The sequence below is a fragment of the Myzus persicae genome, unplaced genomic scaffold (genome assembly GCF_001856785.1).
Source record: "Myzus persicae strain clone G006 unplaced genomic scaffold, MPER_G0061.0, whole genome shotgun sequence".
In the NCBI taxonomy this organism is placed as follows: Eukaryota; Metazoa; Arthropoda; class Insecta; order Hemiptera; family Aphididae; genus Myzus; species Myzus persicae.
Window position 1 is genome coordinate 105543 of NW_019104062.1, and position 61982 is coordinate 167524.

General features: G+C 28.7%; 3 protein-coding genes and 1 long non-coding RNA gene across 7 annotated transcripts; all 4 read left to right on the top strand.

Annotated features, from left to right (window-relative positions):
- The first annotated feature begins 7022 nt into the window (after positions 1-7022).
- On the top strand, positions 7023-28446 carry LOC111038237 (short-chain dehydrogenase/reductase family 16C member 6-like). 3 transcript variants are annotated; one of them, XM_022321260.1, is made up of 7 exons: positions 7023-7150; positions 22824-23042; positions 25263-25598; positions 25950-26079; positions 26875-26995; positions 27792-27905; positions 27978-28446. In XM_022321260.1, exons 2-7 carry the CDS (start codon positions 22839-22841, stop codon positions 28105-28107), a joined length of 1035 nt encoding a protein of 344 aa, XP_022176952.1. In that variant the 5' UTR covers positions 7023-7150; positions 22824-22838; the 3' UTR covers positions 28108-28446. The 3 variants fall into 3 exon arrangements, with proteins under 3 accessions (XP_022176952.1, XP_022176950.1, XP_022176951.1); XM_022321258.1 differs by lacking the exon at positions 7023-7150 and adding an exon at positions 9539-10002; XM_022321259.1 differs by lacking the exon at positions 7023-7150 and adding an exon at positions 22239-22461.
- A 13717-nt stretch (positions 28447-42163) lies between these two features.
- Positions 42164-44237, top strand: LOC111038235. Its single transcript, XR_002604958.1, has 5 exons — positions 42164-42856; positions 42918-43205; positions 43279-43502; positions 43584-43944; positions 43982-44237. It is a non-coding gene; the product is annotated as an uncharacterized LOC111038235 (long non-coding RNA).
- Positions 44238-44367: 130 nt separating this feature from the next.
- Positions 44368-51654, top strand: LOC111038234 (short-chain dehydrogenase/reductase family 16C member 6-like). Of its 2 annotated transcripts, none has more exons than XM_022321254.1 (6): positions 44368-44606; positions 48246-48578; positions 49567-49696; positions 50875-50992; positions 51103-51216; positions 51326-51654. In XM_022321254.1, the coding sequence occupies exons 1-6, from the start codon at positions 44457-44459 to the stop codon at positions 51426-51428; spliced, it is 948 nt and encodes a 315-aa protein (XP_022176946.1). In that variant the 5' UTR covers positions 44368-44456; the 3' UTR covers positions 51429-51654. The 2 variants fall into 2 exon arrangements, with proteins under 2 accessions (XP_022176946.1, XP_022176947.1); XM_022321255.1 differs by lacking the exon at positions 44368-44606 and adding an exon at positions 44875-44895 and having other exon boundaries at positions 51326-51452.
- A 4080-nt stretch (positions 51655-55734) lies between these two features.
- On the top strand, positions 55735-60409 carry LOC111038238 (17-beta-hydroxysteroid dehydrogenase 13-like). Its single transcript, XM_022321261.1, has 6 exons — positions 55735-56083; positions 57296-57628; positions 57761-57890; positions 59037-59154; positions 59544-59657; positions 59801-60409. The coding sequence occupies exons 1-6, from the start codon at positions 55904-55906 to the stop codon at positions 59916-59918; spliced, it is 993 nt and encodes a 330-aa protein (XP_022176953.1). The 5' UTR covers positions 55735-55903; the 3' UTR covers positions 59919-60409.
- The last annotated feature ends 1573 nt before the right edge of the window (positions 60410-61982 follow it).

Genomic DNA, 61982 nt, shown 5'->3' on the forward strand with positions numbered 1-61982 from the left:
GAAGATTACAGGGATTTCGCTCTAATGGAAACGCAAACAATGCGTCGGGTAAAGAGCGTACAATGCGTTCTTTTCTGTAGTTTACTATAGGCAAATTTGATGTGACATTATCGCGTTACTCTTTACAAACTAGGTATTTGTGATTCGACTAATCCGAAAGAAGATATTAATCGTTTAGCATAATATTACTATTCACAAATAATATTTGAATACGGATAGGTGCAACGTTTTCTCAGGTTCTATAAAAAAAAAAAACCAGCACAAATTAAATATTGTTATTCATAGAGTAATTTATCTAAGGTCATTATTGAAAATAAGTATAAATATTGTTTTAAAGAAAAATTGAATTTTTAATCTAGTTTATAACAATCATAAATAATTATTATTTGTCTCATAAGGTTAATTAAATGAAATGCGTGGTTTTTACTTTTTTGAACTTGTAGTGATCCACCTGTATAAATACTTTTAAATAGCTATTTTCAAAATAATTAATTTGTTAACCGAATTGCTCTTGTACTGTAATGAGAAACCTTAAAGTAATCATACACCACACACACATAACTATGGGTACAGGATGAAACTAAATATATTAACTAAAATAGAATTGTGTAAATCAAACTTTTGGAAAAGGACCGCGTTTAATACTCCATTTAATACTTGAACGGTTAAGACACTACAAAGTACTTTATTTTATGAAACTCAAGCTTTAATTAAATTCTATGGTTTACACAATGTTTTAAGAATATTATTATTAAATAATGTATTGTACAAAAAATGTAGTAAAAACAGCGGTAGTACCTTTACGTCAAATTAGAATGTTATTTCAAAATCATAAAAATGTACATAGAATTAATAAACTTGTAAAAAAAATTCATATTTTTATTAAAAAAAATGTTGTTGGGTATCCATCTATTCTCAAGACCAATGCCACTACTTGATGTGTGAGTAGATACTATTTACCACAGTATTTCAATTGAAATAAATAAGAATGATAGTTCAAAATTAAATGAGTTTAAATAAATGTTGGGTACACATTCTTAAACAGAATATTGTACATTTGCAACTAGGAAATGTGTTATTTTCGACTGTGAAACGTAGAATTTTTTAGCTACATGGTATCAGTTATCGGCGTCCAACAAACATCCACCAGAACACCTCTGACCAGAGCCGGATTAATGAAATTAGTGGCCCTGGGCTAATTTATTTTTGGGGGCCCTAATTTTACAAAAAAAGTATTTATATAATAATATGCCAATTGATATTAGTTAAATAAGAAAAATATTTTTTCTCAGACAACAAATTTACATAACATAGTAAATTTATTAAAAAATACAATTTAGTTAAATGTTAAAATATAAAATATATGGTAATACCACCACAAGACACACATAAAAGCCTTCTCAAATTTAAGAAATTTTTTCATTATTGATTTTGCTTTTCTTCTTACATCAGATTTTTCTTCAGTGTCATTATTTATGTTTTCCAAACAATTAAGAACATTATCATAATTAATAAATAATGCTCTCACAGATTCAAAATGACAACACCACCTAGTTTAACTCAAACTTTTAAGACGAAGCAGATTTTAACTATCATTTGTACTCAAATTCGTTGTTAAAACGGTCCACCTTCCAGGTGAAGATAAAAAAGAATTATATAGTTTTTGCAAGTATGAAAAAAAAATGTATTGCTTCTTGCCATAATTCAGTAGCACTGGCATCAGTTAAATTTAGTGACTTGCACAAGGAACAAATTGAGCAAATTAATTTTTTTGTTTAATATGAGCTTGTAAACCTTCATATTTTTCATACATATTTGCGGCGTTATCAAATGACTGTCCATGGCAATTTTCTAAAGTTAAATTATGTTAAATTAAAAAAATATTGATAACATCAAAAAGCGATTTTCCTTTATGACTGTTTATTGGAATAAAATGTACAAATCGTTCTTTAACTTCGCCCAAATATACATATCTAAAAACAATTGATAATTGATCAATATGTGAACAATCTGGTGTAGAATCTACAATTTATGAATAATATTTAGCGATATGTATTTCTTCAATAATTGTTTTTAAGACTTTTTGCCCATAAGTTGAATAATATAGTTCTTCGAAAATGGTCTTTGATAAATAAATGATTTCTTGCTCCTTGATTACCGTATTTTAATATGTGTTCTTTAAAAATGGGTCAAATTAATTTATAAGTTCTAAGATTCCTAAACAATTACTATTATTAGAATGGATTGTCGGAAAAAATAAAAAAATAATGAAATAACACAGTATATTGCATGGTGTATCTCTACCTATCTAATTTTCAATAACAATAACATGCATGTGGTCACAGACAATTTTTTTGGGGGCCCTGGGATATACCCGCTTAGCCCACCCCCTTAATCCGGCTCTGTCTCCGACGACAACGATAACAGCAAATCATCAGACTTAAAAAAAATACACTTCAATCTCTACATACATTGTAAAAAAAACTACACTAAAATAATGGCATATTGTACACTTTAGTGTTCTACAAAGTTCATACTTCGAAAATAAATGTAATATTTTGTGAAACCGTAATTGAGATTTGTATCATTTAAGTATTCAACTTAGAGCTGCAACAGTATTTCTAAAAGCCAAATAAATAATAAAAAAAAAAAGCATTCAACTGAGTTATTTGTATACATTGGATATTTTTTTATTCATTTTGAACGACGTTTGACAGTGATTGAAATATATATATTTATATATATGAACAAATCAACATAGACGTGTTATAGGTTATATACCTGTTTCATTGACGAAATCCCATGCGATACTATCAATTTATTATCAAGTACATAGTTTATATTTATATTCAATACTGTTTATTTGTTTTGGAGACAGTGAAAGTCAACAAATAAAAGTCACAACTATAATAACATTGTTATAAACTAAGTGTCACATCGTAACTATCATTCTGCAAACGAAATCGAAGTCTATACGACTATACCAACAAAGTTTTCCTGTGTTCTATGTTGACGTCTGTATTTATTTTGACTATTAGTTTACTGCAACTAACCTAATCTATCCTTTTAAGTTTACATATAGTTACATGGCATTTCGTACAACGAATTTAATTTGATCATAATTTAGATAAGTATTTACTATTTATACATACATTTATTACATATTAGATTGAATTCCTTTAAAATGAAAGTCTAGTAAAAGTTAAAAGAGAGCGTCATGAAAATAGTATGTTCTATAATACAAAAATAAAGCCTAATTAGATGCATAATTAACAGTAAAATAATTTACTATCATTTTACAGTAAAAAAAAAAATATCATACACAAATTATCAATATTGTCTTAGTTGTATTACATCATTTATATTTTACAATCAAACTTTCTAAAAGTTCCATACGTATATAAAAATGAAAACCAAAATATGCTAGTCATCATTTCATGCATAAAACAATTTAAAACAAGAACACAAAAATAATAGCATGCAAACCAAATAATCAATGTCAAAATGATCACTGAAATTAATACCAATAATTAATTCTTTTTAAATTATTTCAACAAATAAATACACTTCTTCAAGAACAGAAATATTGGCAATTAATTTATTGTAACTACAAATGCACGTGTGTAACACGGACATCTGACATATTAGTTTAATGAAATAACTTTTATTGAATTAAATATTTTTTTTGTGTGTGTATCAATATTATTGTGCTTAATCAAACATTTTGAGATTATCGACTGTAGGAGGAATACGCAATTCAGTAATCAACAGTTGGTACTGCCAGAGCTTTTTAAAATTGAGGCAAAATGTCAGATATACCGTTATATAAGCATACTATATATTATGTATTATTTGATAGATAAATGATATTTTAAGTATTTTAAGATAGATTGACTTGATTTTAGTCCGAGCAAATGTGTGGAAGAAAACAATAAATCATTTTTGAAGGAAAGCGTGGACCTGACATTTTCTTCTATACATTTAATAAAAGGTAAACAATATTAATAAAACCTATTATAAGTATATACTAATTACTATTTAACATTTAAATTGTTATGCACATTAATAGGTTTAAGACAAATATAACAAATATCGGTGAAACGTCTCCTTAATAACACAAATATAATATATTTGTCATATTTTGCACTTCAAGCTGTTAATTATTTATTATAACATCTACTTTCTATCTAAATTATGTTTTTAAAATTAAATAAGTCAATAATTAATAATCAATTGAAAAATAAAATATTGTGGCTATACATTTTTAACTGTAAGTATATGATAATCTGAGTTAACATTTTTTTTTTTATATTGTTTATCTACAGCACCTCATAATTAATACTAATTACTATAATATTATTTTATGGTATGCAAACAGTGTGGATATCTGTTAAATTATATACACATAATAGATATTTGCCATAAGCTTTCATTGAAAAAAGTAGTTACATAACATTAAGTTATAAGTGTGATGCTTATATAGGTGCAAACATTTTCAACATTAACAGTATTACGGTGTTTTATCAATGTCTAAATTTCATAAATAATACATTATAACTTATAAGGAATTAGGATTACTCATACAGATTATTGTACTAATTAAAAATTAAAACAATAGAGTTTGTCAATTTATCACATTTTGAATAAATATTTCTATATTAAAATGTCAATAAATAGCTGAAAACCATTTAAATTATTTTGTCACTGTATATAGTTTCTAGATATTCATAATATTCCTTGTGGTAAAACATTTTAAGTCCTTAAGACTTATTTATTTTTTTGAACTACAACATAACACCTAAAATCCTTTGAAGAAAAATTGTAATTTTTCGTAATTTCTTTAATTCTGTCAAAATTATTGCTTCAAACGTTTATAAAAAAAATTGTTCCCATATTATGACGTATTTATTATATTATATATTATTTACATTTTTTTTTTATTATTAAAAGTTTATCCGTGGCAGCTACGGCCATTTGAGAATACAGAAAAAAAATCACTGTTATGGCTTAAAAATTTGTTAGTCGATTACATAATTATTTATACCAGTATTTTATATTATATGGTCGATGTTGGACATTTTAAATGTGAATAGGTTGATTGTAGCAGTAGATGGTTTGATATTAATAGGATAGTAAGTACTGTACAAAATACTTATTAAGAAACTTAAGAATTTTAAAAATATTTAAGTCTTGGCTATAAAAATTATAAAACAGTAAGAATTTTTAACCACAAAATAATTTGCTTATATTTGCACAAAATTTTAAACGATTATAAATATATTTTGTGACTATAAAATATAGTTTTGACAAATTTTTAATTTCTTTTCATCGTATCAATAATTTACGCGAAACCTCGCATAAATGTCCGAGCTTTTTGACTTAAAACAATGTCTTACCAACATACATTTGAAACATGTTGAATCGCAATAAGATCGATAATACTCGATTTTTATCAGAAACCATGATTTAATATTCCTGTTTTTCATTACCTAACTTTGTTTGTACTGTTTCTCAAATATTTTGTAAGGTATTGCTTTGATTTATTTTTTCGGAATCTAAGACACATGTCTGCTCTGTGGAGTGTCTTAAATGTTAAAACCGATAAGTATAAAATATTTATAAGTTTCGATCCAATCGACGGGTATATAGCGGTGATTAAATAATGACATTTATTGAAGATGAAAACTGCTGAAACAAAACTATGTGATGTGATATTGCGGTGTCAATAATATAATATGATAGATTGTTGTACGGTAAACACTATATTAATATTGTGATCATTAATTATGATATTATATAAACTATATAAAATAGGCAATCGTGCATATTGCGGATTGCAGTGGATGGTCTGATAAGTGCTAATCACATTCAGAATTAATACTCATCCGAGATAAATATCGCAATACATTGTATACAATTTTTATTAAGTAAAATAATCATTTTCACTGTTCCAATGTATAATTGGTGTTTGCACACCATATAGTATACCGGTAAACTCAATCTCCACCTGCATAATAGCGTGTTCTAATTTCACAATATTATGAAAATGAATCATAATATGATATTTACATAATATTATATGACTACAGAGTGAAAACCCCGTATGATGGGTGTACTTGACAACCTGTAAATAGTAAATTTGAAATTTAATATAGGTACCCTGCAACAGTATGTGATCTTACTTATTTCATTCGCACGTGGTACAGGCACTTAAAATATTATCCAAAACTACACGACGAAATAAACACAAAAACAGTACACATTTTTCAATGTGTTTGAAACAATAATATTAATGTGCAAAAGGAATGATCAAAAATGTAATCGTTTGTTTCACTGCATATTTTTACCGTGGGGTGATATTTTAATTTTGTGTCTCGGAAAGTATGCATAGATGCTTGCATTTAAAGCATGTTCAGACGTTAATAATTCCACCATCATCCGAATCAAAGTTGGAATGTTGTATTTTTTTTTTCTATATTTATTATTATATCATTATAATTAATTAAAGTGTTCACCTTTGCGCATATTGTAAATAATCTATATAATATTGAGAATATCTTTATTTATTTTATATGAATCACATTTTAATAAGTGAGGCACACTAATATAAGTTATAATGATATGTTATTTGAAGGCATTGTAGATAAAATGTTACTGGGTAATTTATTGATTATATATAATATTATTTATAACATAAAATAATTAACCGCATTTTATATAATAATTCCAATTAATATAGAATACCTAGCTACTAAGTAAATGGTGCCTACTTCCCTACTCAAAATAAATTAATTTCCTTAAATCCTTTATATTTTATAACAAATCGAGTTGGAGGACATTTTCATATTTTATCACGTTTCATATTTTAAATAAATAATTGTATGTTCAGAAGTAGATATAGGTATGTGAAAATATTAAAAACGATTAATTAATTTTGACTGTGGACATTTCAGATATATTTATAACTTTAAGATAACACTGATTTATGATAAAATATGATAATTGTGTGTTCAAATAAGTTTAATTGTATAAGACAAAATTAATACCGAGTTAGACTTCAAACATTGCGTTTCAAACGGTAATAGTTTATTGAAACAAATTTAAAGTGATTTTTCTAAGTGCTTAAAAGGAGGTTAAGACTGAAAATTATGTGAGTACAATCAATATTATTATCTATTTAATTGTATATTTTGGGGTTTTGGTTTTTTGTTATACTCACAACTATTACACATAAAATAATAGATGTTGGTTTTCTAATTTATATTCAATACGAATTTGATAGAGGTATACCTAATTCTGAAAACTAAGTAGGTAGGTACTTATAAATTTTACGTAATTGCATTTTAAATAAATTAACAATAATATATTGGTTAATTTTTTTTATAATGTTTTAAAAATATGTACTTAGAATGTCTTAGATCCACACACTTCTATATGTAAATATAAAAAATAATAACGAGTTAGCCATAGCACATTTCAATAGGTTGTGTTTCGTTAAAAATAAATATCGAAGTATAGTGACGTATAATATTTTCTTATTTTAGATTGGTACCAATATTTTTTATTGAGTAAAGTAAAGTTCCGGTGACCTAACAATTAGCAGTAATACAAATTAAAATATATATATTATACTAAAGTATTTCTCATGGGCAAATACCTTGGAAAATACCAATTTGTAGAGTTCAATCAGGAAGAATCTTTAAAATAGTTCTTTTATTAGAAAATATATACTATTCGAATTTAATAAATTCTTATAAAGTTCAAGTCAATTTAACTCCTAATAAAATTCTTTTGCATTTTTTTTACTTTACACTAAATTATTTATGCATGAATATTATAACTATAATATAATAGAAAACTTTTATATTAAATTAATAGTTTGTAGTATTTATAATGCTTTATTTTAATTTAAAATTTTGATTTTTTAGTACAATATTGTAAACATAGACAATTGTTACTATGAAAGTTACTAAAACTTATATTTCCCATATACTTATAAAATATATTTAAAAAAAATGAATAATTTTACTTTACACAGGCACCCTTAAATCTTAATTCTTATAGGTCAACGGTCCCCACTAAGTAGCCTTTTATCAAATTTAGTGCGGCTCGCACAATAAAGTTAAATTGTACATTCTAAAATCCAAAATTCTACAAACAGTGAATAAAATGAAAACGTAGATGTAAGTTAATACTTTCTGTTAGATTTTCTTCAAAAGATAATATTATTAAAGAAGACTTTTTGAAAGTCATACCGATGAAAAACCAAACTCGTGGTGTGGATTATTTTGAAACAATTTCTACATTTAAAAAAAAAAAAAAAATAGATTGGCAAAATGTAATTTCCATATTATGTACAGACGGTTGACCTTCAATGGTTAAATTCTGGTCTTGTTTATCTTATTAAAAATGAAATTGAAAAACCAAAATTAACCAATTTCCATTGTATTATTCATCAAGACAATTTATCATGCAAATTTCTAAATGATTTTAGTTTTGCCACGAATACAACAATTAAAATCGTCAATTTTATCCAGCAAGTAATTTTCAAAAATTTCAACGGTCCATAATAAATTCAAATACATTGCAATTTAATAAAAAAACAACATTAAAGAAACTGTTTTTAGTATGCAGTAAACTTATTGGAAAATCTAATTGTTTTTTTTCAATCATTTATTAAATCTACTATTCGTCTTTCTGACTTAGGAGGATGCTGCCCGTGCATTTGTGGTTTCCGTCTAACAAACTAAAGACATAGCAAATGTTCATTTACCAGTTTCAATAGTTTGCTGTTTGTTTTGATTTTAGAGTGAATTGACTTATTATAAAACTTTTAGGTAAGATCATTATTGCTGTTTGAGCGTCGACGATTTTTTTAATAAATTTTGAAGTAAGATATGAAAGTTAGCTTGATAATAAGTTGATTCACTCTAACATCAAAATTAACAGCACACTATTGAAACCAGTGAACGAAAATTTGTTGCGAATGCATAGGTCTTCTTAAATCGTTGCGAACAATGTACTTTAGACTTTACATTCTTATAATAAAAATAAATATACGAGTAATTAAAAGTACCCAGTGAAAATAAATTTATGGGTAAATAATAGTAGTGATAATATAGTGAGAATAATACGTCGGTGCCTTAATAATTTATCAGGTGATATTTCTGGTTGTACAAGACCATAAAGACCACATGAAGGTATTATGTATCCAATAAAAATATAGTTCATATTAAATGTAAATATTCACTCAATGTATACGCTCCATTATAGAATAATTTAAATTACAGAGCCCAAATACTAATAACATAATAAATAAAATATGGTGATTTCGCCAGATTTTTAGTATTGTAGGTCGAACAAAATCATTATGTAGAACAAATCTTTAGTGTGGATGAAATTATCGATAAAAAAATAATAAATGTATGCACTACCTATGTAAATATTATAATAAAAACAAGCTCGTTAGTGTGAAAAAATTGTCTGTTATCTCATCGTACACAATTTAAAAAAAATTAACAATAATAGAATCATTATAAGTTGTTATCGATCAAAGGAAACATGTGCATCCGACACACATTGATGGGTGAATGTCCACGATTTAATAATATCTAGCTAGTAGTACATTATGGATGCGTCAAAGTGATGAACTGTAGTGAATTAACTGTGAATAAGCCCCAGTGAAGTCCGTTAAAGTCCGTTAAAGATCAGTGTTCCTTCGTTTAATATAATATTATTACTAACTGTCTAACAAACGCGTTAATCAATGATCGGTAAAACAATGAAAGACCGCCGAGTATGATATTATCGTTTCAGTCGCACACGAATTGATTTCAGTCGATTTTGAACGGTGTTGATGACATTTTTTGTTTTGTTTTTTAAATTCGTTTCGTTCTAATGGCCAGTGGTTCGTCTTCCGGCGGCACCCAAAGCCCTAAGAGGAAAAACAGCAAATCCAGTAGAGCTACCAGAAACCAACCGACCTTAAATGGATCAAATACAGTATGTATTTACGAACCGTATTATTTACATAAAATGTCAAAGTGAATAAACTACGATAAACTTCGTTAAACAACAGTAACTGTTAATGAAAGAGTCGGTATGACGTCGTATCAATAAGATAATCAATCGGAAAAGCCAAACCAATAATTCAAATAATATGTTCAATATATATATATTATATTATGTACATTATATGCCACGGAACAGAAAACTATTTAAATTTGGATATTAATTAATATCGTTCGGTATTTGATATTGTTATCTGGTATCTACTGAACAATTGTGAATAATTAACATAGCGAAAATCCCAGCTTTAGGAAATAATACTCAATAATATAATATTATAATATATTATCTTACGTCGCTCTAATTAATTAATATTATTTCCACATATTATTTAACTTTAGATGCCCACTTATGTAACAATAAAAACATATTTATTTTCTTGTTTTTAAATTCGTAAATAATATACCTTTCTTATTAATCGGTTGATATTGATTGCATAAAAGATCATAAATATAATGTCCTATAATATTATAATAAAATAATTGCTAAACTTATGTTATACATCACATTTTAAACCGAGCCTGATAATTGTAAATACCTGTGTATTTTCTAACAAAGTATGTTACATAATATTGCAAAACGAGGTCGTATTGTTATTTTCCATTGGAATTACTTATTCGTATTATAAACTAATTACATTATTAACATCAATATGATGAAAAGTAATAAGTGATGAGCACTAATGATAAACAAATACAAGCATTCGTTCTGATTTATAGTTCATTTGCATAAAATATGGAATATTGTTGGGTTCATAGAAATTGTAATGGAGATTCTATGTTTTGCCTAGCGAGTGGCCTATATGCATATTATTTCAATAATATCATATTATATTATCTGCTTAATACAGGGAATTTAAATGTGCTATTGTATTTTGGCACGGTAATTAACACATAATAGTTTATTATAACAAATATTAAACTACATTTTTATAAACTGTAATTTACCATGATTTTTTTTTTTACATTTTCAACAACAGTGATTGCACACTATTTTGTCTGTGATATATTGTCTTAGATGTAGTACCTATTTATTTTAAATATGATGTTATTTTTAAATTATTATATTGCGCAGCGCAATGCAATTACCCTTAAACAATTCCGTAGTCTTAACTTTTTTTTAGTTATATTTTTTAACAATTGTCATAACATTAATATATACATAAAAATACAATATTTTATGACAAAGTTATATTATTTTTAAATCAATTACGAATATTTCGTTTTTGATTATATTATTATAATATTTTTCATACATGATACACGAACTATGCAACATAAAATGTTCAGTACTAGCGTATGTTATGGGAGTAGGGTTGAATGTTAATTAAACGAGAAAGAAGTCGCTTATTATATTCATCACTTATAACTTTTAAGGGGGGGGGATATTAAAAGATAATTATTTGAACAATGGTCAAAAAAATTAACGTTCAAGATCATAATTTGTTAGATGGATACCTAATTTAATAGTCTCAAGCTGTGTCTACATTCGTTAAAGATGTGTTTGATTGTTAGGGTGATTCCGACAGTATGATATTCAGGGGGGTCACATTTTGTCAACAGAAAACCATAAGTCAATCTGGTACGATCCATTTTTTCGTTAATTGAGATGTTAATACTTGTGTTTCTCTTCCATCTTGTCGTTGGCTACTTAATTCGGTCTAATTTAGTTGATTGATTGTTCCAAATTCGTTGCATGAGAATCAAGAACAAGAGGTTTTAAATCTTGTTTGATATGTTTTCTTAAGTCAGACATTGGAAATGCACAGAAAATGTGAATCAGGTGAGATGATTTCTAAATTTGTCAGTTTGTCTATTGTTTCATTATGCACTATTATGTGCATTTTTGATCTGAATAAAATAATTATATATGTATAATGCATTTTTTTCTCGATTTCTTTAATATTGCCAATAATATAACTGTTGCTCCGGTCGTAAAGAAGTAACAACGTTGTGGTTTGAACGCATCAGATTGTTACAAGTTTAAACAATGTGCATTAATATCATATTATTATGTTATGTTATTCATTAGTTAAGATATTTTCACCTCTTCTTCACTTTTAGAGTAGCTGAGTGTAAGCTAATTCTTAAAAAATAATCCAACGCCAATATTCTTAGATCTACTACTGGTGTTGTAGTTATATTCGTACCTGTATTATTATGTAACAAATTAGTGTCACGCGGTCGCAAAAATGTTATAGTGTCTTAAATGATTGAAAAAAATTCCTTAAGAGTCAATGTCTTACTATAATAATATTGATATACATATTGTTTTATTATTGTACATCACCAGGTGGAAATTGAACGTAATTTATATTTCCCCAACTATAAACTCGATCTGGAAATGTTCTATTAAGACTGATAAATGTCCAAACATAAAACAAATTTTAAAACTGATTAAATAATATTTATTTAACGTTTAATCGATTGTTGAATTGCATAATATGCAATAGTAACACATATTATTATTATATGTATAATATCTGACAGTAAAATATGGAATAAAAGAAGAGGTTTTAACTACAAGCTAACCTAACAATTTTTCTGAGCAGAATTTGTCTTTTTTCTTTTTAAATTGAAACCATTGCACATGTCTGGTGATGTTTTATTGACGTTTTTTTCCACTTAAGAATTGCAGTATAATAGTATAACTTGCAGTATACTTGCGCACTCACTTAGAAATTGGGCATTGTTCCCACAGCTCTCGTAGGAGGGTGCCAGAACAAAAAAACAAAACAAAAATAAAATAAAAAAAAACTCTAGACCAGCGAGATAATAATAATAAAAAAGAGGTACTTGCTAATGTCACCGAAATGTCCGGTCGCCAGCTGTACGGTCGAAGAAAAACTTGAGTAAACATTTAGCAAAGTGTATAAAAAACTGTTTGGAACGGAAAGAACCTATATATTCATTTGACATATGCCACCGTATTATACTCGTTATTATTTTTCGAACACTATAAACTCAAATTAGGCACTTTTCGAGTGTTTATCGCGTTTCAATGTAATATTATATATTATATCTGATCGTCACCCTGTTTGCGTGGGCTTTGTGAACCGGAAATGGTGGAATTGAGTGTTATTGTTCAGTATATTGCAATGTTTGAACACTTTGAAGTTTTGAACACACGTCTTCTGTTGAAACTATGGACAAGGCAAAAGTGACGAGTTGACCGAAAAATTGTTATTTTTATATGCATTTTTAATTTTTATCAATTAATAAAAACGGAACAAAAAGCAGCGTCAAACACATAATATGAAAAATACTCGTTCGACACCAACCCTATACTAATAATATTATCTGTACCAATAATAATACATGTTTTGTTTTGTTCCTCGAATTGAATTAATTTTTACAATATTTTCCAACCTACCTATAAACTCCATGTGCTATTCGTCCAAAAATAAAGCCGGAGAAATTCAGATAAAAAGGTATCCGTTAAATGGGAACGAAGAGATATAGTACAAAATATAAGAAACCGTAATTCCAGAAAAAAATCCTCTGTCATCATAAATATATTTTACTGGACATAAATGTGGCCATACAATATCAGAAATAGTGCCAAAAATATAAAAGTCCACAGGAACCCAAAAACGTTCCCATGTAATATATATATAAAAAGAAATACGTTTGAATGTTTTACGAACATAAAAAAATAACGCAAAATAAATATGAACTATTTTTATTTCACTGAGAACAGTTTGACGGAGCGTTGTATTTAATTTTACGTTTATAAATAATTCTATGTTATTCAATGACGATTTACAATTTAATTCATTACCGTTATTGCTATTTGCTCAACGGAGACAGAAAACCAAGAAATTTAGATAGAAGTATCAGTCGAAAATTCCAAAGTTTATTTTCATCAACTAATGGTGTAGCGGAAGTTGAATTATTTTGCTACTTGTCGTTTATGGGTCAAGACGACCAATATCATTATATTTTATACACTAGGAGAGTGTATACTTAACGTTAAATAAAAAATCTGTCTCATTAGAACAACAAAAATTACTCTCCCAGTCTTTAAAATATTTAAAATAAAAAAATAGTTTTCGAACGTATTCAAATGTTGTTCTGATTATACACTATAATTGTCTAAAACACCTAATACTAATAATTTCGGTTGCGATTAAAATATGAAAAAAAAAAAATGTATTAGTTGCATTTACATAAGGTCAAAATAGGTATAAGGTGTTGTGTGAAATGAACAGATTTACAGTGAATTAACATCGATTATAACATGTACCTATAATTAGAACCAATGATATTGATTTACCTAAATAAATTTTAAAAATGCTATTAGATTGGCTGCAGTGCGGCCCTGTGAGGATGACGTCGAGGAAGCTATTTTTTTTTTCTAGAACTGCATAATACAAAACCGATTCATCATTTTTTTGTGGTCCAGATGTTAAGGAAATTATTTCTAATCGTTTTTGTTACGTTGTGCGTTTAAATACATTGAATTATGATTTTATGAACAAATAATGATTAAATAATGTGCTCTTTTAATTGATTGATTTCCTACTCAACACAACTTTCGGTCAACAACCCATGGTGATATGTTTTTATTAAAATTTAATATAAATCAAACTAGAACCATTCAATGCCAGGCTATCTATGTGCTGTGTTTTGACTTAAATGATTTAAACAATGAATTCTATAAATAGTTATTTCTTACGGTAAAAAATTTAATAACATATTATAAGCATATCAATTATTTTAAATATTTTCCGTATTCTATAGTACGGGTTTTCGTTTTATTTTCCTCTGTATTATAATATCCATTGATTAAATTGAATATATTAATATTATGTTTAATCAATGGTATTACTTAACAATCATTAAAATATTTTAATTATGAAAACGTTTCGTTTCGCAATCACATTCAATAATAACGCAATAGAAATATTTTCGAAAAATGTAAAACTTTTCGACATAATTAATGTGAACAATTAAATAGATCAACTTGTATAGTAATATTATGTGTATGGTGTACGTTTTTTTTAAATGTGATTACAATATTAATATCAACGTGTGATATAATTTTAAATCGATTCAAAATTATACTCATAGTAATATTATTATCAACAGATTTATTGGTAATTTATGTGAAACATGTTCGTAAATCTTCAAGGATTTTTATTAGATTTGCTAAAATACGCCTTAATGTATTTATGAAATTCTCGTAGCGTCAGCGTTGTCTACACAATAATCTTGTTCCACGTTCAACTTTCGTATGATATAAATTGCCTAATAAAATATTGTTAAAATAACTAACCGTCGACTATATTATTATAGTTCAAAGATTGCCGGAACGGCTAACGGAATACAAATAATATTTGCACGGCAAGTCGGCAACATCTCATATCGGTGGCCATACGCTATTACCTATTATGCACGTTCGAGTTGAGCGAAATCGAATTTAATACTTAAGCGAAAACCGTATACACGTTGCGCTGTTAATTTAAAATGTTCAATATCTAATTAAATGTCGTATTTATATTTTAGATTAAAATGTCGCGCACCGTATCATAATATATGTGTACCCATAATAAGCTATGCCGCTAAGAAGCACGTTTCTCGTAAATCGCTTAGGTACCTAGTACCTACCAATATAATTTACGAAGATAATCCCGTTATTCGTTATCAAACGTTTCTTATCGATGTAGACATTACGAACTTATAATAATAATATTTAAGTCCAATAGCAATGTTTATTCCGATGCCAAAAATAATATGAATATATTCACGGTCGAAAGGTTGCTTATTAGGTCATTTCGTACAATCATTATAATCAGTTGCTTTTATAATAAGGGTAAACAATTGATAATAACTACTGTATTATTATAATTTATAATTAATGCAAATATAAATAGCGCTTTAAGACCATATTATGTAAAACAGGCCAATGGTCCCGTTATCGAGGCTTTTCCTTAAAAAAAAAAAAAAAAAAAAAAAAAAAAAAAAAAAAAAAAAAAAAACAAGCTCGAAGATTCCTCCTCGCCCCTCTCCCTCGAGTGCGTATCTACGTGTATAGAAAGGCGTTTGCGAATAGGTAGGAAAGATACCTGAAAATAATTATATGACTTTCGGTGTATTTGTGGGCGGACCATTACACGAGACGTTGTGTTCGAACAAAAATCATAACGACGACTGATATGTGCGGATTTAACGATGCGATTCTCATCTCGTCGTCATTATATTTATTGTTATATATTATTACATTATATCGTCATGAGTTTCCGAAAACGGTGTGTTACGTTTACATCAAAAATTATTATACAAGCAACACGCGTAATGCATACCTGCAGGGCGCAGGACAAACGTATGGAAAATAGATTGCTGTTGCAAATGTTAAGTGAACAAATACAGCCCGAAAGCCAAGGATAATATTATTATTATTATTATTATTACAGAATAGATTAGCTGGGTTCCGGTACGTTGAACAGTTCTAATTTATTGTAGAAAATAGTTTGTTCAGCCTTTATCGAATCACGATAAATTCGTCTTCCATGTAGGATATATTATATTATTATACAACAGTATATTGTAAAAGAATATTGATTCGCCGCAGATAAAAATATTGCGGAATCATAGTGCATTGAATTATACGTTCCGAATTGAAATGGGAAAAGAAATCGCATAATTTATTACTCTCAAAACCCATTTTGTATTAAGTTCTAATTTCTGACACGTCGACTCTCAGCGACCTAGGCATATACTATTTGTCTGTCCCTCGTCACTGACCATAATAATATAATATTCACGCACACGCACACACACGCACACACACACACACACACACACACACACACACACACACACACATGTGTATGTTAATATGACGATAATGATATTAACGTCGTCGCAGAGTTTGCGGGAGCGCAACAGGACTTTTAATCCGATTCCGGGATTGTATATGTATATACGCGCGCTGCTACAAATCCTCCCGTTGCGCTGTTCGGAACTATTATAATTGATTCGTGACTCTTCTCCCAGTATACGGATGGGAGCGGACAGGGCGTGTGTAGGTATTCCGATATAAAGCACGCGCCCCGAGGGTAAAAATTCGCGGACCCGTCGGGGTGGGTGTGTGAGGGGTAATGGGGGGAGGGGGGGGAATAGAAAGTCGTAATTCTTTTCTTTTCCTCCGCCCTGCGCCACACGGCGTTTTCCGCTTTTATTCCATTTTCTCCCTAATATACCTACAGCATTTCTCTCTCTATCCCCGCCCCTCTCTCTGCCTCCTCCCTCTGTCCCTCCCCTCTCTCTCACACACAGACACACACGCGCACGCATACCCACACACACCATCTGCAGTCTCTCTCGCTCTTTATCTCAGTCACTATCGGTCGTTCCACACCCGCCGCCTCGCCGTCCGGTCGTACCCCGAGGTCCTGTGCCCGCATGTATATATATATACCTATATACCTGTACGACACGACCCACCTACGCATATTATACGAGTATTATACGTATACGAAACTGTACACTGGCGAACGTCTTTTCAATCTGCGTCCCATTGTGTGGCCGGGCGCGTGCTTTTCGGACCCTGACTGCCGTCGTTAGCTTTTCCGCTTTTCCGCCGCGACGCGAGAACAAGTCAGCAGTTTTCCCGTTCAATGCGCCCCGCCGGCGCGTCGTTATCTTTATAATTAAGGCAGACCGCGCGCGACCGACGCCTGCACGGTCTCCCGCCATCGTCGTCGTCGTTCTGTGTGTATATAAGGGAAAGAAAGCCGATTAAATGCATCGGGTCTGCAGCCCGGCGGAACAGATTATAATAATATCATATGATATCATAATATCAGTTTCTAGTTATTGTTTTTTTGCGCTCGTAGAGAGTTTCCTCTCCTTTTTTTTCCTTTTTTAATTCGCTCGTCCCAGTATTGTTTCCACTACTTGAAAGTATTAAAACGAATACGTCGCACGGGTCCACGCTGACCAACTGTGCCCGTTTTTTTCCAAAAGCCCGTCATAACACAACACCCTCGAATTTCGGTTTTAATTCAGAAGGACTGCGTGTTGACTTACAAAAGACCTGCACAACATAGCGAATTTGCGTTCAGAGCGGTATCAGTCGCGCACTGTTAGCTTTAATATTAGGATGATAATTGAGGTGATAATAATTATTGACTCGCTATACAACTTAAAGCCAATAAGTTATTATTACTAATAGCATAATCTGCGAGTGAAAGATTATTTTTATTATTATACGTACAAGTCATGTGAATATGTCAAATATAACAAATCAAAAATATTCATCACTCCGTTAAAAAAAATTGAACTAAGTTTAGTAAAAAAAAAAAGAAAAAACTAACCAACGCACAAACGATGTTCTCACGTTAATGTCTTACAATCGTAAACCAATTTACTCCGACATTATAAAGCTAACAGCACAACATTATAATAATATTATGTTGTGTACATTTTTGTGGGACGGGGACAACACACGTGATTGTGAAAGTGGCGTCGTCCACACATGACAAATTATTGTCAGTGCTCATTTCAAACGAGAAACTCTGAAGGTTAGGTTCAAATATTATTGTGATTCGCCTAAAATAGCGATATTATACTACCGTGGTATTGATGTGTACCTAAATATGTATACAAATGTACATTCGATTTTGGACGGATAATCAAAAAATAGGTAAGGACGGGCTAATCAGTGTGGTATAATATTATTGTGCTCGTATTATTATTATTAAAATTGATTAAATTTAAACATTGATTTAATATCACGGTAATTTATAGGTATTGAAATAAGAATATTGTACTCAGATTATCCATCAGAAAATATGATATTGTACTCTACGACTTTTTTTAAAAATATCTATTAGAAATAAACAATCTGTACAAGTAATGTACAATAAGTTTATGTGTTAAGAGAAAAGAAGACGTGAAAAATTGAATAAGAAGCCGTCCACTGGCAAAACTTAGCATGAATTACTTAATATACATATATTTTTTTTTTTTAACGGTTGATGGTTGGAATTGTATATAAATATCACATATACATATATGTTTATTGTTTATTCTACGACTTAAAATGAATTTCGTACATTTCTTATGACTTATATGTAATATAATATATTAAATTATATAAACTCAAAAGTGTAGTTATATACGCCAAAAACTGTTATAAACATAAACATAAACAGTTTATTGTTTAACGACCTCATCGAAATATTTAATATTTTCTTATTTATTTATTTATTTACAAATTCACGATCCATATTATTATATTTAAGTAAGGAGTTATTTTTTGTCCAAAAAATATTACAAAGAGAAAATACTCTTTGTAAAAGAATCTTGCTTTTCATTATGCATCAGTACTCAGTACTTAGTTTGTTATATAATTTCTTTCCTTTGAATTATTCGTCTGTGTCTTTTTTTTCTCAAAGATATGCATACCCAATAAGCAAAAACAAGGTTTAATTTTTAAATGTATTTAATTTTTAATAAAAGGTAACCTTAACAAGTGTATTATAATGATAGGAGTGATTAGGTTACATTAGATCTACACACGTAGGTTACACACATATGAATAAATAATATTACACTAATACGTACCACATAATATCTGCATGAGATAATGTAGACAAAATTCACTTAAAAATTAAAAATTAATTTTTTGGGTAGTAAATAAGTACAAAATATTCTGATTTCCTTACGACTTAAATACATACGCCGTATCAAATTGTACAAATTATTACACATTTACACATGAGCATAAACTATGGAATAGGTACTTATAAAATTAAATACAAGCAATAACTATAGTGTTGTAGGCACCTACTACTTATACAATATAATATAACTGTTATAAGTTGTAGATGTGTACACAATATATTGGCGATTAAATGATACTGTCTTGGAGAGAGACCGGTATTTTTAATAATATGTACTTTTTGATCATTAACAATCAAAAATATAATATACAATAACTGAATAACATTATAAATGTTGAAAAAAACGTCACGGGGGAGAAATATCGTCGACATACTAGATCAGGCACAGCTCATTTTTCATAACAACAATATAGGAAATTGGCATTTGTGAAAATTAAATAATTGTAACGGTTCACCCCATTATTTAACATCACTATATTATATCACCGTGTTTATTTTGTTTATTCAGAGATTTTGGGTATACACACAGCATTTATACTAAGTATACAGTATACGAAGTTCTCCTCTAGATAGTGCGTACACATTTATAATGTTTTGTAAATATTTTAGTTCAACAAAAGAATAATGTTGGTACAAGTAATTTACTGCAGAAATAAGTATACACATTATTTTGGAAATAAATTGGTACTTATTTTTGAGTATGGCTGTGTCAATTAATTTAGAAATAAATAAATATTTTCAATAAATAATAATTTTTATAAAATCGTAATATTGTAGTATTCGTATTAAATAAGCAAACCGACTAAGAGATCCATAAATTAATATCAGCTATATTGACCATTTTTATATTTTCTTCAATGTAACCACCATTATGTACACAAAAATGCATTTAACGTGGTGCATAAAGCCAATCTCATATTTTTGAAATGACCATCAACCGTAAATTGTGCTGAAAATAATATTGAACTGTTTATTTTGTAATAAAACATATTTTATAAAATAATATTATCTTTTGTATTGTATTAGGTGTATCGTATGAATTAGGTGCTTACGTCGTTTTTGTTTCGCACAGCGTGAAATTGAGTTTTTAATCGTTGAAAACTCGAGGTCTTCAAATGGCGTATTGTTATATATTATTTGTTAAAGATACATTTTTAGAATGCAGGCATTTCGTGACACCATTTATGGCACTCATATTGGTTTATTTATAACAAGTCATAAAATATATTTTCGAAGAACTACACGAGCTAGTGATTAAAACTAATTGTTCTAGGTAGTGTAAAATATGTGATAATGGTTATTAACTTTTTCACGGCACAGACAAAATCATGTCTCTGATCGAACTTTCAACGTCTTGATTCGGTTTAAAATTAATTGGATAACGTAGTGTTGGGTTTAATAATTGGCACCAAAAGGTTTAGAGAAAGGAAACCACTATAACTGATGATTTTGTCAGTTTTAAAATAACCGTAACACAAAATAACTATGCTACCTATCGATTTGAAATTAGTAAAGCACTTTTAATTCAATCTATTCATCAGTACTAATAATGAAATACTGGAAAACCAGCTGTTTACATGAATATTTAAATAAATCATATTGAAATATTGAATAATAATTATTATTTTCAGGTAGTTATTCCAACAGGATTCTACTTGTTCACAAAAAAATAAAAAAATTCAAATAATTCTGAGTAAACCATTCAACATCGTAAAAAAGATGTTATTTAAATACAAATAATATTCATAAAATGTGTTCAGATAAAAATACAATTTGTATTAACTTTTTTTTTTGGCCAAATATCGAAAATGTATTTATTGGTCATGTGAAACTATCATTTTTTTTAGCGTTATCAAACAACTGTAGAAATCGTAGTAATATGTTCCAGATGTCTGTGATTTATAGCACTTTCAGATTGTTGACTTCCCTTTGTATTTTCGATTGACTTTAAAATTGTTCCCGTCTTTTAATATATTTTTTCTTGTGCATTTTCCCCTTGACTTGTCGTTGATAAACAATTACGTTAATATTTTCGTACTGCACAAGGTAACATATGGCTTAACTTTGATAACAAACAATGTTATATTACAAAATAGTGCATTTAAAAAAAAAAAAAAAAATAAGTTACGTTTAAATATTGATTTTGATTTATATCATAAACTTAATCAAAATAATTTAAATAAACTGAAAATAAATATTTTCTCTCATCTTATACATTTTCTTTTATCTATTTTTAAATTTATACTTTCGACCAAATCAATATAAACACTTGGATATTTTTACGAAATTAAGTCACATCAATGAAAATAAAAGTAATTCAAGTTATAATTAAATATTTTAATGTTCATATTTCAATATATTATAATATAATGGTTCATAAAAATTAAGTTAACATTAATAGTTAATGGATAAAGTGCAAGTTTTCATATTTTTAAGATGAGTGTTTAAACTTTGAACTCATTTAAAATCAATATTTTTATTTCAATATAAAAAAAAATTGTTACCTATAGTAATCTTTCATTTAATATATTTTAATCTCAAAAGTGCTCTGTTCAGACTACCTAAAAAATTTCAAAGCTTAAAGTTTTATTAAAAATATTTATATATATTGTTTTATATTCTGTATACATTAAAAAAATACATATTTTTTGATTTATAAATTTATAATTATTGTTGTTATACTAAAATAATATTTTTACGGATCCAAGTTATAATAGTTAATTATAATTACTTACATCAGTCCGTAAAAGGGTATGTTGAAGGTAAAAAAAACTTATTTCTCTTTAAGCCGACCAAATCGTATTATAGTTTCAGGTTTGATTTTATTAACTTATTTATAAAGCTATACTTTTAAAAACATTTTATATTTTAATAGATATTTTTGTACAGTTAAAATTGCAATCAAATTATTTTGTAGGTCGAAATGTAATTATTTTTATAAATCGATAAAGGTAAAAAAAAATATGTCCGTTGGTATAATTTATTTATTATTTTTTTATCCGCAAAATAATTTTGAGAATATTATATATTATTATATTTCAATTACAGGTTTAACATTCAATAGTGGAAAATTTACCGAATAGTTGATTTTTATTTTTTATATATATATATTTTTTTTTTTTAGAGTCAATCCAGAAGTATGACCCACGCGAATACGGAACACACCAAAACGGTACCATTGGCACCTCCTTCCACTCAGGAGCCATGGACACTGAAAAATCCAATTCCCTTAGTATTAGAAATACTTATCATCGTTCAAATGTTCTTCGTGACGTTGTTTTTCAAGACGTTCAGAGTGTTTCTGCCAAAGTCAAAAAAATCTGTCAAGGGAAACGTTGTAATGGTAAATTATTATGATACATTCGTTCAATAGAAACGAGACGTTTGCTTATTCATGTTCTAGAACAATAGGTGTAGTTTAGTCTTGCACCATTTCTTATTATGAGTTTATGACACGAAATCCCGAGGTCCTCGGCAGTTTGATGTTGATTCAAATCAAGTTAGTTCATATTTACTCGTTTAATGGGTTCAATGAGATACTATTTTCATGTAATTGACAAAAATCAAAATTCAAAACTACAATCATATTTTGATTTTTGAACCATATTTGTATGAAATATGTACGCTTATAGTATACTGTATTTATGAACACTTCGAGGACTGAAGAGTGACATTTGGAGTTAATTTTATTACATTATAATATTATGTCCAATTGTCCAATCACATTATATAATACGCCAATATCCTTTAAGATTTCAAACGTGGATTTTTTTTTATTTCAATACCTAGTTATAATATTCAAAATAGACATTACACATATTTTGTACACCAACTCGTTTCGATACAATTTTCCGTACACGTTTTCTCATAAAATGGTGTTATTTTTTTTATTCATACAAGTTTAGTAGGATTAACACTGTTCTACCCTTCCAATCGATACGACCATACGAGTACTCCAGACAACTACGACTAATATCGTATTATATCATGATTAATTGTGTATGTCATATTATTGTGCATTAATTAGTCAGAATTGCATGACAAAGGGCTAGAAATGAACAGTTATCCTGTTATGTTGTTCAGGAGAATTCAAAAAGAGACATAAAGGAACCTAATTATTTATGGGTTATAGCAAAGTAATATAATATGTATTAATAAAACATTACTTGAATTCCGTTTGCAGCACTTTTGTCTTTTGCCGCGTGTGAAATTATATATCTACTATATCGTCTATTTTAAAGTTGTGAAAAAAAAAATTGATAGGTACATTGTTATGCTAATGTTGCAGTGTTATCAATGCATTGATACTCAGTGTTTTTTAAATTGTTCACCGAATCACAGTTACTTAAATTTCAACTCATTAATATAACAACAATTTTATTAGAGTTTTGTGATATAATATTTTAATGATAAATATTAAAGTGGAATATGTTGTATCATTACATTTAAAACACTGATATATGTGGGTACGTTTTAATTTATGATGATGCTTGACTCACTGGTTATGAGTTATTTATATTCAATTACCAACGTTCCCAGTGTAAGTTATGATAATCAAGTGAATTATGTTAAAACGAACTTAACGAAGTGAATATCTGAATATGGATTTGATATCTATGCCGAAACTTTGTAAAACAACAATGTACTCACACGAACGTTAAAACATATTAACGTGATGCCACTGAATAAATTAGTATAATATCATTATATTGTTCAGTTATCGCGTGTAGAGTGAGTCAAGTTCAAACCAATTGGTAGTTGTTTTACGTGTAGCTTTTCGATGGTATGGGACCATAAAATAATCAGTGTTTAAGACTGAATCTTTCGAAAATCACGAGACCGAAACCTCAACGGAACCCTATTGTTAAATTATTATTATTATTATTTTATTTAAAGTAAGGCTTCAACATCATTGTTTATTAGCCTATTAATCATTATTGTTTTCCAGAGTTTGGAGTTTTTTTTAGATTTCAATAATATGATACGTTATAGTTAAAAACAACAAGTTCCATTTTTTTTTTTTACTTGGCGATACGAAATACATTTACGGACAGGTTTTTCGAGTAATTTTGATCCAATAATAATGTTGATATAATAAAACACGTACGAGTATTTTTTTGCATTTTAAAATCAAAATATATTTGTTGCACACAGCATAGATACAGTATAACTTAGAAACACATTAAAGAAAATATCATATAATTATTGTCGTATTTCAATTGAGTACATTTATAATATTATAGCCTACTTATACTTACACCTATTTTTATCTCATAAAGTCAATATGAAAATACCAATTTACACTTTGCATATGTTGAAGCAACTTATATAGTAACGAATGATAATTACAATTCCAGTGTCGCGAACTTGTATCCAATATTTTTTTAAAATTTTTTATGGCCATCACACATAAATAAAAAAAATGTAAGTTTCGTATTTTTTTTCAAACTGGTCGGCAATTCCGTATGTGGCGTATGTAAAATCACGCTACTTGTTACGCGTGATTTTTGGCACTTGCTCGCCAACTTACATCTTTGATTTTTGTCACTCTGCGTGTTCACAGATCACGGGCTCGGGCAGAGGCCTTGGTCGTGAACTGGCCCTAATGTTCGCCCATCTCGGGGCCAAAGTGGCGTGCGTCGACGTGGACCAGGCGAGCAACGAAGAGACCGTCAGGCTGATCGAGTCCAAGCAACCGGGTGCGTTGGCCAAGGCATACACGGTCAACGTGGCAGTCAGCTCCGAAACAGCCGCACTGGCCGTCAAGGTGGAACTCGACCTAGGTCCGGTGGACGTGCTCATCAACAACGCGGCCGTCATCGTCGGCCACACGTTCTTGGGAGCCCAGGACCACACGATTTCCACCATCATCAACATAAACCTGCTCGGACACTTTTGGGTAAATGAGAGTGAAAATCGAAAACTATTTAATAGTTGCGACAACACCCCCCCCTCCATTCTCCCTGAAATTAATTTCTAGTTGACTGAAGCCGGGATGCCGCGACCCCGAGAACCATTTTAATTCAATTTTTCATAATCTCTAGTTTGAAATGAACTGTTTACATTTTCTCTGAAACAATTCACGTTTATTTTAAAATAAGTAAATTTTGATTGTATTCAATCTATCTCACCTTTGAGTTAAAAACAAGTAAACGCTAATAACGATTGGATCAAAATAAATAATCGTAATTTGTCTAACGAGAATTCGTTACGGTAGGTTATATTATTAAGTTTTTCTTTTATGGTTTAGATGATACGATCGTTCTTGCCGAGTATGATGAAGAGGAACAGCGGTCACATTGTAGCGATTTCTTCGATTTCGTCTCTCAGTGGCGAGGCCAAACTATCGGCTTACTCCGCCAGCAAGTGGGGTGTTAATGGTAAGTCAAAGGCTACGCCCTACGATCGAACTCTTTATCCTAGCCACCGACATTTTAAGATCAGAATAATTTTTGTGGTCTGTTGCATGGCCTCGTCTTTCGGCATATTATTGTATACCTACATTCAAACTGCATTGTCTTCAATAAAAAACTGTTTTTTTTTAACTAATTTACCCACTAACCCACCTGGTTAAGTGCACAGAGTGGAAATGTATGACATTTTATGACATTTTTTTAAAAAATAACTTTGTTATTATAAACATTTAAAAAAACATTATTTTTTTACTAGATACCTATTTTTATTGTTATAATTTTTTATTCTTTTACTTTTTTAAATAACGGCAAGATGCATTTTTATATTAAATTCGAACCTAAATATTGTACTGAGAATTTCAATATATTATAAATGCCGAATTTCGAATGAGGTAACCTGCAACTACCCATAACTTTATAAATATTAAAATATTTTATGGTTGAGTTGAGTAGAACAGGGGCACTCTGCAAAATGTCGGTCCACTACTTAGTGGTTCATCAATACTTTAAATACTTCGGTATAAGTTTTAGCTACTTAACTACTAGTTTGATTCTTATACGTACCTATTGAAATTCTCAGAAAATTAATTTGCTCCTGAACATGATTTTTAAAATGTATTATGTTATAGAACAAAATTCAATAATCTTAACCAATTATAACAATGTTAATGAAATATATATATTTTTTTAATTTTTCCAAATAATTTATAATAAATGCGGACGACAACTACCGTTAATTATTAATTATGTTTATATTTCTAGGAATGATGGAAAGTCTCAGAGAGGAACTCCGGGACCATTCGCACAACAAAATCCATACCACTGTTGTGATACCGCGACTTATTAACACGAGTGCTGATTATATGAAATCAATCAACAGCAGGTATTGTCATTTCTAAATCACACATTTGACGGTAAAAAGGAATAGGTCAATTTCGTTAATTTGTTTTTTTATTTCATATTTTCTTATAAGACATCCTACGACTAACGTCCCACGTGATTTTTTATTTGCTAAAATGTAAACGGCAATTATTTCTAATCTCAAATCAACTGCGAAGAATGAAAAACCCATGACAGTAAAACAGAAACAAATGTATACGTTTTTCGTTTCCTGGATAGTAGTGCAGATTTTGACATTTTACCACGCACTGTCCAATTAATACCATCGATATTTTTAAGTCGGTTGTCTTATTCTATAAATATAAAACTATTAAAAATTAGAGACGTTTACGTTTTGATTGTAATTCATAAATGGTACAATACAGATATTAAGCTTAAATCATTAACGATATGTAATTTTATTTTTCTAATATTTCTTTTACAACACTTTACAGATTGTACAAATACTTGATTAAAAATAAAAAATTTAAATACAATAATTAAAGAAAATTAAACATAATTATTTACAAACATAATCTTCCATTGTTCATTGAAGAGTTTAGCCCTAAAGATTATAAGTCATTAGCACATATCATTTTCTTACAAATTATATTTTATGACGATACTACACTGTCTTGTACTATTAATTAGGTACAGCTAATTATTAAAATAAACCGAATTGTGTATTATATATTTATAATCATTGAAATGTAAGAGTTTAAGAGGCATTTGTAGATGATTAGTGTTTCAAATTATGAACATTAATTGGATACTTATAAAATAAGATAATCGGTTTTCAGGTTGCCGGTGTTAAGTGTGGAAACTGCCGCTAAAGCAACAGTCCACGGGATTTTGACGAATGAAGTTGAATTCACTATTCCTCATATAACATATTTCACCAACATTCTACGGAAGTAAGTGACTTAAAAAAAAGTACTTTTCAATTGAGTTAATGTAAAATGTATTTGTTTTGATTTTCTGTACAGACTTTTCCCCGTCAACATTTCGGATTCGATAAAAAATATTTTCTACGTAAAAATCCTGTTGCCACCACAAGAAGACCAGGACAATCTCCCCAATATGTCAATCATTAATCGTACTGTAGCTGCCAACTAAAAACAACATTTGTATAATGTGATTGTCCTTTAAATTATTTATTTAAAAATAATATTGTATGCTGTATGCGTAACGGTAATTAGAAAATAATTATCGCCAAACTTAGGTACTTTGAAGTTCTAGCAGGTACCGTATAATTTTTTTAACGTTTTCGTTTTAGTTATATACTAAATTTTACTGATATTTGTACAATTTTAAAGTTAAGACTATCATATTATGGGTAAATTATATCATATTTTATTTCTATTTTGTTATTATTAATACGAATGGGTAATTTTAAGTCTTTCAAAAATGTCAAAATTTGTACGTGTTTATTTATCATTAAATTCAAAGAAAATATATTTGGGGTTTTTTTTTAATTTATTTATAAATTTTGCTAGGTGATCTGTGATGGAAATTTTTGTAAAATCTGTCATAGGAAGTGTTAATAAAAACAAAATTATCGTCTTTAGCGTAAAAAGTGAATTATTTGATTTACGAATTTCTGTCATTCGCATCAAAGTGAATTTAAAACGTCGTCATTACATTAACTCGTACTACGACTCGGCGAACATAATTCAATATTATTTAGATTCGTGTGATATGCAACTGCATTGGATTCACGATACTTTGAAAGTTCAAATACAATAATGACCTGTTGAGTTGTAGCAAGAAGTGGGCAGATCTTACACATTATTCTGAAATCCATTTAAACGAGTGATACAACCATTATTTGCCGTGCAATAGGTAATTATATATTGAGTTATATCGCAATGTAGTGTGTGTATATCAGTGTAAGAAAGATAGTCATAGTATTAACTAGACTTTCGGCCATAATGGCCTACCGACGGCGAGTTCGAGACAGACTGGTTAGTAAGACGACTTATCCGATTTTCTGGTTCATTTTTTCGAAACGGTTCCAACACACTTTCTAGCCGACATGTCAGTAAGAAACCATTTGACAATAACCCTGACTAAAAGTAAAATTAGCAATATTATTTTGATCAATGGCGTACACATGGGGAGGGGGGGTGTTCAACCCCCCCCCCCTAGTATTTTTTCAGTTTACGTAATTACGTAAAAATATATAGTAAAAATGATGACAATTTAAAAAAAAAATTAATAGTACTAATAAAAATAAATACAAAATTAAATTAGGGAATTTCAGTGTAACCGTCACAATCGAGCTTCGATTAAAAATGTACGGCGAGAAGACCGTCGTCACCAAAGTTATTATTTAATAATAATTATTATTAGATATGGGATATTCCAAATTATACTCCATTATATTATAACATTATATTTTAAACTGAAAAATAATTATTTACACAAGATAGATTAAATGGATTGACCATGTTGTCGGTATACCGTGATATAAATTTAACTCCTGAAGAAGTCATTGATGAGTTGGGACAAAAACCCAGGAAAATAGACATTGTTTTATAATGAAAATAAATATTAGTTAAACAACATATTATTTTGATTTATCAATGTATAATATATATATGTATATAATTTTTTTATATGTAAGCCCCCCCCCCACATTGAAAATAGCTGTGTACGCCACTGATTTTAATTGTAATTTATCATAACAATATAAAGTCCATAACGCATAATTTTTTTTTGACGTCACTTTTCAATTATTAGTAATACTTAACTGATTACTATACAATAGTCACTTAACTTGTAATGAATTTATAACTTTTGAACTTATCGTAGAACATTAATTATTTTTAATTGTTTTTAGAAAACGTAAGACTTAAAATATGGTCAATGTGATTACTGTTTATGTTTGATAAGTTTACAAGTATAACACATTGTTATAATTATAAAAAAACATGAACAAAAAAATCACTTGTAAACACTGATTTAAGATTTCTTCATACAAAAATTAATTAATTTTTTTGTTGTATGATTAACAACTCAATATTAACTGAGTACAACATAATTAAAAATTTAAAAAAAAAATTAGTAGTAACTATAAAAAACCTTAACTGATGCACCGTATTTTAGATGCCCTAAATTTTCAAACCTGAATTGATTCAATTATAATATTTCGTATAGATAAAATTTGTAATTTTTATTTATAGTGTTTCATAAATTAATATTTTTCATAGAGAAAAATTTTATTGTATTAAAAAATATATATTTTGGAATTATAATATCCATGTGCCAAATATATTTTTTTTAAATAAGTTAGTATATTTTATTCTTAAAAATATATTTTTTATCATGTTTAGAGTATAGGTAGTCTACAAAAGAATAGTAAAACACGTAACTATGATATATGATTCATTATGGTCAAATTACACGTAATTGATAAAAGCCTATAATCACTAGAAAATATATGGTTAATAAAGGATTATAGTTTCTTGGGGATTTCATTGGTACCTAAGCCCTGTAAGAAACTTGATATCTACGTCACCATAGAACTAAGTTGAAAAAATAAGTTTCCTCTCTATTCATCTGGGAATTTAACTTCATTCTTAATTTATTTAATATTTCTACCATCCATATCACTCCCATGAATATTTTTTTAAAAGTATAAACAAAGTTTTCAGCCTATAGTCTCGTTTTTATTTTATTTGAATACATTTTTTTCATTGCAGATTACACTGAATAATATGTTTGAATGCATTAATGTATAAAACATTTTTTAATAAAAAAAAAATGAAAATATATTTATACGCATTTTAAAATTTACAAAAATTTCAATAGTATCAACATAAGTTTATTTTTATTTGAGAGATTCCAAAGTTGAAACAACATCATATATTTCAGTATGACTGGGTAATAAAACAAGTTTTATTTTTAAGCTGATTCAATATACTTATATATATTATATATTATAGTAATATATTTGATATGGTAGGTAGCCTTAGAAAACAGTGAAAACAATATTTTTTTCAAGGTACCTACTAACTGGTTAAACATATATATATCTTATATCAACTCAAATTCAACCAAAATTTTGGTTATGCGTGCTACTAAAGAATTTCTACTTCTCGTATGATTTTACAAAATAAGAAAAATGTCATAATATTAATACTTACATACAGTGCCTAGTTATAGGATACAGATATACTGTGCTCGTCTTCCTCCATATTAATTAATTATTTTATATTCACTATATTATGCTGTAAATCAAATCCTTATCAACTTCCTTAATGTAATAAATAGATAAACTTATTATTTTTCATCATGGCTAAAATGTATTTGTAAAATGTGCTTGTAATATTTTGATCCTTAAATTCTACATGTTTATTGCTGTTATATGCTTGACTTACTAATTTAAAATATTAATCATGTGTAATCAATTGTACTTTGAAAAATATGATTTTTATATTATAGTCTGTATATAATAATATTTTTTAGTTATTTGTTTTGAAAAGTCTACGAGGCAATTGAAAAAATTATTCGAAAAAAACATTATTACAATATTACACTCAGCAACACTCGAACATATTCTGAGAGAGTAGCGAAGTATAACCTGCAAACATGGACATTTTCCTATGATATGATAATTATCGATCTCTCATATTTTTCAAAAGAAATCCTTTGCTATTGATATAAAAAAAAATGTATACTTATACAACTATATCCATTACAATGACAACTGCAAAAATACAACTAAAATAAAACTTTTTTTTCGTTTTTATCAAATTCCAAAAATAATTGAATTTAAATACATTTTATACTAGATACTACCCCGTGAAATAGAAACCTCCAGTTGTAATTGTTATTTTAAAATTTTACATAAATCTCGACGTCTGTTACAAAAATATGTTAAGGCCAATTATTCCTAAATATTTTGTTTGTTTTCATTAGGTAAATATATGTATAATACTATAATAATATAATATAATATCATAATATTATATTATGTGAAAAAGTAAATATTCAATGCACTATTGAAGAAAAAAAAATATCATTCCTAATAACAAATACATAAAGGATTCAATTTTTGAAACTGTTTCTCAGATATCCGCCAAATCCAATAACTAATCGATTCTAGTAGGTACATATTATTACTGTGCTTTGAAAAGAAAAACAATTTTTCTGCTCACGTATCTGATGAATCCAAAATACTTTGGGTTTTATTTTGCAATCTTCAAAATCCTTTCATCAGATCCAACATATACAATATCTATATAGCTTAAAATCCTTCACAAGGTTTACAGCGAAATTATAAATGAAATCTTACATGCGTTATCATATTACTTTAAAATGTACTTGTTTACACTATTGTTATGATTCAATTTGTAATCGATTAGCTGCCATATATTACAATATTTAAAAATAAAACGAATATAGACTTAAAATTTGTGAAAGTTTTCAAAAAAAATATTTCTCGGCATATCTGTTTATTAGTTTGACGATAGATCAACAACAAAAACCGATTGTTCAATTGACCATGGCAAATTTATTGTAAATAAAATCAAGAAGAAAAAAGCGGGTAAGTGGATGTCGCTCTACTGTTCAGTAGGTTACAAGTTGGTAATTGTAATGGATGGTGTTAAATTTGAATTCAATGATAAAAAATCATTGTTGACGAAAAACGATTCTGAGTGAGGACGGTCTGATATTATTGTGATTTAAAGTAATTTATTTTACTACTAAGCATTAGTACTTCAGTAGATTGAAATGATTAAATTCTAACTTTGTTTTACATTTTCAACTCTTAGCTATGAAAGTTGAACATTTTAAAAATGTTAAAAAAAACTATAAGACTATTTGTAATTTTGAATGATGACAGTTTTGTAAAAATTTGAACTTTAAAATGCTTATAAAACAATTGTGCATATGCATTTTAAATATTTTTCAACTAATATTGTAAATATATATCAGCACTATGGTTTTACATTTTCAAACTTTTTGATCCAACAAATAAAATTTTATCATGCAACTATAGAAAAAAAAAATTTTTATGTAAAATGTTCGTAAAGGGCCCAAAATCAGTCAAAATATTTTGAAAATTTTACTAAGTAAATAAATTGATTATATAAGCATATGGTTTAAATTTTAAGAATCTGGAGTTATTTATTTTTGAATTACATCAAAATAAGAAAACCGCTATAAGAGAAATCGAGTGAATATCCAATGTTGTAAGAATTTCAATTTCAAACGTTCATAAGAATTGAATTTGACTTTCCGGTAGAATTTTTTTTTTTAGTTTATCGTCTGCTGTGTATTTGGGTTTGTATAAATTAAAATGTAACAATTTATGAAACCAGGTTTACCCTAGCTTTCATCAAGCCTGGGCCTGAACAAGTTAAAAAGTTTAACATTTTTAAATTTAATCTTCGATGACTTAATTTTTAACTTAACTTATTTTAATTGATATAAACTTCATAAACAACGAGTTACTTTTAATCAAATTCAAGTTACGTTAATTTATGAATAATTAAAAATAATAAATATATTAAAATTATTATTGATGATGCATATTACATAACCATTTACTAGAGTAGGAAATTAAAAATATAGTTATTCATTGTTCCATCAACCAGAAATCTCAAATCTTCAAGAAAAATAACTTATAATATACCTATAATATATAGCCATATAGTTATAGGTGCATCGTATATTATATGCATAAAGGTATATCATACCATACTGCGGCATACGAGCATATTGTAATAATAATAAATTAATAAATACTAATAACTATAGGGCTCGGATTTTAAAGGAAATGCTTCTTTTTATATATTTAAGATAGAAATGTAATTATTAATTATCATACATGAATTCGTTTCACGTCAACCTGATTCCAAATAAACGAATTTATTTTTGGTTCTTTTGGTTTTTTTTCGTGTAAATGCTTTTTTGCTCTTTTATTGTTTTTTTCAGTTATTCTAACTGTGGAATTTTTATGTCTGTTATGCTATAAAAATAAAAATAAATGTTCATTTATTTAATAAGAAATGTGAAAACCCGCAATAATGACCGTGACCGTACCATTAGTGTGAAACGACCTTAAACGTATAGATTATCAATCTACAGGTAGCTTATGGGTCGATAGCTTATCGGCTTTTGCATGTAGTCAGTATAACTTACCCTCAGTACTCGTATGACATCGATATCGACCAGTTCAAAATTTAAGTGTTGTAGTTCTTTATAGTGTTGTAATGTATTAAAAAGGTAAAAGTTAAAACAAATGCATTTAAAAAAAAATTGGTGTTAGAGTTTGGAGAAGAATTTTGTCACACAGATGGATCGATTTTATATTGCAAACTTAGTGAAACACAAGTGTCACATGAAAAAAAATATGATATACCATAGCATGTACGAAGAGAAAAACACGTTCAAGCTGTTAAAAGGCACGAAAATGAAAAGTCTGCATTACTTCAACCATTTTTACAACAGTTTAGTAGTCAGTCAGATTTGAATGCCGATTTATGTTCAACATTGGTAGCTGCAAATATTCCAATGAATATACTAAATAATAAACATTTTCACGAATTTTTACCAAAATATTGCAAAAAAACCATTCCTGACGAGTCGACATTACGTAAAGGATATTTCAATTCATTAGTAATAAGTAATAAGTAATATGATATTATTCTATTATATTGATACAGTCATTTAGATATAAATCAGTAATCAGAAGTGTACAATTCTCAAGAACACATCATTATATAATATGTTTGCCATAAATAAGTCATTTTTAAATTAAAACCATTTGGGTTATTTCTCATATATATTAATATTCATATTTTAAACGATTATATTTATAAGCAGCCAATATTGTCAGTAGACAAAACAGTCATAGCCTACATCGGTTTAAGCTTAGCAAGCAAGATTTGCAATATTGAATGTAGAATATTCAATATTGTGTTTCAGTTTTTGTGTTACTATGATAGTATGATGTGATTGTCAGTGTCCAATTAAGTACATTTGATTTTTTTATTAAATTACCTATTTAATTATACAGTTCTAAATTTTCACAACACATTCAGTCCACACTAATTGGAGAGTGGAGACTTGGAGATTTTTTACAGTTTTAGTTCTCAGAAAAAGAATTCAAAGTTTAAAATCAAGTAAGTACATTCCTTTATACCATGTTGTTTGTATTTAATCATTCAAAAAAATGTATGATATATTAATAAATCAAGGTTGTATTTATTTCTGTATTTTGTATTCTTTTGATGCCTACTACCTAATTCTATTCATCAGCATCTAATAATTTAATTCTATGAAAAGAAAAGGTATTGACTATTTTCTGTGTTCAATAATATTTATGATTTTAATTTTTTGATACCATATCTAAATACCGGTTATTTATATGGATGTTTAAAAAAAATTTAACTAACATAAGTTAATAAGTTAATACAAAATGTTCATATAACTTTTAATTTAACTGAGTTAAAAAAAAATAAGTTAACTGTTAACTTTAAACTTTTTAAAATGTTTTCCATCAACTTAACTTAATTCAGTTAAAAACTAGCATTAACTTGCCCTGGCTTGGCTTTCAGTATGACGCCAACCAATATTATATAAAATATACAATACGTAACTTTGATGTCTTATGTTTATTTAAGTTCTAAAACATTAGTTTAAAACTAATATTACAAAATGTAGTATTTTAAATTTTTAAATTCACCTGGTCAATCTTATATCATGCGATTAAGAGAGGAAACTATTTGTTTTAAAAATGTTTTTTCTTTCTTTAGGCAAGCACGTTGTGAGACTGTTGTTGAAGGATGAGAGTATCTCTATCGATTAGAAAATAGGGAGCAGATGGTATTTTATCGGATTGCCACAATTCTCAAATCTATAGAAGTCGTTCATTAAATTGAAAATATATCGACGACAACCAAATACCAATAACAACACTAAAATTGATAATAATATCTATTTGTACCATATGAAATATTATCAAGTATATATTTTGTAAGTGAAATCACGAATAATAATACGTCCTGCGCAAAAACATGCAATGTTTTACAAATCAAATCAAATTGTTTTTTTTTTAAACTCGTCCTGCAGTTTGTAAGATGTTAACCATGCTCGTGGCCTAAAACAAACTAACGTTTCAAAACTTAAAACCGCTAAGAATAAAAAAACTCGCTAGATAAACGGCAGGATAATCACTCGGGCTTTTGGTAAAAATCTAGAGTTTGCGAGTCGCCCCACCCCGAGGAGTTTTCTTGAAATCCTGCGCAGTTTACCCTCATTATGCGCAATATTTTTCCATCAAACGATCAAACTATATTTAACACATCAAATTTACACCTATACACGTGTGTTGACGATGTGCCTTCTGTTCGGACAAAGGCTAAGGGTTTAGTAACGGTTTTCACCGTTTCACGCGTATGTGCACAATCGTGTATAAGTGTGCGCATTATGCTCACTGTACCAGTTACGTCGTAGTCATTATGTTTTTTTTCGTACAAACATTTACCTGTGTTACAGTGTGTGTTTAGAGGAAAAAAAAATGTTCTCTCGTGGGCGCTAAAACAAGAAAGTAAACGCTTCAAAAGATGTGAGTTCACCCCTTAACTCATGTGCGTATTATATTATGCTTATCAAGATCGAGTTTGCATTTGCGCGTGCTTTTTGACAGTGAGAAATCCTTTGAAAAAAACAACCCCCCAACAAACGGGCGACCCCGTCGTCACCGCCTCCGCGCGCCCGGACACAATGGATTTTCTTTATTAACACCTTACAGGCCGCGGGCGGTCTATAAATTTAAATGTAATCTGATCTGGCTGATCTGGCAAAAATAAATGTATATATGTATATACATATATATATATAGGTAAGTGTAATAAAAAATAGTAAACGCGCAAAAGGGTCGCGAAGAAAATCGTTTCCTAAAGTTGTGCACAGCTGCAAAAAAACAGACGGCAAAGGTACCATATTATATTATATATCATACAAAGTATATACATTTTTTTTCACCCACCCCACCGGAAAGTCGAAATATATAAAATATACATAGACGGCGCACGCGATCGCTATCGGTTGGCCGTTATTGAATGATTTTTCCGTTTTTATTTTTATTGTCTGCCCGCCGCCGCCGGTGCTGCACGATGAATCACAAAATACCCCTCAACCCCCGAATACTACCCGAGCCCTCCCCTCCTGAGCTTGGATCGACTGAACCCAATATGTGTGTTTTTTCTTCCGCCATCCCACCTTGGCTAGTCACTATTTTTTTGCTTACCGGACCGTCCTCTTGATGGCCGAATAGTCCAGTCCCGACAGATAAACCTTCCGAGTATTATTTGAAAACCGTTCGAGCAAAATATAAGATAAATATTCCTACCGAACTTGTGCACGCGTAAAAGTAAAACTAGTCATTTACGTTGTACTAAGCTTTAGCTTTTAAAGTTCCGAACGATTTATTATGTTGCGAAATGTACCGTCTTGTGAATGTGAAAAATAAAATAATAAATGGAAAACCTAGGTGGGTAATCATTTGCCAGCTAAAAACTATTTACATTGTGCTAATATTTATTTATTTATAAAAATGTTGGCTGCAACTTGTTTGCGCACATTTTATAATTTTTACCTGAAAAATCGGAACTCATTTGCGCACACGGTTATCCTAAATGTACAACTGGTTTGCGCACACGAAAATAAGGCTATATGACATAAGCGCCAAAGGTGCAAAAATGCAAGGCTGGGCATTAACGAGTTAAAAAGTTAAAGTTAAGTTAATAAGTTAATTTTATATTAACTTTTTAACTTAACTAGTTACTTTTGGCTTTTCATTAACTTAACTGTTAACTGTTAAAAATGACATATCATTTGCGCCAAAATAAATATTTTATATAAGTAGTTTTTCTAAATTGATATATCTTATAAAAATGATATTATATATGTATACTATATTATACTAATATTATTTTCTATAAATAGTTATTTGAAAATTGCTGTCTTATAAGAATATTTTTATATAGAATATTAGAATATAGAATATTTTCTATATTTTTGCTCTTTAAACAAAATACACACAACACCTTTATTCGTAACAGTTTTATTACGGAAAATAATAGACACGTTTCCCAATCATATCGACTATAGGTCTATATCACTATATTAAAATTAAAATTAACACATTTTACACAAACATTATATTATATGCATTTTTAACATAATTTATTAACAATTATTATTAACAATAAGCAAGTATTAACATGCATTTTTAACCACACCTATGAATATATTCATAGTCAGTCCTAAGTCTGTTAAGACGTGAGAAGGAAAATGTATGTAGGTACTTTAATAATTTACTTATTAAGAGGGTATTAAAAGGTCAGGCCAGAAGGTAACTGTGCGCAAACCATGTGCATGTTTACGGCTCAACTGTTCCCAAACGAGTGGTAGTTTTGTGCCCAAAAAATTTTTTTTTTTTTGTATTTGTGCGCAAACCAGTACCGCCCAAAATGTTACGGATCAAGCCCTCCCCCCCCTAAAAAAAATTAAATGAATAACGTGTATGACATATATACATAGATAATTAATAGTATTTAATAGGGAAAATAAAGAAAATACTCTTGAAACTTGGCTATTCGCAGAGTAAATTGGGGGTCCTCATTGGCAAACCACACCATGGAGCATTCGGGCCATAATTAGTGGGAGTGAAAAGGATAGAATTGGGAATTCGAGAACGTGTGTTGAGAGTAGGCATTCGGAATTTAATTAATGACAAAATAGGGGACGGTTGACTTTGTTGGTTAAAATAATTGAAAGAAAAGTTGTAATACCCTTGTGTCTATAGGGTTGGGTAAGCGTTCTGACGATGCTAAAAAAAAAATTGAGTATTTATCACATCGAAAATCATAAAAAAATATTGCACACTCTTCTTGCATAGCTGGCTTCGATAACTCGATATCCACAATCCCACTGTATTGTAATAATTATTGTATTTTTTATATTAAATAAATTACTATAGTGTGCAACTTTGAAATTGTTGAAATGGTGGGCTTAAGAATCACATAGGTACTCTGGTAATCGGAATAAAAATACCCGGGAAAAAAAATCCCCATACTATAATATTACTCACAAACACATGCGAATTATTGACCAGATATTTTTTTAAACTCTAATTAGTGTAACTACCAACATTATTAATATTTAATTACAAATATATACTTACAGTGTAGTAATATCTAATTAAAATGTAGAAATTGTTCAATTTTTATAGCTAAGGATTAAACATTTAAAATATTACCTACGTTTCATACAATATTTCGGTTATAATGTAAATAAAATATTATTATAGGAAGCTTTGTTATACGTTTTACTTTATATAGATAAAATATTTAAAACATTATAAAATTAAAATAAAAATTATTATCAAACAATAGTTAATATAGGTAATCAAAGTAAAAAAAAAAATCAGTTATCAAAGGTACCTAGTAGTGTGTAACCTATACACACTACAGTACTACACCATACACAATATTTTAAGTTCTTAATTCTTATATCGTATATAATATTAGATACATTAGAAAATAACTTAAAGTAATGAAAAAAAAAAATTATCTTAGTTATTTAATTTTACAGAATTATACATAATATCGCAGCATTATAAAACACACAATATTATTAGTATTAAGTATATATTTGTAATCAATTATTAATAATGATGGTAATTAGTAATTACACTAATTAGCATTTAAAAAAATAATATTTCAATAATTTGCATGTGATTGTGAGTAATATACAAATATTATAGTCTGGGGTTTTTTTTCCATATGGTCGGGGATTTTTTTTCTCGGGGATTTTTATTCCGCAATTCAGGTACTCTATAATAGGTACACATAATTAGGAAAATTTATATTGAAAGATTTTTTTTTTTCATTTGGTAAACTGGCAAACGCATAATACTTTGTTGCTCATTTTTATTATTGTGTACCATAACTACAAGTACGCGTCGTGTTTTATTTAATTTAACCTTCAAGTAGATTTTAATAACACGATGATATTCCTGTGTTTCTGTATGAAAGTAAACTGTTTTAAACAATTAAAATTAATCTAAAAATTGTATAACCTGCAGATAACATTTCATTTTAAACTGAAAATAATAAAATTGGATTTAATTTAAAAAACACTTTTTCTAAAAAATTTTAATGCTGTTAAATCCTATAATGCTATACACTGGGCTCAAAAGCATTTTTCACGACACAAAAAGTGTTCGACGATTTATTGAATCTTTTCTGTCTGTGACATTTTACTGACCCCAGGTATATGTTTCCACAAGAATAAACAGGAACAAACATCTTAATACATATTCTGATAACAATTGGTATTATGTCTGTTCGCGTTGCCCTTTTTCTCCGTCCCCTCGATCCGCGGACAATTGATAATCAATGACCCAAAAACTGTTTGTTAAAATTGTATTCATTTTTTTTTCCAGTAAAAATATAAAAAAAGATAACTAACATACACAAACTCGCTGAGTGCCATTATTATATAGAACACATGTTTTTCGATTAGATATTGAGTGGATACCAACACAAAAGTGCTTTATCGTTTAATATATTGTGATGCATTTTAACGAGTTCCATTATTCCGGCGCAGCTCTCCGCCGAACATAATAATTAAATGCATAATCTTATTAATATGCTATGAAGCATAGGTAGGTATCATCGGTTGGTTTTAATGATACACAGTAAAATTGAATGAATCGACATATAGTATAATGATTTTTTTAGAAGCTTTTAGATTATATACCGGAAAATATTTCTACATCGACTATTAATAAATATTAAGAAAATAGTTATAAAAGTTAGTATTGATAAGTTATCAAGGATAACATATTATTCGATTTTGTATGCGATCGCCATACAAACAGTAATAATTACCTGTCACAGTAAATAGGCGAAAAATGAATATAGATATAGGTACTAATACAATAGTGTCGGTCTCTCGAGTGAAGGTAATCTGGAAAGACAAGTCCGAAGGTAATTTTTGGGAAGATACAGGCCCAACACAAATTATAATACCTCTCTCGTAGCCATGCCATACCCCCACTTAAAACCACTTTGATTATGCAATCAAATTTTATTTTATTTGAACAGAAAATGTGACGTCGGTAAATTTCGGAATAAAAACATGGGTATAATTTACAGACATAATGATTCACTTACACACTTTAACTATGGTCAATATTGCAAATATATACAAAGTAATGGGACCTGATAAACAGGTATGGTGGGTAAGGTTATTCATACATACTCTAGATATTATGTTCTATAGCCGGTTTAACTCGTGATAAGTAAGTGACCATGCAAAGTCAAAATTACTTAACATATTACACAAACTTTATTGATTGAATGACTGAGCGTGAACTTAATACTTATGATATTATACTGGGATGAATTAAAAATAAAAATAACAATGGACAGGGGAGTTCCTAGGGGGAGGGGGTGAATTGTTCATCAAGTTGATCTTAATAAAATATATACGTGTTGAACTTGATTAGGCTAGTGGTAAACATATTGAACCTCCCCCGAAAAAAATTTCTAGGCAGCACACAATACTATTTTAATATATTATGTACACGGAACACAGTGAGTAAAATGATGATATATTATTATTATTATAAATGAATAGTTATTTTAAATGTTTTAATGAAGGTGCAGGCCATACCATAGCCATTAGTTGCACCAATTAGTTATTAAAGTATGAGTTGTTAATATTTTGTTTAAAAATATTTAAAACTCTATAAATCTTTAGATAACATTAGTTTACATCAATCTTTTTGATTAAACTTCGTCCCATACTATCTATACTATTTGTTTTTAAACATATTTAGCAATATATTGTTTTTCTGGAAAATATCCAAAGAAACAAATTGACATTTAAAGAAAAGTAATTTTAGTATGACCTTTGACATCGGTAATATTTCATCAAACAGCACCTTTTTAAAACTTGTTCATTTGAATTTTGAATAGTTTATTATTAAATAGGTATATATATATTTTTTCATACAAAATATATATTGTTGTGGTTGCTTGCTTTAGATGTTGCGGTTTACTTTCAAATTATATTATAATGCTATGGAACCCACTTTAAATATTTTGTCGTACCGTATAATTTTAACAATGGTATTTTTGGGAATAGTTCCTTTTCAACGGATAATCTTTATCATGAAAAATGTGAAAGAAAATAAACTTAAGTACTTACCAATCTAATATTTGAAATTATCAGTAGGTACACATAGTAGCAACTAATTTTTTTTTCAAATTAATTGTACCTACCTATTTAGTTAGTATCATTAATTACAATGGTAAGCACAGTCATACTGAACCATATAAACAATTGTTGTTACTGGTAAGTAGCAGTCTTGGAATAGGTACATGCTACCAAAAAATTAGCATATTATGTAAACTAAACATTTAGTTACGTAAATGCAAGTCAAAATATTTGAACTGTGTCTATTGCGTAATGATACGTAAGCGTAATAAAAAGAGTGAGGCCTGACACAATACTATGATTTAACATAATTAAAATTTTAAATCTTTTGTAAAAAGACCAACACATAAACAGTTAGTACATGCATTCATAATTATTATTGCAAACAATATGAGTAATATTTCACCGTAAAGACAACTTGTTATTATTATTATTATTATTATTATTATTATTATTATTATTATTATTATTATTATTATTGTGGGGTGAATAAAAATAATAATACAAAATAAACTGATCATTTGAAGAGGTATTGTTGCATATTTGTAAATCATCTGAGGGCGTGAGACAAAAGCGTAGTTATTGTCTCATACAGACAACTGTATAACTGTTCAGGTAGGTAGGTATTTGATTTTATCATAACGAACATTATTATTTGATTTTTTTTTTTCAAATTTTAGTTGATATAACAGTTGTGAGACAATTTCACATTGGAGTTTGTACATGCATTTACCTGCAGCATTACATATTATAAAGTTGGAACAAAAACATATCAAAGTACAATAAAAATAATAATAATATAATATTATTATCACAACTTTACTGTTGTTTTGACGGCGTAAAATCCTATAAAGCTGAGTAAAATAATGTGTATCATAAAAACCATTTGGGATTCCTCGACAAACAAGATTAATAAAAACTAAAAATATATGGTTCATTGGTTTGTTCTGAATATAATATCATTATACGTAAGTATACGCTTCGATATATGGCCAAAGAACCAAAATCATGTATGTATAGTTTTACCATTTTTGATTGCAGTTCATTACACCTTAATACCTTATACAGTATTAATTGTACACTAAATACACACTATAGAATTGACCATCATAATTTATTCACATTTGACACGTGTCGTCACCGTAAAAATTATTACTCAAGCCAATATTAATATGAGACATTTCAGTTAAGTCGACATCGTTCACCAAAACCAACGAGCGAACTCGAAGACATACAGTTATAGACGGCCATCTTCCCATAAACAAGTAAATTAAATATTATTAAAATATTATATTGCCTACATAAATAATTTGTTGAGTTGTAATTTTGTCTTTGTATTGATAAAGAAAAAAAAACACTAAACAATAGTGCTCGATCAAACCTTCAGCTCCAGAAAACGTACTTACATATCCGCAAGGAAATAAAGCAATTCTTCCCCGGAAAACTAATATCGTAGGTAATTAGGTCCACGCATTGCTTGCAGTTACAGCTGTTGGCAGTTTCGTGTCTACACCGATCTGATTAAATATTAATTATTACCTACGGAAAACAGGCGAGTTCAGCCTGGGATGTCGCATAATTATTTTGCACTACAACGGAGTCTCGGGTTATCAGAAGTAATAATGATTCGCATAATTTTCAATAATATGACATAATTTGAAAAACGGTTGAGAGCAAGTGTCACAATTCGAACGTGACTATTTCGAGGTACTCCGTATAATATATATTATATAATATTGTATAGGTACTCCACAATAATAATGCAATAACACGATACCATAATCTAGGTATGCACCTACTTAAAAACGATGTTCCATAGTAGGTACGTTTTTTATGGTATGCATCGGCATATCGCCAATGATGCAGTGATACGACGACGACTGTGATATGACTTTCACCTATTTTCGACGTCGTTCACTGCTCAAGGCGATTAAATAATAATAATAATAATAATAATTGTAATAATGTGTACCGACTGTGATCATACTGTTAACCCGTTTTCCCAGGAAATAATAATAATCATATCTGCACACGTCAAGGTTTCCCGGTGCTGTTCACAGCCGTTACCGCCACCCCGACTCAGGTCCATACCGAAATAACCGCAGATATTGTTCTCGCGCATTATTATAGTGTGGTCCGTGTGCGCTGCGACACGTACGTTTTTCGCCGCATCTCCGCCGAAGGATCGCAATCGTTCGTTTTTCTTTTCCGCACGCGCCATGCCGCCCAACCGGTTGCCCGCCGACCCGCTGAAGATGGTCCTCCAATTGGCGGTGTTCGCCGTGCTGCTGGTGCCGGGAATTTTGTGGGCGATTTTGAAAAAATTCATTCCAGTCGAGCCGAAGTGCGTCAAGGGACAAGTCGTGTTGGTGAGTTGTGCGCTCAGTCGTAACTACGTCTAACTGCGACTAATACAACGCAGCCGATTTCGGCGGCCATCGATCGGATCGTCTGTTGTCGTCTGTCGCGAAACGCGGACCATGTCTCGAGTAACAATGCACAACGACGGCCGACGATGTGTAACTGTGCACAAAACGCATTTAAAATAAAACCAAAGCATAGCCGACGTATGTGTGTGTATAATGTGCAATATTGTATAGCCAGTGTATTTTGACATTGCTCATTGCCACGACCATCGGCCATTGACCATGAATGAACGTAATAAAAAAATATGATATTATTTGTTATTATGTTATTAAAACTAAAGACCAAAAAAAAAAAAAATTCAAGGTCACTCGGTGGGATAATTATTTACGCGCGTATTTGTATCGTAGGCACTTGGCACATATATTATGTGCATACCCATATAGGCTCAAGGTGAAGTACGTCCATCGATCAGTTCGAGGATCAGTCGGTAGTCGACATTTTTCCGTTGAATTTAAAAGCTCTTACGTTCCAAAATTACATCCCACGATCATTATTATCCCCTCACGCTGTTCTTGTCGCAGAAACTGTTAAAGTTTCATTGCCTCAAGTCATAAATTCGTTGCCCAAAATTTACCAATATAGTCTATACACAATGCAAATATTATTGGAATGTATATTTTACATAAGACTTTTGATTAACTTCCACGTTACAGTTTCAGGGAAAGACGAGTGTTTTTGTGTTTTTCGACACGAATCAATAATGTAAAATTTACTGAGTGAGTATTTTAACGGTAGATACTCATTACCCTGAAAAGTAAATAAACCAGTAAATACGTTTTTGAAAATAATATGTTTTTTTACATCATTTGAAGTCATTTGACAAATCAAACTTTTTGAAAAAAATAAGATATCCTATACAAGTTACAATTGTTATGTATTTCCTTTCTGAACGACAGCATACACATTTTTTAATAATTTCATACTCCAAAATAAAATACTCTTCTCAAAATTGAATTGTAATTCGTATCGCAATAGTCCTAGAAAACTACACCGTCTATGATTTATCAAGAAACACAACGAAAAGGTCAACAGGATGTTAAAAGCTAAATATTTTTTTTCTTCCGTGAGAAATCTAGTTATTACACGCATTATAAAATACATGACGTAGGTAGGTCTACACTATAATATGTTAATGGTCTAGTGTAAAAAAAAAATACTTGTGCTGTATACATCTGAATAGTTTCTTACTCGCTACAGTCGCCTGTAATGAATCACAACATTTTACAACTTTGATTTTTATTCGAAGATAATATTAAAAATATAAAATGTTTAACGGTTATGCGACAAATCGCCCGGGTATGGATAGATCGCCGAATTTGATCAGAAGTCATTCGCGCACACCTACCGCAGAACAATATTTGTGTACATCTGGAATATATCAAATTAAATAATCAGCAAGGTGAACGATTTCAATGTAAAGTGAATAGGTATTGAGCAGTTACGACACATAACCTCATTATATAATTTTTTTTTTTATTGATCATTAAATAGATAGACATCTAGGCCATTATTATAGGGTTTTGTACAGGTTGATGTTATTTGCATTTTTTTCTATTATTATATGTTGTTTAGTATAATAGTTGGAGCGCGGATTCTTACGCAATTGCATGTTTTTTCTTTTCCCTTTTTTGGAATTTTTGTCAGTAGGTAATCTTTATTATCGTAGTATAATTATTTTTCCATATCATTGTACATTTAATGGTTCTTACATATCTGTGTATATATTGATAAAATTCAAAATTGTTCGATTATAGAACAGAAAAATGTATAAACTTGTTTATCATTACTTAAAATGATATTTTGTCGTCAAGCAAATAACCATTTAATGATGAAATCATCATAAATTATAAAATTACAAATTAATTTTGCTTATTAACTAGTTACCTGTAATGATTATAATTATAAGTTCTTTGGTTTGTTTAAAATTATTTTCAATACCTAGTACATTTATAGGCCAGGTAGTAAAAATAATTATCGAATACAAATCGTACATTTTTGCACCATATATTACACAGTTAAAAGATTTTTCTTCTATTTCCACACTTTTGACCCTATATTGTATTATAGTTTATGTCGTATTTTGATACTTTTTAGTGCGTACAAATCAGCGTTCTAATAATACTATTACGAATTTGCATAACACTCTTGAGGCCGCCTCATACGATTTGAAGCATTACATTTCAAATATTATAAATCTTCAGAAGATGAGACCGGCTTCAGTGTATCGTATACCTATAGTGTATGTATATGCACGAATCGTGTGTGTTGTATTTGATTTGTTCGTGTGCCGTCAAAGCACGTTTCGACCATTATGAATGGGCTTCAAAAAACATAACCCTAAATAAAAAAAGCATAGGCATTTCATGCAAATAAAAGGTACCCTATCCATGTACGACTGCAGCAGTTATCTTGATCAAGCTTATATTTTTGCTCTTTGAAAGTGAGAAATATTTTTAAAAACGTCTTTACGTTATTACCATACACATATATATATATATATATATACGTTAGTGCATAATATTATGAGGAATGTATTTTTTGAACACCTAAAACGAGCCCGCGGGCGGTCTATTTATTTAAATGCAATACAATACGACTGATCGTGTTATATGCGAGGAAATCGCTAAGGGTTGTTGTGCACACTATATATACAGTTTATCTAAAATAACAAGTTACACAGATAAATACTGCAGAAAAATACACCATGTAGTTGTGTGTTATTTTTTCATATTTTTGTGAAAACGAAACCGTAATACGGCGAAACAAAGTATGAATAAAATAATTTGTAAATGTTGACGGTAAAAAAAATATTTTTAATTTTAATTACTAAGCTATTGTTTGTTTTAGTGAAAGTTTTATACTATCGTTATTTTTTAAGTTATCATGTTTGTATATATTTGCAAAAATACCTCGTCACATCTATTACAATTGTAAAATACACGAACGTAACAACAACAACAACAACGAAGATAAACTATATCAACATTTTTATGTAACTGTATTGTTTTATCACATCAAATGTTGATAAAATATTTTAAAGATACATAAATAATCATTTTCAATGCAATAGTACAATACGTTGTTTTTATTTTTACAGATTATTGAAAATTATAATATTTATCTAATTACCACATTTAATCCGTATCTAAATACGTTATAAAGCATTAAATAAAAATAATATAGACATTTAGAGAAATATAACATTACCAGCAGGTAACTAGGTTATTAACACAGACATTATCTAGATTAGATCTAGGTTAAATCTAGGTAGGTCGATTACTTACACTAAAATATTAAGTAGAATATTCGAGATTGTAAAAAAAAGCAACTACCTATTGTGAACTGACTTTTAAAGTTAGCTTTTAGTTCTATATCTAATGTCCTAATGATATCTTGTGTTGTTATGTTGATTACTTTTTTATTTCTTAACAAAATCAATTTAATTCAAACTCAATGATTAGTTGTGTAATATTATTCACTGTAAGTATAAAACTGTGTACCTAAATTAAAAGAAAAATTGTCTAGTTAAAATTTAAAAAAAACAATTTTTATTACTAATTTGTATGTATTATATTTTTTAGATCACTGGTGCTGCTCGGGGATTAGGACGTGAACTTGCGACTAGATTTGGTAAACTGGGTGCAAAAGTTGCTTGCGTGGATATCGATGAAATGGGCAACTATGAAACGGCTCAAATAATTAAAGATAGCGGGGGCGTTGCCATTAGCTACAAATGTGACGTTTCGAAAAAGGAACAGATCAAAGATCTGCACAAAAAGGTGAGAGCCGATTTAGGCCCGGTTGATATACTCATCAACAACGCAGGAATTGTATGGGGACATTTATACATCGATCCAGCGAAGGATCAATTCATCACGGACCAGGTCAATGTCAACCTAATGGCACATATTTGGGTGAGTTATACCAGTTGAACTCTTTTAGATATTCGTTGCAGGTTAATAAATACACTGTAGCTAGGCAACTATATAATATGAAAAAATGCTTTTGATGTTTAACGTCTAGTAAGAATATGCTAAAAAAAACTAAGAAAATCCCTAAAACCACTCGGTAAAATGTATAGCTTAAACCTTAAAATTAGAAAAAAATATTATATATTCTATTATAAAATAATAATGCTTAAATGTAGAGTTAGGTCTTCTGACTTTTAAATCTGAAATCATAATTGAAAAATACATTTTAGTAAATGAACTAATAGTGAATTTTTTTGCTGATTCTGATTTGATGAAATATTCTAAAGACCAATATCGTAACACTAAATGAAAAACAGACTTTAAGTAGCAATTTACATTTTAAAAGCGAATAACTATTGACACGTAGGCTAACAACAGTTAGAGAAAAATGATGTGTGCATGTGTGACCAGCTGGTCGGCCGTGTAGGCAAGGCTGAAGTCACTGAAGACAAACTCGTTCCCCCTTATAAGCTACGGTGTACCTATAATACCAATATGATTTTTTTCACGACAGTAAAAATATATTGTACTGTAATATTTCTATTTCTGTCAGATGTCTAGCTAAGCAACCAATATTTCATTAATTAAATGCTATTAAGTTGAAAAATGTCATTAAAACCCACGAACAATTTGTTTTTAGTATTTTGTAAAATTTTAAAAAGAAAATGCAAACTAAAAGTGGCATTAAAATATAATCAGTATGAGATACATTTTCCACTAGAGGAACCGCGTGTTATGACCACCTGAAAAAAAAAATGACAGCTCAAAAACCCCAACCCCTGTTCAAATAAATTATTACGATGCAATAAAATGCGTTCAGCAGTTTAACTCGGTAAAGTTTATACGATAAATGTCCATAAAATAATACGGAAATCCGATCGCGATCGATGTAATAATAATCATTTGTCGTTATTGTTAATTTTCCACGCAGATGAAAAGAGAAATTCTTCCATCGATGTTGGAGAGAAACCATGGACACATCGTAGCCATGTCGTCGATGTCTTCGATGGCCGGTGTAGCTAATATTTCCACGTACACACTTACCAAATGGGGCATAAATGGTAAATATTACTAGAACTATTATTACAGTTTCACTGTGTAATTCGAATGATTTCAAAATGTCAATAATCGAAAAACTTTGTAGGCACGCGTCGGCTGTTCAAATAATTAAATACCTAGTCAAGACAAAAATGTTTTTTTAGATTCCGAGCGATCAATGTATTGAATTGACAATTATGTGTGTTTTTATATTTATTAATTAATTTTTTTTTCGTTTCTGTCATCACTGTTTCTTGCAGTAAAAGTGCTTCGATTTTCTCCGACAACAACTTTTCTGGTAACAAAATGAATCTAGTTGGTGTACTCATCAGGTCAACATTATAAATTAGCAATAGTTTTCAAAAGCAACAGGAAAAACAAACAAATAATTGAGAAAAATCCAGAATTTGTACGCAAAACCAGTTTTCGAAAAAATCGATTTTGGTTTTTTGTGTAACTCTAAACAATTTTATCGTAGATACGTGAAATTTTTACTAAATATTTGTGTTTGCATTTTCTATAGATCATGAAATTTTTAAAATATTTTGACTTGTGTTTAACTATTTATAGGCATATGAATTTTTCGATTATTATTATTATTTTTTTAAATTCATGTCGATAAAAAATGTTGCTCTCTGTCAAAAAAATTGTAATAAATGTAATACAAGGTTCTTCGTAAGTATTTCTGTCAGTAGAAATTTAAAAAAAAGTTGAGCGTAAATTCACAATAGTTTTTTATGTGAGTTTAAACTTAGAATTTTGATAAAATTCTAAAAAATCACGAAATACCGCCCGGGGGAGGGGGGGCATTACAGCGACCTCCTAGACAACTATAATGTACAGAACAGCGACATCCATTTACCCGATTTTTTTATTCTGTAACTTTTACACTACAATGTGGGTAATATCGTTGATAAAAAAAAATAAGGAATTCAAAAACAATGTATCTCGGTTTTATTTCTATTCATTCTAAGTTGATTCTGGACGGCCGATCATAATATTGTATCCTCAATAATCAAAAAGTCGAAAACAATAAAAAGACACTTTATTCATTTTACAATTCATCCATTCTGCTGTGTATATTAATGTTAAAACAATTGTTTTTAATAATGTTTGCCATTCGGGGGCTATCTGCCAGCACTTTTTATAAGGAGCATAAAAAGTAAAAAATATAATTGACGTTTGCACACGATGTACGCAGGTATGATGGAATGTTTGCACAACGAGTTGAAACGGTTCAACACTGACGTCAAGACCACGACTATATTGCCTTATTTTGTGGAAACCAACCCGAAAGTGACTTCGTTTTTAGATATCAGGTATAAACCAGATGCCTATCTAATATACGAGAACATAACTTTTTAGTGTTTTACGTTAAAGAATAATATTAAATATTGTTTATTAATGGCCGACGAACGTTTGTACTTAGACTGCCCGAAATACCTACTCACGTAGCCGGTAGTCAAATGATGAAAGGGATACTGGAAGAACAGAGGATATTCTCGGTTCCCGGCCACATGCTGACAATGACGGGAATAATTAGGTAAGATAAAAACTTAAATTTCATTGTCAAACGTTCTTCTAAGACGATCTATATTACACGAGAGAAAAAAACAAACTCAGTAATGCATTATTTTGTTATTTTCTTCCAGGCTGTTACCGGACAACTTGCAAATGCTCTTCAACAACATAGTTCGAGTCAATATTCTAGGAGAACCTGGCGACGAATTAATATTAAATAAATATAAACGATAAGACTAGTGTCTGATTGACTTATTGTTATTAAATTAATAATTTATATTTAAATTAGTGTCAGTAGTTAGATGATTGTTGTTTTCGAAATTTATTTAAAATTTATGATTTTCAAAAATGGCGTAATTCGTTAAGAAATAAATCAAGAATTTAAATTATTTGGACAATTTAAATAAAATTACTAGCCGACGGATAACATATTATGTAGGATGTCGTATATTTGTTTTTATGATTGTTTTTTTTTTTTTAGTTTTCGTTTCAAATTGTCTATTGATGGTTATTAAGAACATTATATTTGTGTCAAAACTTTTCTTTTTTGGGGGGCACATTGATGGTGTTTTGAACAGGCGATTTTTAGTATTTTTAATGCAGTTGATCCAAGCATATACAATATAATAAAACCGTAAGTCCAGAATTTCCTCAAAACAATAACAACTAATATAAATAACGGAAGTGGTAAATCAACTACTAAATATGCCCTTTTCTAAATAACCTACAGCATCTTGTTGGTAGCTGGAATGACTTGTAACGACTATTTTTAAGGCGTTCTGCAAATCAAAATGAAAAACGTTTGCACAGTTTAAGACATTCTTGATGATGTATGTATGAAAAAGCTATATGAATTTATTTATCTATTTCTCATTATCACGTAGCTGCTGAGATTTGTACCTAGAAATCTTTATGAGAAACTACGTATGTTTTAGTGTAAGCCTTTCAAATACTGCAATATACATTTACAGCAAATTATACGTACCTATGTGACATTGTGTGTTGTCACATATTTTAAGTAAATTTAAACCTTTCATTTTCCATACAATCAAAATTACAGACAATATTATATTCTATGTCACGCGTGAGTATCGCATTCGCGTGTGCGTAGTTATAATGACAACAAATGAAGATCTCTCGTATATCAGACTTATCTTCTGAAAACCGACCTAATATTCTATCACTACTATAAGCGAACAAGTGTTATTTTTGGCCAAAAGTGTAAAGTTTTAGTTGATCTCATAACTACTATAATAGATATCAATATTTTTATAATTCGTTATTTGATATTATTATGTAGTAACAACTTTAAATCAATTCCCTGTACTCAATTTTTTTTTTAATTTTCTGAACCTAATAAGTTTCTGATCATACATTTAAAAAAAAAATGTTCAGAAAGATTTTATTTACTTATTCATTATAACTATATTATATTATATTTATTTTGCATTTCAGTCATAAATAATAAATATTCACGATTCGCAATCCGAGGCTTTCGCTCATTTGCTCAGTATATTATGTCGCGGAGTACCTACCTACTTAAATAAAATGTGATTTCAGCACTGACAAAGTCAACATGGCCATACGGAACTTAAGTTTAATAACAAAAATAACAAAAGATCCACTTAGTATTTACAAATCCGTGGTATAAATTATTGCATGAACATTTTTTAATGGCTTTAAATCCTTAAAGTAATACCTATCATAAGACACATAATATGTATATTGTTGGCCTCAACCACGAGGTCATTCACTGGGTATTCATTATTAAAACAAATATGTATTTGATAAATTCTATAGTCGTTTGAAAATCAGCGGGTACCTGAATTCAGTTATTACGTCAAATTGAATGTAAAATTGCTGATAAACACATTATATTTGTATGAGTTGAAGATTCAAAAAAAAATAAAAATAAAAGCACTGCTCTGTAAAATAATAACGTATAGACGAGAAAAATAATAATTTCATTTCATTAAGTATAAAAACATTGCAATTTATCATGATACGATAGGATTTAATATTATGAATATCATTTGTCGGATATTAAGTGGTTATGGCAATTTTAAATACAATTGTAATATCGTTATGATTATTTAGACTGTTGTTCAAGTTTATTTTGTGCTGAGATAAATCGACATAAGGAGTTGTAGTTCATTGGAAGATATGCCAACGGAAAGTTGCATAATTAGTTCAACCACCGTTTGTATTTAACTTTTTTTTTTTTTAAATCAAACAGCACATTTTTTAAATATTATGTATTACAAAACAATAGTCTATAGTCGATTGGGTACCACTCATATATACCTACTTGCTTATAAAGTTAAATCGATGTACCGACAAAAACGATTTCGAATTCTACAATTATTCTTAAAATATCGTAATTTATAAGTGTTCCTAAAATCCGTTTCTTTGTACAAGTAACATCAGCTGTCAGATAAAAATGTTTCCCACACTGAGAACGTTTTGATCATTTCCATTACGATTCCTATACAACTTTATTAAACCGAACATTTCATTTGCACTCTCCCTAATGGCCATCACCACAAATTCGGTATTTCAAATATTGAAGTTTCCATTGTTATTCTCCGTCGTACATGCTTGATCCGACCTACACAATTTTGTTCCCTTATTTGATTTCTCGGTGCGTTACTCTCGCGAACTCATTAAACCCACTCTAATTTTGTACTCAGTATGATTGCAAAATGAATCTCAATTAATAAGTTAGTGTTTAATAAATTAAATAGTTAATCATTTGTATACTCAAAGTCGTTGACATCATATAGTTTTTTCTTCTAAAACCGACGACTGTGCGGTTACTGTTCACATAAATATGATTATAATTGTTTCGACATCATAAAATATTATTATGTCTAGTCAACCATATAAAGTGATTGCTAATAACCCGGCGTTGATCTCGTTTGACGACCAGCCATTTTATTGTTCTTGGTAATATGTCAAGACACCTTGGAACCAGACAACATTCAATAGTTACGCCTGTCCATCTATGATACGTATATATCAATAAATTAACGATGTCATGGATGCAGTCGCGAGTTTGGACAGTTTTATCCCATTTCATTGTCAACGACCAGCTCCTTCCCCGTAAAAATAATCGATTTGCTCATCTCTCTCCCTGAACTCATTAAGCGTTTAAGACCGTGAAACAATACCCTTGTATTAAGTGTATACTAATTGTGTTACATAAGTGACTGATTGAATGGTTTTATTTTATTTTTTCAAATTGAATATTTGATACGCCAACTAACCTCTTTTTTCCTTAATTATTTATTTGTTTTGAATTCCGTTATCTCTTCATTTTGCGAGCAAGTTGGTGAACATTGCCACTGACCCTCCTCATTATTTGAAAATAATTTAAGAGATTGTGACGTCACAAGAGCGAGGCATTCGGTTGGCCCCCACCGTTCGTCACAATTATTTATTATTAATGCATTACTTTACACCTCAATACAAAAAAATATGAAATATTGTTATTTTTAATCATTAAAACGTTAAGTAATTTTAGACGTTGACACTAACGATTGTTTGGACACTGATAAATTAATAATAACTATGTAAGTATTCTAGGGTCAAAAACAAATAGAAATCAATTTAGTGGTTTCTGGTGAAGGTTGGTTAGCTTACAGTTTATGGAGTGAACGACATTTTGGTTCATAAATAAATAAGTTACCTATACACTTAATAATAGTTCAATTAAAGCTTCGTGGTTGATCCGTAAAATTGAGCGAAGTTGTTTACATTTTCTCAAACTTATCACAAAATGTCATATTATTATGAATGTTTATACTATTATCAAAAACACATTAAGTTTTAGTCTTTTTATAAATTCTTATACTTACTCAAATCAAAAATTGTCTCATGGACCTAATTCAATTTAACATTAAAAAAGTACAAATACATCATATAAATATCATGTTTTTCAATGACAGTTTTTTCGCGTATACATTACACTAAATCAATATTATATAAATAATTCATTCAAATAATTCAACAGCAATATGAAAATTTGTGTTGGCAAAATAATTATAAACATATAGTTTGTTTTTATTTTTTGAATTCTTGATTTAGGTGTTCTTATATATATTTTAAAGTTTAAAGCCTAAAAAAAAAATTGTTTTATTAATAATAAAAACACTACGATATGATTTTTACTTACTGATATATTTTGTTGTACACAAGATTTTTATTTATTTTACTTAAAAAAGTTAATATCTTACAATTTAGTTACCGAAATATATTTTATCGAAATATTTAATTATAGTTTTTGTGGTTGCCAATATCATAATGGTTCACATTTTTTAATTTTCTGTCTTTACATCATCATCTAGTAAAATCAATATATTATTATATAAATAATTATAAACCTTATAAATTCTGGTGTTATACTTACACAATGTATGTTGTACTAATGATAGACAAGACGTGATTTAGCATGAAAAGTTTTCATTGGAAATTAAAAGAAAATTTAAAACTTAGCTTACACTTGTATTTTAAATAATAACTGTTTTTTTACTTAGGTCGCATTAATTGCGTGTTATATATATAGCAATAGCGTTTCACTTATTCTACACCAGTAGATAGTTTTGTTAAATGTTTGAGAGGAACATTATCTTTGTTTCTACTTAGCTTTTCTTATGACAACATCTACTGTCTACAATTGCATACATCCAATAATATTCTAATATTTCAAAATGGAAAATGTCAACTATGAAAAATCTATTGCCACCAAAAGCTATTTGATTCCACGAGATCCCGTAAAAATTTTTTTGTCGTTATTCATATTCTTCGTACTTTTGTTACCAAATTATATATGGGCTGGTATTAAATGTTTAATGCAAACAAGAAAAGATGTCCGTGGAAAAGTCATTTTGGTAAGCATTATCCATTATTATTATTATAATTATTCTAAATCCAAGTGGGTATTTCTCCATTGTACAATTATAGATAGTTGTCTAGAAAAGTCACTGTAACGGATATGTTAAATTTGAATTCAATGATATAAAATCATTGTATACAAAAAACGATCCAGCCAGCCTATATTAGATACTAAGTAAATATGTTACGATATTATTGTAATTTATTTCAATATTAGATTTTAGTAAGTTAAATTAATTTTTGACGAAAAAAGTAATGTCATTGAGTGCATAAGCTGTAATAATATAACCTTCTAAAATTACATTTTCAAGTTTTTTGACGGAGTGAACATTTTTTTATCGACAATGGTTAAATAAAAACTATTTTAAATCAAAATTGTCTTATGCCTATTAATTGCTCAAATAGAGACAAAATATTTTGACTATTTTTGAACTATTTAAAGGCATTAAAAAAGTTTCTACTTTTATAAGTTTTTATTTAAAGGGTCATGGTGTAGCCGTGTAGGTATAGAAAATTGTAATATAAACATTCGCTGAAAATGTAATGTAGTTATGGTTACTTTTTAAGAGTTACACCATTAAGCAAAATCGATTTTGTTGGAAACTGGTTTTGGTTAAAAAAATTAACATTTATTTATTTTTCTCAATCCTTTTGAAAACTCCTAGAAATTGTTTGACTACCCAATTAGCATAACTAATTTTATTTTTCTACCAGAAAAGATGCTAAAGTTGAAATTCAAAGCATTTTTACTGTCTCAAAATGTGATGTCTTAAACAAAAAATTTTTTTTTTTAAACACTCATCATTGTAAAATCAATAGATTTATATCTCCATTCAGATTCTAAAAATAGATTCAATTTAATACTTAAAATAGCTATTAGTTTACATTAGAAAAAAATATTATTGGTTGAGTGTCAAATATCCATTAGAGGTGTTAATATGTGTACTTAATATAGTAATTGACTATCGTTCTATAACCATCATAAGAAATAAACGTAAATTTTCATGGTATTAATCAACATAATAATGTATCGTTTACTTTGTGGTTTAAAAACGTTCAAATTTAATTTAATTTCTAAATGTAAACAATATTAATGCCAATAAATAGAATCGGTAAAATACAATAATATCATAAATTCATTATATTCAAAAGTTTAATAAGTTTAATCTAATTTAATCGTATTGGTTATTCCACATTTTTACATTCAGATAACTGGCTCTGCTAGAGGCCTTGGTCGTGAACTTTCTTTGGCTTTTCATAGACTCGGTGCATCGATCGTATGCGTTGACATCGACGAAGAGGGTAACGAAATGACATCCGAAATGATCCGTGGAGAGGGTGGCACAGTCAGAGCTTTCACTTTGGATATTACCGATCGAGAAAAAATCAGATCGATGCACGAAGCTGTAAAAAATGACTTAGGTCCAGTAGATATATTGGTAAACAACGCAGCTGTAGTAAGGACAAATATTTACGTAAATTCCAAAACAGATGAACTAGTCCGAGAAATAATTGACGTCAACGTACTGGGACAGTTTTGGGTATGTAAGCAACAACTGAATTTGGAGGCCAAACTTTTATATCAGGCTTTAATTAAATGTATTCCGGTCGATCATCAATTGTTTTTAACATAGACAATTTTTTCCATAAAATTTTGTATTTTATTCGTTTAGATGAATAAAGAGATACTCCCATCGATGTTGAACAGAAATAGTGGACACATTGTATCAATTTCGTCATTGATATCAATGGTAGGAACTCATTCGCTGTCCGCATATACTGCTTCGAAGTGGGGCGTTACAGGTGAATTATTTTTTTATAAACTTAACTAGATTTTTTTTTTAATCTCTTTACTTTTACGACTTAAAATAAACACGAGGAACGGTATAAAAAATGTCCAACTATAATAATTTCTTATTTTAAATGATTTTTAAGAGAATGACTGTGCACTATTTGTTTACTCTCACACCCTCACACAGTGTAGACTTGACGCGTTCGTATAAAATGGTTTTTTTATGATTTATAACTTTATAAGGTATCTTAGATCAAAATCAGCTGCTTCGAAAATTGTGGAGAATAATATTTTTGAAGGTTTGACATATCGATCTAGTATTTTTTTAACACTTGATTCAATATTTAATTTTTATTTGTTGATTCAAATATATATTAAAATGTTTTTAGATAATATTTGGACAAATGGATGTTGTCCATGTTTTACATAGACCATAGAGACTTAACAAACAATGCACCGACATGGCATTAATATTGATTAAACATTACGGCCAATATGTAATAATTTAAAGCAAATAAAAACGTTAAAGTGCATTATAATTTTTACTGTGTAGTTAGTAAAACCTAACCTACCCCAACCTTTACAGTAAACATGCATTATCTTGAAAAGTATTAGCGTTTTCGGAAATATTATATCTCTATACATTTTCAAGTTTTTTTTGGATTCTCAATGACAGAATACATTTTGAAAGTCATCATTTTGTAGGTGCCAAAGATGTCGCTAAACCCAACTTAAATGCTTTTAATCAATTAATTACTTACTCGTTTATTAATTCAAAATCAAAGGGTTGTACTAGTAAAAATAATTTTAATTTCGGAATATGAAACTAAAAATGTGTGCTATCATTCAAAAAAGTAAACACTTAAAAAAAACAATAGAAATATAATTTTTCAACGATTCGGTTTTGTTATGACTTGAAATTATGTGAAAAATGTTTTTTTAAATCTTTATTATTTTTGTGGCTAGGTATGATTATTTAGTGTTCACTGTTAAAATAACTACATAGTATGTAGTTTTTATACAAACCTTTTGAATTAATTTCTTATTGTATATCATGGACTTAAATACTTTTTGTATGTTGTTTTTCATAAATATTCTCATAAAATATATTAAAAACATAAAATTTGATTTTTACTTTTAACAACCATTTATTGAAGGTATGATGGAAGCTTTAGACCAAGAACTAAATATGCTAAATTCAAAGGTTGTCCTAACTACGGTGTGTCCATACTTCATGGATTCAAATGAAGAAATTACGAAGAATATTAGTATCAGGTTTTTACACAATTAAATATTATATATTGTACTATTTTACTTAAGGTTATCAGAACTACTTTTATTGATTTATTTCATATTAATATAGTTTGATATAAATTAATTAGCTTAAACCATTGACATCACACATAACATTAATCTTATAAAACTATCCAATAATAATGTAATGAACTCCTAACTTTTATTTATTTTGTTTTTATTTGACACAAGATCTATTCACTACTTTTAATATTTAAACATTCAAACCATTTTACTTATACCCTTATCTATATCTTCATCGTACAAAGATGATAAATGTTGAGATTATACAGACACCTATTATAATAGTTGCATAAAATATATTACTTTTATTTTATTTATTTTAAATATTGAAAATGTTTTTTCTTAAGCTTTCCAGTTATTCCTCTTAAAGTAATATGTGATAGCACGGTGGATGGAATATTGAAAAACAAAAAAATGTTTACAATACCTGGATATTTGTTTCTGGCAATTATGTTTTACAAGTAATAATTTTAAATTCAATTAAATAATTTTCACTTTCAATAATAATTTTTGTTATAAGACACTAACATTGCCTAATCTATGACAAAAATAAACAAATAACTTAAGAACAATATCGTAACAATATTTGTGTTATTTACTTCAGAATTTTACCGAGCAAATCCCAATATCAGATGCAAAAACTATTTGGAGCTTCTTATAACTACTGTAAAAGTGACTACGATACATTGAAGAAATATCAGAGAGAAACTAAGTCTTTGTAATTATTGTAATTTATTATATTATAACTGTATTATTCTAGTTATAATTGCTATTACAATTTACAGCACTGGTTAAGAGCAAACATTTTTGTTTATTTTTATGAAACTATAAGCAAATAGGTACGTAAAATGTGAAGTTACAAACTTTGGTTGTAGTATCATGCTTTTTTAAGAATTTAAAATGTATAACAGTAATAATATTATTTACTACATTATGATGGTATTATGTCAGAGATAATATTTTATGCAATTGGTTTTGGATATAATTGTAAAACAATTATCTTTAAAATGTAGTATTTACAATTTTAATAAACGTAGATAATTGGTGTTTTTCACTGGTATTGGTGAAATTGTTTTGCCGTTACTTATTTATACTTTTATTGTTTATATTTATTATTATTGCACATTAATTATTATGATGGTGATTATGTATAGACATGTTTATAACAGAACTTGAGAAAAATAAGGACAAATACATTTTTTCTGACCATGCAGTTATTTTATATTTATCGACTTTAATAACTCGAATATAGAAAAAAAAATTTCGTACCTAATATGAACATTAAATGTAACTAAGTGTATTATTTATGAAAGATATTAAATTATAAGATTTAGTTTAAGTAATTTAAGTGTGTAATACAAGCCAATGGCTCTGTTATCGAGGTTTCAACTTTATAAGTAAATTACAAAAAAAAATATTATTACTATTTATTTTATTTCTCGAAAAACAAGAATTCTAGGGTCCCATTGAAACTCTCGTTTTGAGGCCCGGTAGTCTAATCCGTAGCTCATAATGCGATATTCATTAGATAACAAAAGTCATTACAACCTAGAAAAACTAAAATATTACATATTGTAATATATGTATACTTCAAACTGTGCAAAATTCTAAAAATTAAATAAATTGAAATATTACTGACGTAAATTACACAATCTCAATTAATAGGTACTATTATATACAATAATATACAATCAATAAGTTATATTCAAATAATTTAAAATTATACTATTATGCTGAAAAGCTACTAATACGGTACCTAATTAACCAACATGCACGTAAATTGTAAGTTATGCGTACCGTCATGTCAAATTGTAGATCACATTTGAACCATTTAGTTCAAGAACTTATAAATGAAATAGATTGATAACGATCACAAATTAATGTTAAAAAAATAAAAACAATAAACCTATACATCTCTGTTACTGTACATAGTGTATTTCATTATACTACCCAAAAGTTCAATGTTTCAGTTATAATTGAAATCAAATAGAATCGACTCCGACTACAGTCGATTCTACACAGCTATTGTTTATTCGAACGAGTTTTCATTTCGATAATTAATTACCTACCTACATAAAGTCTATTTTGAGATTTCGTTTAAGTCCATACATATTATATTATTTTCCGACTTGTGACTGTAAATAAATTATTTAAATAAAATTGACACCAAAGAGTTTTCCATTGTTAAAATATTTTTTAAGAAATATTAATTTGATGTAGGTATCACATCAAATATTAACATTCTTATAATGATAATAAAGTTTAAAATTTTGCTTGACAGTTGTAAATAAGTTATATAGCTGTGAAAAACTGATAAATTGCATTGACATAACCGATTATATTTTACCAAAGTTTAAATTATAATCTAGATTAGTTCTAGATCAGGTTAAATGGTGATTTAATTGACAGCTGATAAAACGAGCAAAGTTTTCAAAATCTAACTACTATAATATTATATTTAATGGAAAAATGAAAAAAAGACCATGAATTTCAAATATTAAACTGTTTCAAAAACTGTGATATTATTGGTAAAACGGAAAGGCACTAGGTGCTCCCCAAAACATATTTTTATTGCTTATATTTTTAAACTATTGAATAAAAACACATTATTTATGTTCACCAAAAGATAAGAATAAACGTAGTTGATGAAAATAATTTAGAATTTTCTCTGGTACCTTATTTATTTAAACATAAACTGTTGTAATATTTGTGGTATTATATATGATATTCTATAATATCTAAAATTTAAACAATAATATTGTTGCAGAGTTTTAATTAAATAGAAT

Coding starts and splice junctions, on each gene's coding strand:
- LOC111038237 (XM_022321258.1), top strand. CDS start 9,898: ATGGCCAGTGGTTCGTCTTCCGGCGGCACCCAAAGCCCTAAGAGGAAA. Junction 10,003..22,823: donor CCTTAAATGGATCAAATACA/GTATGTATTTAC, acceptor TTTTTTTTTTAG/AGTCAATCCAGAAGTATGAC. Junction 26,080..26,874: donor CAGCAAGTGGGGTGTTAATG/GTAAGTCAAAGG, acceptor TTATATTTCTAG/GAATGATGGAAAGTCTCAGA.
- LOC111038234 (XM_022321254.1), top strand. CDS start 44,457: ATGCCGCCCAACCGGTTGCCCGCCGACCCGCTGAAGATGGTCCTCCAA. Junction 44,607..48,245: donor TCAAGGGACAAGTCGTGTTG/GTGAGTTGTGCG, acceptor TATATTTTTTAG/ATCACTGGTGCTGCTCGGGG. Junction 50,993..51,102: donor ACTTCGTTTTTAGATATCAG/GTATAAACCAGA, acceptor GTTTGTACTTAG/ACTGCCCGAAATACCTACTC.
- LOC111038238 (XM_022321261.1), top strand. CDS start 55,904: ATGGAAAATGTCAACTATGAAAAATCTATTGCCACCAAAAGCTATTTG. Junction 57,629..57,760: donor ACGTACTGGGACAGTTTTGG/GTATGTAAGCAA, acceptor TTATTCGTTTAG/ATGAATAAAGAGATACTCCC. Junction 57,891..59,036: donor TTCGAAGTGGGGCGTTACAG/GTGAATTATTTT, acceptor CATTTATTGAAG/GTATGATGGAAGCTTTAGAC.